This window comes from Pelophylax lessonae (assembly GCF_965119305.1).
Source record: "Pelophylax lessonae genome assembly, chromosome: 4".
Lineage (NCBI taxonomy): Eukaryota > Metazoa > Chordata > Amphibia > Anura > Ranidae > Pelophylax > Pelophylax lessonae.
This window is the reverse complement of record NC_138771.1, coordinates 281,792,285-281,864,373: the sequence shown is the minus strand read 5'-3', so window position 1 is coordinate 281,864,373 and position 72,089 is coordinate 281,792,285.

Here is a 72,089-nt window from a genome sequence, read left to right as displayed (position 1 = left end):
TTCACCCAACCTGGATATGACAGATTCAATTCCATATACGATTGGTCGTGCCAGTGGTAGTTGTATATTCAATTATTTGTGATTAGGCTCAACTTTACCTAAATTGTAGATGTATATATATATATATATATATATTTAAAGATAACTTTTTATGAGGCTTACTATGTTCTAGTAATTATATTCTCTCTAATGGCTGCGTTAGTTTGAGTTAATATTTTTACAATTTTTTATATACTTTTATACCATATTCTTTTGCCTTGATGTATTTGGTTATGTGGAGTGCAAGCTGTGCATATCCTGGTAGCGGAGACATGCAAGTTTCGATTGGCTGATTGTAACTCATTAGCATATTGAATTGCATATAATTGAGGTTGCCGTGCCCTGCGGCCAATCCCAGGATGAAGTCGGTATGACGAAACCAGTCGGGACTTGGCTGTACGGCAACTGGAAGTGACAAGTGACGCAAAATTGGAAGTGATGATTCGGAATACCGTGAGTGGTTGGGTAAGACACAGATTATGTGTTTTCGGTCTACCGCGACCACGAAATGTGGGCTTACCTGTCATCTTGACATGCGCTTTTATATTGTCTATATTGTGAGTTTACTACATGAGGATTAGCTGTCTTTTAATAAAGTGTTTGTATGGTATCACACTATCGGCACTCTTTTTCTTTATACTCATGTCCTTTATACATGGAGCAGCTGAAAGGATTGGACACATCTTGTGATTTATCATTAACCCCTGAGTGGGCATCTGATGTTTTTGCCAATATGAGAGTACTTGGCATACATATTTGGTGAGTGGGTATCCAAAAGGGAGCGTTGACACAGATTCATGTGGTGTGGTGGACAGTCATTGAATCATCAATTATCATCTTTATGGACTTTTATTAACACTATTATGGACTTTTATTTGTTTCCTGATTTATTCACTTGTTTTCATGGGTGATATTGTGAGCGCCACTATCTACTTTATTATCCTTCTACTATTTTTTGCTTTCATTCATTAGAGAATTGCTGTTTTTTTTTGCCTTCTTGTGGATCAACTGTGGGCCAAGGATTGTGCATATGGGATTGTATAATTGATTTATTTTTTATTGGGTGAACTACATGGACTTGTGTCTTTTTTCAACCAGACTTACTATGTAGCTATGTCAGTGGATATTTGATATGGCAGGATATTAATAATTATCATGTTATTTTTTGCATTTGCAAAATGTTTGTTTGAGATAGCAGACTATTAATATTTTTACAGATTGTTAACTATAAGCGTCTTCCACAATGACAAACATTTGTTTATGGCTATGTATATTTTTGTTTGATATACAGTTGTTACTGCTTTGATTTTGATGTACTCAATGCCTTTTTGGAGCTTTCTAAGTAAATAATGAATTTATATAAAAGGTTTTAAAGGTGTCTTTAGTTTAAAATAATTATGTGCATGGATCACTTACAATGTTATTTTCTTTGTAGGACCTCCCTTTTTCCAAGCATGCTTTTTTACCAGACTGGAACAGCATATACTCTGCAGCTTCCTTTCCTTGTATTTAGCCTTTTGGTTCCATCCCGTTCAGGTATTGAATCACCACAATCTCCTACCTAACCTAAAAATGTACTTTGTCACAATAAAAACATATTTGTGATTACGATACAATGAAATAGATATTGCTTAATACATGTTTGCATGCATGCATTGTTTCTTTTTAAAAAGTGGGCCTAGTATGTAGTATGGAAACTGCAGAAGCCTTGTGATTCTGCCTTTTTGATGTTTTTGCCTTGTGATGTTGGAAAAAATGTTTGTGTAATCCACCTATACTAAATGTCGGTCTCTGCCTGCCTGTTTTGTCCCAGGATCTAACTGCAAGCAAGCAGTATGGAACCTCCTCTATTAGCAAAAAACAGCAGGCCTGGAAGTAACTATGTGTGTACCAGGTGCCCCCTATGTAAAGGGAAAGAACTGATGCTGCTTGAAAAATTTGAAGTTCATATGTTTGGACATTTCAGCTAGGTCTGCTTTCCTGCCGAATGATAAAATGTTGATAAAGAAGTTCAAGTTCAAGTGCAGTAGTGTTTTCCACCATAACCTCAACTCACCATAACATAAGCTTGTATAAGTGAGAGAGTTCAGGGTGAATCAAGAAAAAGGTCCCCTTGTGAAAGTAAGATGTGGGACAATAACCAGAGGTAACAAGGAACTAGAAGCATCCAACAACACATACTACAAAGCAGTTTTCATGAAAAGTGCACCTGGGCAAGTATGGAACATCTCACAGCCAGAATTGGGGATACCCTAAAACAATTTCACACTATGTAGGCTTTGTGGGACCAGTCCACTTACTATACACCTCCCTCCTACTCATCTTTCCTTACCATGCACAGACCTTGTATGACACATGCAATGTATTTTTTGTTCACTATATATTTGTTCACTACCAGCCAGCCACCACCAGGGTACCAGCCAGCCAGTGTGCCAACCACCCGGTGCCAGCCAACCACGAAATGGTGCCAGCCAGCCACCACCGGGTGCCACTACCAGCCAGCCACCAAAGGGTGCCAGCCAGCCAGGGTGCCAACCACCCACCCGGTGCCAGCCAGCTATGAAAGGGTTCAAGCCAGCCATCCACCCACCCACCACAGGGTGCCAGCCAGCCACCCACCCACCAACCACAGGGTGCCAGCCAGCCACCCACCCACCACAGGGTGCCAGCCAGTCACTCACCCACCACAGGGTGCCAGCCACCCATGGCAGGGTGCAAGCCAGCCAGCCACCCACCACAGGGTGCCAGCCAGCCACCCACCCCCCACAGGGTGCATGCCAGCCATCCACCCACCACAGGGTGCCAGCCACCCACCACAGGTGCAAGCCAGCCAGCCACCCACCACAGGGTGCCATCCAGCCAGCCACCCACCCACCCACCACAGGGTGCCATCCAGCTACCCACCCACCACAGGGTACCATCCAGCCACCCACCCACCACAGGGTACCATCCAGCCACCCACCCACCCACCACAGGATGCCAGACAGCCAGACAGTCACCCACTACAGGGTGCCCGCCAGCCACCACAGGGTGCCAGCCAGCCATTTTGTTTAAGCCTATATTAGTGTCTGACTCTTTCTTGTTTCAATGGAGATGGATGGAGATAAAAAAATGAAAAGTGGGGTCTGGGACTATTTCTCTTCTCCATCTCCAGGAAAATCAGCAGCACTGTGCAACACTTGCAAGAACAATGTGAGTGAATGGGATCAATAACTAGAAAAAACAAAAATATGTCTAATCTTTGGGCCCATCTAAGAGTTCATCATGTTGAATTGTATAATGCAGCACAGAAAAAACAAAATGAATTACAAGGTGAATCATTCCTATCCCAGGCAACAATAACAGATATGTTTCAGAAAAAAAAACAGCTGGCTAAAATGTGATGGAAGATCCCAACTGCTGGACAGAGCAATCACAGAGATGATGGTGACTGATAACCAGTCATTTACCATAGTGTCTTACTCTGGATTTAAGCGGTTGATGTCCATAGTTGAGCCAAGGTGCACACTGAAGAGTGACAAATTTTATTGGACTGAAATGCTGCAAAAGATTCACCAAAAGGTCCTTGACAAAGTAAAGACTATGCTGCAACAAGGACAAACAGAATCACTAATGAGTCTTACATGCCACTTCATTGACAGCGGATGGACAAGAAGGCATTTGGTGTTGAATACAAAAGTGATACACAGATCCCATACTGGGGAGTACATTAAAGAAATGTTTCTAGGCATGCTAGAAGAATGGGGAATCACCAAAGACGGAGTGATGCTTGTGCTGCGAGACAGTGGAGCGAACATGGTTAACCACTTGCCGACTGCCTAATGCCGATCTACGTCGGCAGTCAGCCCCTCACAGGCAAAGTGACGTAGGGCTATGTCACTAGCTTGTGAGGGTCTAGGGAGCGAGCGCGCGCCCCCGGAGGCGCGCTCCCGCTCCCGCGTGGTCACGGACCCCCCCGCGCGTGTGACCGGCGGACCCGATGTCCGCCGGTCACTCGGCGATCGGCGGGGGAGAGGGAGAATGTCAGGCAGCTTGTGTAAACAAGCTGCCTGTCATTCTCCTTGCTGTTAGGATACTGATCACTCGGATCTAGTATGTAGATCCGTTGATCAGTGTCCATACAGCTCAAGCCCCAGCCAATCACAGTAGAAAGCACGCCCCTAGGGATACACACAGCCCCTCCCTCCCAAATAAAGTTAACCCCTTCACTACCAGTGTATTTTTACAGTAACAGTGCATATATATAGCACTGATTACTGTAGAAATGTCACTGGTAACCCCAAAAGTGTCAAAAATGTCAGTCAAGGGTCCGATCTGTCCGCCCCAATGTCGCAGTACCGCAAAAAAAATCGCAGATCGCCGCCATTACACGTTAAAAAAAAAAACAACAAAAATGACAGAAATCTTTCCCTTTGTTAGTAAACGCGATAACTTTTGCGCAAACCAATCAAAATACGCTTTTTGCGATTTTTTTTACCAAACATAGGTAGCATAAAACAACTTGGCCGAAAAAGTAAAAAAATTTTGATTTTTAAATTTTTTTTTTGGGGAATTTCATATAAAAAAATGTGAAAAATATTGCTATTTTTGCAAAATTGACGCTCTTTTTTTGTTTATAGCGCGTGATCAAAAAATCGCACAGGTGATCAAATACCACCAAAAGAAAGCTCTGTTTGTGGGAAAAAAAGGACGCCAAATTCGTTTAGGTACAGCGTCGCACGACCGCGCAATTGTCCGTTAAAATCACGCAGTGCCGAATCGCAAAATACCCCCTGGTCGGAATGGGGGTAAAATCTTCCGGGGCTTAAGTGGTTAAAGGTATGAGACTTGCTGAAGTGCCAGACCTCAGTTGCATGGCACACACCCTCCAACTGGTGTGATGGCCCGTCAAACCAGAAAGCTTTGCTGGACATTATTACCATGCTGAAGAAGTGCGCAGGCATTCTTGTCCTACTGCAGATCAGTGGGACATAGTAGCCAACATTATAGAGACGCTCGTACCCATCGAGGAAGTGACACTGGAGGTGAGTCATTACGACTCATCTGTTTCCTCTGTGAACCCATGTGTGAGATTCCTGAAGATGCTTCTTCAAAAAAATTAAGGACCCAACACACGTGGCATCAAAGCATGTAGGAAGGCCATTAGGGACAGCCTCCCCAAAAGGTTTGAGAAGCATGATGAGAATAAAACTGTTGTGCTTGCATGTCTTTTGGACCCTCGATACAAGAACCATCCTTTCTCTTCTGATGATGAATTGGCAAAGGCAAAGCAATGGCTGACAGAAGATATTCAACAGAAGGTGCAGGGGGTTCCTCCTGACGAAAAGAAAAGTCAAGGACAAGAAGAGAAGGTTTCTGATGTGGAAGAGCAGGATGCAGGAGAAAAATGTCCCAAAAGACAACTGACAGAAGAGAAAATGAATTGTGGTCAAATAGATGCAATGTTCAGCATTCATCTCTATTTGAAGGAACCAGTAATTGACAGAAGAAGTGATCCTCTTCAGTGGTGGAAAGAAAATGAGGCACCCTACAAAAGACTTGCTTCTCATGCTAGAAGATACCTTTCTGCTCCTCCTTCCTCAGTACCAAGTGAGCATGTTTTTAGTGAAGTGGCAGCAATTTATGAAAAGAAAAAAAGCCATTTAACTGATTAACATGCTAAAATGTTATGCTTTCTGCACTATAATATTGTTCTACTTAACTGGGAGTATTAATTTGAAAGAGTAGTAATAGTGTTTCTCCACCAGTCAACTGAGTCTATCCAATCCACTGTCTAGCTTGTGTCTATCTATTTTTTCTAGCAGTTTTGCACTGACTGCACTGCGCTGCAGTCAGTGCAAAACTGATAGAAAACAAAATAGATGTAGTAGTCAGTGGATTGGAATCAGTGCCAGTGGACTACTGCTGCAGTAGAGCGCCACTCACTGCTGCAATAAAATCACTACTGTAGTAGTGCAGTAGTGCTTTAAAATTATTGCAGTGAGTGAGTGCCCTACTGCAGCAGTAGTCCACTGACTCCAGTCCAATCAACTGTGTAGCTGTTGCCTTGCTTTTTTTCTGGCAGTATTGCACTGACTGCAGTAGTTGCAGTTAGTGCCATACTGTAGACAGAGGTAGTCCTCCACTGACTCCAGTCCAATCCACTGTGACATGTGTAGCTGTTCCACCATAGTGTCAGGGTTCCAGGAAATCAGACCACATGGGAATGCAGGTAAAATGAAGCAGTTTATTGGAGGGAACAACAATAATAATAATCACACAACAACAGTGAGGAAATGAGAGCAGGAATAAGCCGGGGTCGAGTCCAGGAGCGGGTAGTAATGCAAGCGGGGGACGGATCCAGAAGTGGGTAGTCTGCCGAAGCCGGGTCATCTGCCAAAGCTGGGTTTTCAGCCGATACCGGGTCAGGAGCCAGGAGAATCGTCAGCAAAGCCAGGTCATGCAGGGAGGAACACAGAGAACAGAAGACTGCTAACAGAGAGGCACCTTGGAGCACAAACATAAGGGCAATGATAGCAACCCAGAAGTTGATAGATATAGTCAGGTGTGTGACATCATCAATGTGCGACGCCCAGGCAGCAGGAAGTGATGATGCAATCAGAGTCTATAAGAGGCAGCAGTCTGCACATGTCCAAGATGGCTGCCAACAGGAGGGCAAGGTAAGACCTTGACACATAGTAAGTGATTTCTATGAGGGCCTATGCGCTTGCTCAGTCTTGAACAGGGCTCTGTGTGTCCATTGATACACACAGCGTGTCCCGCCCCCTACTCCCTGCTCCCTCCTCACAGGATTTGATTGACAGCAGCAGAAGCCAATGGCTCCCACTGCTGCCTCTGTGCCTAGGAGGAGAGAGAGAGAGCAGTGATGGCACAGCGCTGGATTGATTGAAGAGCCAAGTAAGTAATTAGGGGGGCTAGGGGGAGTTAATAATAAAAAGTTTTTTTTGTTTTGCATAGAATGCATTAGGTTAAAAATGTATGCCTTTAATTCTTTTTTTTTGATGCGTAGGGGCCAGGGCTGGACCCACCCCTACCAACTTACATACTTACTGTATAATGAATAATGGCTTACACACCAATCCTTACTGTGTTTGATATGCTATGATCTAAGAGGGACTTTCACTCCAGGTGATCTCTTTTTTTTATCTGGGACTTTTTGTATCTATCTTCATATATTTTGATACATATTTGTGAACCTGACAATTATAAAAAAAAAAAAAGTATGCTATAAGCAAGTTAGTATTTGGCATTTTGCAAAATAGAGTAGGGACTGGCCAGAGGGAAACCAAAAACCATAGCACTCATGGCCACTCAGTACCAAAAAAGCCCACAGTCATATGTTAAACATATGTGCTCATGACTCCTGATTCCTGACATAACTTCCTGTAAACCTTGCTGGACTGAGTGATCCTGGCCCAGGACTTTTCACTGTAACTTAATCCATCTCTATTCGCTCTCCCAGCCTTATGTGGGGGTTCTTCCTTCAATCAATGCCACAGTACAAGGGTAATGGGATGACAGCTACAAATGGAATTCCTCTATCAAGTGGAATTGTGAAGAGCAACTCAATTATACCACTAAAGCATTGCCAAAATTTATAGTATATTACTTAAAAAATGCATTTTTTTTAACCACACATTATAAAAACCTCCAAATTGGGGTATGCATCATAAAAGTATTTAGAACATATACAAGAAAGATCATAGTGAAAAACTAAACACAGTTCATAGCATGTGTCAATACATGAATAGCAAGTGGCCCATTGTGGTAATTCCAGCTGCTTGTTGTTGGCATTCATCATGGTTGCACATCTAGGTACAATAGATGCTATAGAGCAGTGGTTCTCAACCCTGGCCTACAGGGCCCACTAACAGGCCAGATTTTCAAGATAACTGAAATACATCCCAGGTGATATCATTTGCTGCTCATTGATTGCAGTACTCTAGTCTGCATCTCCCCAAGGTAATACCTAAAATCTGGCCTGTTAGTGGGCCCTGTAGGCCAGGGTTGAGGACCACTACTATAGAGAGCTGGAGAAATTCCAACGCATTTCGAACATTCAACTTTTCCTTCGTCAGGGAATAATGTAAAAATAGTAACTGCGCTAAGCCTAAGAACACAAGCAGCAGCTGTAGTGGGAGTTACTAAAATCAAATATGTAAGGGGAGAGCTGCGCTAAACTGATATACCTGATAAGTAATCAGGATAAACAAAAACCATAGACTAGAGTAAACCAGTATATAGCAAATCAATCAAAAATCGATGATATTCATAAGATTGGGCCTAATGCAATAATGAATAAGCACAAAAGTCCATCAATTATTAAAAGTCCAAATAAAGAGGAGTGGATAAGCAAAGAAGGTGTCCAGTGTGGAAAAGGGAGTCATTCCCCACTAATATGTCATAAATCCACAATCCGTGCCGCATGCATAGGTCTCACACCAGGCTTACCAGAGCTCAATGGGTAATGAGCATGTCATACACTCCGTCCGCTGTGCAAACTGGCCGGTATCAAAGGGACCTAATCAGCATAGCAGGGAAGCCTCACAGTACCGCTGCCTCTAAATCCACGATACAAAGCACTCCAAGTAGATGTAATCACCTCACAGCGATCCACGAACCCAGTGAAGGAAAGGGGAGCACAATAGCGTAGTACGTATAGGCAGTTTATTAGAGTAACGGTTAAAAACACTTACATGAATACAGGAAAACAAGCACTTGTAACAAATAACCCGCTGCCGCCCGACTTCCGGGTTGCGTCGTGGTGACGTCAGCACGCCTTCCCTACGCGTTTCGTGATACCTCACGTCTTCCTGGGGAATGTTTACGACTCTGTAAATATAAATGGCCATGACTAATTATGTATCCATTGACTATTATCATGATGATTTACAATCATATAGTTAAAAGAAATCTTACATCAAAAAAGTAGTTTGGCCACAACGCTAACCCACAGACACCATCTGAGCAAGCTGTATAAATTCTCTTCCTAGTACACAAGGACTATCTGGGCACATTTCAACCACCAGGTTATCAAAATTTCTAAATGTATGGAGCTCAAAGGCCTTCTTAAAGGGAGCACTACAAATAAACAAGAAAGCACAAATATCTGTAACTATATCATGACATGGCATGGGGAGAACAAATCCTCTTCATGGCTCTTAAGTGTAACCAATATAACCAATGTAAAGATGTATGTGATGGTCCCAGCTGAGGGGAGAGTATCCCGATTATTCTCCCTAAAATAATAAAATATGCCCTAATACACCCCATGACGCACCTCCATCCCTCAATAATATAGAAAGTTGCAAAGATTTGCCCTTGGGACTTTGAACGAGGTGCCATGATGAATGATACAATGTAAGAAGCAAATTTTTTGGAACATACAATGTCAGCAAGTAAACACAGACTGGAACCATGTTATGAAACAGACTTGCGATGTTATACATAGTATATATATTCCATAGAGCAATCCACGTAATAAAAATAGTAGATAATGTTATGCTGATGCAAGACACTAAGGGGCCACCAAGGGGCCCATACTTACAAATCTGTTAAAAGCAACCTTTTGTCAGAGTATTGCTTCAACATGGTAGGTCACATTCATCTACTTTTTTTGTCTTTCAGACTGGTGATTTGGTGGCTGTGTATCCTCCTTTTTCTTTCCTCCTTATCACATGCACGAGGACTTCATTTTCATCCTCACTCTCTCTACAACTCTCCTTTACCCTTATGTAGCACCCTCCTAGATAGGTGTTAGGTAGGTCGTGTATTTTTGCTCTGCCTGCTTATCAGGAGAGTGACAGGTAAAACCTAGTGGCTCTTTCTTTTTATCAGGGAGCAGGATTTCTAGTCAGGCCTGTTACATGTGTCCAGGGTGTGATTCATCTGGGCTGAGGGAGTGTCCCCACTGTATCCAATAGGGAGGCCTGTTGGACAGTGGAGGAAACCCAGCCAGTGACACACAGGCTTTTGTGGCTGTTCAGTGGGTCGGCACATACAGTGGTGCATCCTGGGATAGGCTATAAAAGCCAAGGGCACATGGGACAGGGGGTCTTTGGGCGGGAAGCCAAGTCCCAGAAGGAGAGTACGGCTGTTTTTCCTTCTTCAGCTAGGAAAGGTGGTCACAGGCAGTCGGCCTGGTGACCCTGAAGGTGTTGCTGAACGCAGAGGTCCAATGGATGCTGACAAGTGGAGTTCGGAAGCAACGGTGACTCTGGAAAAACAGTGTCCGTGAGTACAGAGGAACTTGCCCAGGGGTCTGCCAGGAAGGGGACCACTCCAGAAGCTAGGGTCAGTGGACAGGCATTAGCACAGCGGTGTTGAGAGGAAAGGGGGTGCCGGTTACAGAACCCTGAAGAGTATAACTAAAACAGGAACCTTTAAAACTATCTTCACTTCAGTGGCAAGGAGAAGTAGGGGCCTTGCCGCACACTACAGCTACTTGTCCTCAAGATTGTGCATAGTTCAAAGTTGGAGTATCCCACTCATCCCTTCTCCCATGCCAGTTCTCAATAAAAACACAAAAACCAACATCCCCTGGATTGATTATTGACTGAGCCAAGGACTTTCAATGCTGTTTGTCTGCTATCAGTTGCTAAGGGTAACCCAGGGGAATCCAGAAAGTGTAATTCTCAGCAGTCCTCTAGGGGGCAGTGCTACATTTTGGGGCTCTTCCGGGATATCGCCCTGGTTTACCAGAACGGATGCTAATGGCAACGGCTGAAGAAAAATTCCAAAAATGTAATTTTCTTCTCAAGAACTGTGTTCTAATGCTCAAAAGGAGTGTGAGGCCTGCTCTACAGGAGATAGGAAGAGTGGGATGAAGAATCAAATGCACAGTGATGGTTGCCAATGGAAACGGAAGAATCTTTGTCAGAACTGTCAATCGTCTACTCAAGTAATGTGCTGGAGAGCGGGAGAGTTACATCTTACTGTAAAAATGGACTGTGCCTGCTTAACAGTAGATGGTGCAAGTGTGGACGGAGAAAATGGAGGCCCAGGGCACCAGTGTGACAGGGGCTATGTGTGTGCCAGAGCTATGCAGGAAAATGTTGACCGTGCATTTAATGACAGTGGGACATTCTTCCACAATAGTGGCGGTGAGGATGCTGTAAAGAAACTTGTTGACCGTGCATGTAATGACAGTGGGACATTTTTCCAATACAGTATGGCGAGTCTTGCCTGTACAACTTCTAAGAAGAGAAATGTCGGCCATGCATCTGACAGCAGGACAATTCTACTGAATAGCAAAGAGGATCAGCTGGCTCAAAATGATGGAGGCGCAGCTGGAGCCCTGGTCCAGACAAGGATGGTGGATGCGTGTGGATTGAAGAGCATGATTCATTTTACAGTGACTTTCATGCTAGCCTAGCAGGAGGATCCACTGCCAATCCGAAGTCGGGGACAGAGACGCCCCCTATGCACAGCCAATCCAGAAAGAGGAAGGGAGTACATAAATTACTTCCGCTTTCGGGTGGGGCTGAGAGGGAGTCACGTGTGTGGAGGAGCAAGACGGCGAATACCAGAATGAGCCGGAATGCGGAGGCTATCCCACATGTTGGCAGAGATCCTGCGGAGCAGACCGGAAAGCCGAAATCGACCCTGTGGGATACAGGGGTGTGATAAGTTCCCAATGGCAGACTGGCATTGTGCACCGGAGGAGGCGTAGAGCACTTGGGCCTGGTATGTAGTCAGTGTCTGAGTGTTACTTTTTCATCCAGGCGGTCCCCGCCCACACATCCTGATGGGCGGGTGGTGCCTGTGAGAGTGTTGGCGTCATGTGGGGGACTCAGCGTAGGACGCAGGCGTTCGCGCCGTGATTTCATCGCACCAGTCCGTGCGGCCATGTCACACCATTGTGTGGTTGAATATGTGCTCAGTGCTGTCCTCCCCATATGTTGGCCGCCATTGCTGGGGATCTCCCTTCCCCAGCCAGCCACACCCACCTGACGTTGGGTGGGGTCCAAGGGGGCTTGTTACAGGTACAGATAAGAGAGCCCAGCCCTGCACTTGCCTTCAGTGGCTCCACAGTGTTTGGTGATGACGCATGCAACTTTTTGTCAGAGTACTGCTTCAATATGGTAGGTCACATTCATCCACTTTTTTTGTCTTTCAGACTGGTGATTTGGTGGCTGTGTATCCTCCTTTTTCTTTCTTCCTTATCACATGCACAAGGACTTCATTTTCATCCTCACTCTCTCTCCAACTCTCCTTTACCCTTACATCATATGTCATATCCAATGCACTTAGGGAACCGTGTTTATTTCACTCTGCTTGTACAATATAGTACATTGTTGCTACATATTCTCACTTAAGTAGGTCACTTCAATTCACTATCCTTTCCTTCCTGAGGCCTCTGGGCCCTTGGGCTATTTGGTTTGCTTTTTTTTTTGTAATTTCTTCAACTTTAATCGCACATGATTGATACTCTTTTGCTTTATTGCTCACTTTTAGCATTTAATCTAAGCATCAGATACATACTGTACTTTTAACTCAGGCTCACTCTTAGTGTTGCCAGTTGATACCCCTACTTACTGCATACTATTATACTCCTTGTACTGATTGCTGATATTACTATTCATATACACTTTCGATATGAGTCTGACACAAAGATATGTCTCCTCTAGCCATCATCATGGATGCCACACTATGTTGGTCTGTGCTTGTGTTTGGCCCTGTTTGTCCTACCGGGCCCTCGTGGATCCCAGGTCCACAGCTTCCGGGATAGACATTCCAAATGGCAGCCAATGGATCATGAGCATGCAATTTCTTTTAACAGATTTGTAAGTATGGGCCCCTTGGTGGCCCCTTAGTGTCTTGCATCAGCGTAACATTATCTACTATCTTTATTACATGCTATAAACAGTCTATTTCCTAGAAACCATGTATCACATCAACCCCTGGGGAAGTGAAAGGTTGTTCATGAAACACGTCGGTTTACCAGGATGCATTTTCATACCTACCATGGATTGCTCTATGGAATACTGAACTTGACTATGAATATGAATATACTATGTATAACATCGCAAATCTGTTTCATAATATAGTACCTGTCTGTGTTTACTTGCTGACATTGTATGTTCCAATAAACTTGCTTTTTACATTGTATAATTGGGCGTGTCTCACCTCATTCAAAGTCCCAAGGATTATTCTCCCTATGGGACTAAGCCCTTCCTCGGGTTGCATATCTTCCCTCCCTGCACCTCTCTGTCTTAACAGGGCAGAGAAAGATGGCGTCTCCTCGGGGGTCCCTGGAGTCCTCCTCCTATGCCGCTCATGCGCCAGTTGGCACAAAGCGCAGTTACTTCACAGTCGGTCCTCCCGGTCCACCCCCAAATGACCACACATGTGCAAAGCGGCACAAGTCGCGATGTATACTAGGAAGAAAATTGCTTGCTCAGTCGGTGTCTGTGGGTTAGCGTTATGGCCAAAAATCTTTTTTGATGTAAGTTTTTTTTTAGATATATGATTGTAAATCATCATGATAATAGTAAATGAATACATATTTAGTCATGGCCATTTATGTTTACAGAGTGGTAAATATTCCCTGACGAAGGAAAAGTTGAATGTTTAAACGTGATGGAATTTCTCCAGCTCTCTATAGCATCTATTGTACCTGGATGTGAAACCATGATAAATGTCAACAACAAATAGCTGGAATTACCACAATGGGTCAGTTGCTATACATGTTTTGGCACATGCTACGAACAATGTTTCGTTTTTCACTATGATCTAGCTTATATATATTCTAAATCCTTTTAAGGATTTTACACCTTTGGTCATACAGTATCTCACAAAAGTGAGTACACCCCTCACATTTTTGAAACATTTTATTATATCTTTTCATGTGACAACACTGAATAAATTACACTTTGCTACAATGTAAGCTTATATAGCAGTTTAAATTTGCTGTCACCTCAAAATAACTTAACACAGCCATTATTGTCTAAACTGCTGGAAACAAAAGTGAGTACAGCCCTAAGTGAAAATGTCCAAATTAGGCCAAATTAGCCATTTTCCCTCCCCGGTGTCATGTGACTAGTTAGTGTTACAAGGTTACAGGTGTGAATGGGGAGCAGGTAAGTTAAATTTGGTGTTATTGCTCTCACTCTCTCATACTGGTCACTGGAAATTCATCATGGCACCTCATGGCAAAGAACTCTCTGAGGATCCGATAAAAAGAATTGTTGCTCTACATAAAGATGGTCTAGGCTATAAGAAGATTGCCAAGACCCTGAAACTGAGCTGCAGCACCATGGCCAAGACCATACAGTGGTTTAACAGGACAGGTTCCACTCAGAACAGGCCTCGCCATGGTCGACTAAAGAAGTTGAGTGCACGTGCTCAGCCTCATATGCAGAGGTTGTCTTAAGGAAAAAGACGTATGAGTGCTGCCAGCATTGCTGCAGAGGTTGAAGGGGTGGGGGGTTGGTGTGTCAGTGCTCAGATCATATGCCGCACACTGCATCAAATTGGTCTGCATGGCTGTCGCCCCAGAAGGAAGCCTCTTCTAAAGATGATGCCCAAGAAAGCCTGCAAACAGTTTGCTGAACACAAGCAGACTAAGGACATGGATTACTGGAACCATGTCCTGTGGTCTGATGAGACCAAGATAAACTTATTTGGTTCAGATGGTGCCAAGCGTGTGTGGTGGCAACCAGGTGAGGAGTAAAAGACAAGTGTGTCTTGCCTACCGTCAAACATGGTGGTGGAAGTGTCATGGTCTGGGGCTGCATGAGTGCTGCTGGCACTGGGGAGCTACAGTTCATCGAGGGAACCATTTATGCCAACATGTACTGTGACACACTGAAGCAGTATGATCCCCTCCCTTTGGATACTGGGCCGCAGGGCAGTATTGCAACATGATTACGACCCCAAACACACCTCCAAGACGACCACTGCCTTGCTAAAGAAGCTGAACAAGCATGTCTCCAGACCTAAACCTTATTGAGCATCTGTGAGACATCCCCAAATGGAAGGTGGAGGAGCGCAAGGTCTCTAAAATCCACCAGCTCAGTGATGTCAACATGGAGGAGTGGAAGAGGACTCCAGTGGCAACCTGTGAAGCTCTGGTGGACTCAATGCCCAAGAGGGTTAAGGCAATGCTGGAAAACAATAGTGGTCACATACATACTGTATTACCACTTTGGGCTTACTTTGGACATTTCCACTTAGGGATGTACTCACTTTTGTTGCCAGCGGTTTAGACATTAATGGCTGCATGTTGAGTTGTTTTGAGGGGACAGCAAATTTACACTGTAAGGCTTCTTTCACACGGCCGCTCCGTATGTCCGCAAATCATCCTATTTTTTTGCGGATGATTTACGGACATAATGTAAGTCTATGGCATTGCGGATGTCGGCGGAATACCATCCGCTGACATCCGATTTGCCTCCTTTCAGTTCTGTTCCATTTTTTGGAACGGAACAGAACCCTATTTTTCCTCCGTTCAAAAAACGGAAAGGAAGCAAAATCGGATGTCAGCGGTGTCATCCGCTGACATCCGCAATTCCCATAGACTTACATTATGTACGCATATCATCCGCAAACGGATAGGATGATATGCGGACATACGGAGCGGATGACACAAGTGTCATCCGCTCCGTGAAAAAAAAAAAAGTCCCGCAGCGGAGAATAAATCCGGAGCGGCCGTGTGAAAGAAGCCTTATACAAGCTGTACACAAGCTTGTTATACAAACTTTTATACTTTGTAACAAAGTGTAATTTTTTCAGTGTTGTCACATAAAAAGATATAATAAAATATTTACAAAAATGTAAGGGGTGTACTCACTTTTGTGAGATACTGTATAAGCTCCCTTTATTTGTATGGGAGGACAGCTTGCCACCATTGACGTAATAATCATCATTGATTCAGTAACTTTGTTTTAATAAAAGTAACTTTGTTGACATCCAGTCTGGAGTCATGATCGTATATTTTTAACGTATGTTTGTGAACATTTATAGTATAGAGCGGCGATGAGCATTGTGGTTTTCGGTTCTTTTTAATCATGGTTCATCACTCCAAGTGACTTTGCACAGCAGCTGTGTATTACATGCACAATTGACACATATTGGATTAGAGATTTAGTGCCAGACCTTTTGGGATTGTGGTTTACTGGCCAGAGAGGGACTATTTTGATGTAGTTGGCCATTATATGCAATCCCAGGAATTACTGAAAAAGTTAGCTACAAGTATGTTAAGGTATAATGCAGTGTGCAGTGCAGTTAAATTATAATCTTCAGTTGTCTTACCTTTTCCCTTGATTTGACTATAGGTTCAAGTCTGGAACATTTACTGTATATGCGTGAGAACCATTTTTTTTTTGTATTTGACTAGTAGTTACAGTTTAGACACATGAACATCCATTTGGTGGATTCAAATTATTAGCTTTTTTTCATTGTATATATAATGAGTTAAACATGGCCTTTAAACTGTACTGCTGTACACAGTCTGACCTTGTTTAAGGACAAAATACAATCAATGTACAGTAAAACGCCCTTGCTTAATAATACAAGAAAATATCATTTTCCTGTATTTTTGTTCTGCTACTGCTTGAGGAAATGGTCCACAGTCCTTGAATTCTTTCTTTAAATATACCCTATAGGATGGTGTGTCTATTTTTAAACTTTAATTATATATAGAAATACAGTAGCCTTTGTTCTCTATGCACGTGCTTTTAAAGAATCATCAGTAACACTCTTAATAAGAGATAAAATAGCAGGCTTACGGCATTTTAGGAATGCCAGATGCATCTGAAAGGAGTTGTCAATTTAATTGATTTCATTGTATTTGACAGGCATGATTAATAGCAGTTGCCAACCTCATCACCTAGAAGTCACTGACACCTGCTGCCTTGTTGTAATGGAAGCAATCATCAGCTAAATGCAAGCATCACATAACATGGTAGCTTGAACACTAAAGCACAACACATTGTGATCTGAGGGTGGCCACCTGTCTCAAGCTGAATCCATGAAAAATGGTAGTTTATACCTGGAAGCCTTGAGTGATGATGTTTTTTTTTTTTAGTTTTTGTTAGTTTGCCTTTACCAACACATTAGTTGAGCCTTTTACTCAGAATAAGTCATTATGTGACAAAATATACATAAAATGTATCAAGATCTCCCATTTTGTGTGTATTACAACAATAATTGAGAACATACAGCTTACATTGGAAAATGAGCTTATGTAATTGTTCCAATTGATTCTCTTGAAGTAAATGTTTTGTGTAGTCAGTGGCTTCAACTTAGAACATACAAGGTTTCTTTCTAGTCCATGTAAACAGATTATTCTTAATAAAAGTCATGCATACATCAGAGGCTAGGAAGTCACTAAAGGACTTAATGACACAAACTGTGTTAGTTTAATCTAATCTTCTTTCTAGGATGTCTGCTTGTTAAGTATTTTTTAATTCTTTAACATTTTCTTAGAAATTCAGTTTCCCTAGAAACATATTATATCATTTTTTTACAGTATTAAAAAGTATTATAAAGGTAATATTTACTGTGCTTATTCAAAATTCTTTAGGAGCATGGTTGCCTTAAAGGTAAACTTCAAGTAAATTGCTGTGGGGATCCCCCTGTACTGCAAGGCTAAAATGCTTAAATTTTTTTTTGAGAAGTGTGTGAATAAAAGAGTTTTATTTGCCTTAACCCTTGCTCCTCTGACAGCCTATGCTTTCTTTTTCCCTCTGTCGCTCCAGGTTGTGGACATGCCCACTGTGTCCTCACTTAAAATGCATGACTGCTGGTTTGGCATTGTAGGAGATGACCTCGCAGAGTGACTAACAAACCGAGAGGTGAACACAAGCGGAAGGTGAGGAGGAAGCTAGAGAGCAGGGGGTCCTGGGAACAGTGAGGAGGATGGTTAGGTTGATATTTGGAGACAAAATGAGTATTGTGGCTTGGGGTAGAATTGTCGATGGCTTTGTATGTGGTTGTTAGATTTTGAATTGTATTTAGTGAGTGAGCAGAATCCAGTGGAGGGTTTGGTATGGGAGCATTGGAGAGGTTGGTGAGGTAGACGAGTCTGGCAGCAGCATTCAGCATAAACTAAAGGAGGATAGCCTGTGAAGAGGCTGGCCAATGAGGAGAGAATTGCAAAAGTTGAGAAGGGAGAAAATAAGGGAGAGACTTGTTAACTTGGAATGGTATTTTGAAAATGTTACAGTGGCGAAGGTGGCAAGATTTGGACAGTGATTAAATGTGGGTCTGGATGGACAGGTCAAAGTCCAGGATAACACCTAACACCCTGCCATGATGGGAAGCACCAATAGTTTTGGTATTGATCTTGATGGAAAAGGCTAAGGAAGGTTTAAGGGAAATTTTATGAGCTCAGTTTTGAAAAGATTGAGTCTTAGGAAGTGCTGCAACATCCATACTAATTGTCATTTAGTAAATTAGGGATGTGAGATGAGATTGAGGGGGTTAGTTGTAGAGATAGATTTGGGTGTCATCGGCATAGAGGCTGTATTGGAAGCCATGGGACGTTATCAGTTGACCAAGGCAGGATGTGTAGTTAGATAATAAAAAGGGGTCAGAAGGCAAATACTTCTACAAATAGCAAATAACAGGGAAATCAAGTTGTAGGTGACAGTGAAGGAGCACTTAAGTACAATGAGAACCAGGAAACCAGGAAAGAGAAATGCCCTTGAGGCCAAGTGGTGGAATTTTCTGAAGAATAGCAGCTGGGGGGGTGCATGCCTGATCATCCCGCTCCGCTGCGCACCGGCTGATCTCCGCTGATATCGGTGGCATCTGGGAACCCAGCCAGCCAAAATCAGCCTTGCCTGATCCTTCTAGCCCACTGTCTATGGCCAAGGGGAAGCCCAAAACCGCCCCAATTCCGCCCGCTGAGGATCGGCACACAGGATTCAAGATAGCTGTCGTATCTTCCTGCAGTGTCTTCGTTCCACATGCTGAGTCGGCTGCAGCTTCTGCCCCTGCTGGTCTCTCTCCCCATGGAGCTCATCCCTAGCCTTTCTCAGCTGACCCCACACCATGGGACTCATTCTCCAGGCAGGAAATCCCCCCTCTTATCGGGATTCTTCATGGACTGGGTTATGGGAGAAATAATGTCCAGCCAAGGGAGCCTGTTTGCTAGCCCAGAACTCCCTGACATGACCTTCGAGCCAGCGCGTCCTGAGTATTCTGGGGACCCCATTCTTCTTGCCCATTTTTTCTACCCTCTTAGAACAGGGCCTGGAGAAAGTCAGCAGGCAGATCAACTCTGAACTTAAACAGGAGTTTAAAGAGCTAGGCACTCAAATTAACACCATAGAGACAAAGCTTGACACAGTCGCAAGAACCAGAATTCAGACCAAACAAGCCTGCTCTATCAACAGCTAGAGGTCGCTCTGTCCAAGATTAAGGATCTTGAAATTTGATCCAGGTGATATAACTTTAGGATTCGGGGCCTACAAAAATATTATACTGATACCCAGGTGGAAGTCTCGGATCTGATGCACACTCTTCTACTTGATGAACCAGATCATAAATTGGAATTGGATCATGCGCACAGGGCTCTCTTGGCTCACCATCCTAATGGTTCCCCCTAGAGATGTTAATTGGAAGCCTCACTACTATGGAACCAAAGAGAAGATTATGCAAAAGACCTGAGCAGCTCCTAACATCTAAATCGCAGGCCATAGTGTTCAAATCTTTGCAGATTTATCCCCTGCCAGGGTTCAGAAGCGCAGAACCTTCAAACCTCTACTGCAACTCCTACAGCTTAAGGGCATCAGATATCATTGATAGTTTCCTTTGCGGTTGAAATTCACCTATCGAAATAAGACACATTTCTTCTCCACTTTCTCTGATGATGAATCGCTTTTGCATCGCCTGGGCCTGCTCTCCCATGTTCCTAATTCCTCACCGCCTGACCAGGGAAAGATGGGTCCCTTGAGGAGGCTCCTTTGTCCCCACTCTGGTGGACCACCAGAAGCCGCTCTTGTCAACAGACCAGACTGATGAACTCAGTTGCGTTTCCCTTTGTCTACTTTACTAAATAATAATGCTATTGGGTTCCCGACCATTAGCATCCTGTAACTCTTTTTAAGGCATAGATAGTTATGTGCCATTTGTGCTTTTTATTTTATTCTGCAAGGTTATATTGTTTTTAATGTTTAATGCCTTGTTCTCAGTTCTTCTAGAAAAAAAATGTTGCAGTTTGTTTTATGTCTTTTGTGCTCAGCGCAGGCCGTGTGCATGCGGCTTGCACCCCTTTGGACTCCACTCCAGACTGCGTATTATTTGACTGATGTGGACTCAGAAACGTCCGTGCTTTTTGCAAGAGACAATTTTCTTGTGACGCTGTTGTACCTTAGGGCTCCAGCATTTTTTCACATTACCGTTTTTTTTTTTTTTACACGTAGCGTTCTAGTTTTGTTTTAGCCTGCTAATTTATAACGTGTGTTTTCTCCTGTTTTGGACAGTTACCCTTCCAACCCATTACAGGGTAGTATGTCTGTCTTTTTTCCTCTCTTCTGTCTTGTCTGGACGCCCACTCCCGTTAGCGACTCCCGTTCTACATCCATGAAGTGTTACTATTGATGGTTGAGGTAAGTCAGCTCCCTCTCCTCCCCCGACATTGCTATGGCCACACAACGTAAGCCCACTGCCTTAGTGTCATACAATTCTCAGGGCCTGAACTCACCTGTTAAGAGCTGGAAGGCCTTTAATTACACTGAACAAAATTATAAACGCAACACTTGTTTTTGCCCCCATTTTTCATGAGCTGAACGCAAAGATCCAAGACTTCTTCTATGTACACAAAAGGCCTATTTCTCTCAAATATTGTTCACAAATCTGGCTAAATCTGTGTTAGTGAATTTTACACAGCCATTGAAGAGGATTGGACCAACATTCTACAGGCCACAATCAACAACCTGATCAACTCTATGCGAAGGAGATGTGTTACACTACGTGAGGCAAATGGTGGTCACACCAGATACTGACTGGTTTATGGACCCCCCTAGTACAGTAAAACTGCACATTTTAGAGTGGCCTTTTATTGTGGCCAGCCTAAGGCACACCTGAGCAATGATAATGCTGTTTAATCAGCATCTTGATATGCCACACCTGTGAGGTGGATGGATTATCTCGGCAAAGGAGAAGTGCTCACTAACACAGATTTGTGAACAATATTTGAGAGAAATAGGCCTTTTGTGTACATAGAAAAAGTCTTAGATCTTTGTTCAGCTCATAAAAAATATAGCAAAAACAAAAGTGTTGCGTTTATAATTTTGTTCAGTGTATTACCACTCGGTGAGGGCTGACGTGGTATTCTTACAAGAGACCCACTTCCCTTCCTCCTATGCTTCCCTTTTTTTTTTTTTGCATAAACAGTATCCCTATTTTTTTTTGGCCAATGCCCCTGATAAGACATGGGGTGTTGCAATTTCTTTTTCCCCCTCTTTTGTTGTTAAGGACCCCAATGGCAGATATCTTTTGGTGGCTGGGTAGATTGAGGGCTCTCAGGTCACATTTGTAATGTACTATGCCCCCAACTTAGAGCAATTGACCTTTTTCACAGCCCTGCTCCATACCTTGTCTCCTCATTGTGTGGTGACCCTGTTCTTGGGAGGGGACTCGAACATTGCCTTAGATTCAGCATTAGTTAGGACTAGGCCCATGGGGTCCTGGGTCTTTAGGCCTACCAGGTTGAGTACTAAATTCGTAAAATGTATTCGTCAATACGATCTCATTAATGTATGGAGGGAGATTAATCCTACTAAGAGGGATTATACTAAGTACTCTAGTGTCCATGCTACCTATTCCAGGATTGACCACCTGTTTGCCCACTCTTGCAATGTTCCCCGTTTAGACAAAAATTTTAGAAGTGGGATGGTCAGACCACTCCCCAGTATTAGCTAAGATCTGGAGCCTTCGCACATCTGATACGCCTTTCTCCTGGCGGCTCAATTAAGCTCTGCACAGTAACCCCACAGTCTGCTTTGATGTAGAATTGCAGCTTAAGGCGTTCTTTGCCAATAATGACCCCCAACAAACTTCCCCCAAATAAATTAGGCATCCTCATCCAGTTGGCGTCTCGTTACAAGAAACACTCCGAAGCCCTTATCCGCCAGAAGGCTCTCCTTAAAGACCACAAACAGAATTCCTCCATAGATCTCCGAGGTAAAATTGACATATTGAGATTGGAACTTAACCTATGCTTGACTACAAAAGTTGAGAAGCATTTGCACTGGTGTAACGCAAAATTTTATCATCAGGTGGATCGTCCGGGCAAATCTTTAGCTAGAAGGTTGACCCCTAGGAACTTGGTGTCGTCGGCACCTAAAATCAGGCGACCTGATGGAACACTTACTCAGAATCTATTGAGGGTCCTTGGTGAGTTCCAGGAGTTTTATTAATAACTCTATCAGGGACCTCAATCTTTCAGCTCCCAGGATTTTGATAACTTTGTGTCCAATTTACCCATCCCGTCTCTTTTAGATGCTCATCGGGAGTTGTTAGACAGGGAGATAACTCTTTCAGAGGTACTCCAGGCAATCAAAAAGGGTAAGCCAGCTAAGGCTCCAGGCCTAGATGGAGTTCCATTGACGCAGATTCTAATAGAGCTTTCATTTGTTTGGTCCCAAAGGCTCATAAAGACCTAAGCGAGGTGGCCAATTATAGGCCTATCTCACAAATTAATTGTGACCTCAAACTACTGAGAAAAATGTATGAGAAACGATTGAACCAGTTTATAGCTAATTATATTCATATAGACCAGGCTGATGTTATAGCAGGCCACCAGGCTTTGGATCAAATTCGGCGAGCCATAGACTTGATCTCGGCACTTCAAACCTCCTGAGATGGGAGGGGCATGAGAAAGGGTATGCTGCTTTCCCTTGATATACGGAAAGCATTTGATAGTATCTCATGGGACTATCTCTTTAGAATACTGCAGAGGATACTTTAATTCCTGTAATTTTTGTGGGCACTTTGAAGCAACCCCTTTTGCCTAGATACGCCTACAAGGTTACCGTTCTGATCCAATCTCTATCCGGTCAGTCACTAGGCAGGGGTGTCCTCTCTACCCTATTCTTTTTGTAATTGCCATCAAGACCCTGGCTGTTGCAATTTGTGCCCATCCAGATATATTAGATTATTAACAATAGGGGTAGACAACAAAAATGTGCACTGTTTGCAGATGATCTGCTCCTCTTTTTGTCCTCCCCGCATACTTCCCTGCCGTCGGTCCTGGATCACCTTTGGCTCTTTGGAAATATTTCCTCTTAGCCGTCAATTGGGAGAAGTCAGAAGCCCTGAAAGTGAACCTAAATGGGGATGGCTTACAGAGTCTCCGGGGGAATTATAGTTTTTATATGGCAATCAAATTCCATTCCCTATCTTGGCATTAAATTGACCCCTTCTTTGGCAACACTCAATCGATCCAATTATTTACAAATTTTTACTCAATTGCTACAGGGTTTGAAAAATTGTCTTCTGGTGGTCTCTCCTGGTTGGGTAGAATTGCCTTGATCAAAATGGTAGTGCCCCCCCCCCCAGGATTCTGTACTATTTTTTTGTCCTGCCCTTTAGCAGTCCCATCCCAGGAGTTGCAGAAATTTTAAACCCAGTCATTGAGGTTTATTTGGGGCCCTAGGGGGGTAGATTAGCCTGGCACATGCTGTATACTTTGGGGGGTCCAAGACCTTAAACAATACTTTAGAGCAGCACAGGTGGCCCAGTTGGCTCATATATCTTCATCCCTTTCCAGTCTGGAGTGGGTGGCCCTGGAGGAGCAGGCTTGCAGGTCTCTTCCCATTAACCTTTTGTTGTGGATCCTATTTAGACAGCATCCGTCGATCCTGTGTCCTCTCTCTCACTCTATGCAGGTCTGGGTTTTGACCTGTAGGGCTGTGCCTCTTTGGTCCCCACACACCCCAGTGGCCCCTCTATTCCACAATCCAGCATTTCCGCCTGGTCTATGTCGACAGGAATTTCAGTGGTGGATTGATAAGGGCCTCTATAGACAAGGTCATTTCCTTGACCATAAAGGAATTTTTCCAGTCACCTACTTTGTGCAGCAGTTGAAGGTACCTCCATGTGAGCATTTTCGTTTGCAGCATATCCTACACTTTTCCAAATAGAAGTTGAAATCACAGCAAGCTACCTATCACCCGGCCTGACCAGGGGGGGTGGTGGATTTTCCATTGAGTAGTATAATACAAATTTTGTACATGTCTCTTTGAAAGAATGTTGTATTTGGACGACTGTTTGTATATGTTTTTAAAATTTGTATGATAAAACAATTGATATTTTTTCCAGGTGGTACTGTTAAAGTCCTCTACTTAGTCTTCTTAGGGTTTGTTTGTGCAAATTTATATAGGGCAAGGACTTGCAGGGATTTGGTTTTATGGCACAATCTCAATCTCAATTGATCAAGCTGTCTGCCTTGGTTGCTGGGGAAGGATGCTGCCTGTTCCCTGTCTGATTGGAATCCCATTGAATCAATTACCATATTCCTTTCTGTCATAACCCACAAAGTTCTTCAGCCAGAACCCCAGAGTCCTTGGTGTGGTATTATTACATTTCCTGGTCCACTCAGTTTGGTGCTTAAGGCACCATTGGGCATACACAGCTGACATATTTTTGCACTTATATGGGAAACAGTTGGAATTTCTATTATTGTTTTACAGAGTCTGAGGACATTGGGTTCAGAGGCCATATAATGCATTGTGTATATCTTCTGACAAGCTCGCCCTCACCCTCCCTTCCCTGACTTGATCAGCATGCATGAGAATAGTGCAAAAACAAATGTAATAAATACTAAAAATAAATAATAGCATGAACCACATTCAGCAGCTCTAAGTATGTTTGCACATAACATGTATCAATAAAGTCCTCGTAAAGCACCATGCAGGTCAAAAACGTATGACTTTAGATTCCTCTGCTGGTAAAACACGGTTCAAAACATCGATGGTACTCCCAGTGCTCTTATGTGGATCAACCAGAATGCCTTCACCATACCTTAAGTGCTCCCCGCCAGAATGGGCACTCATCAGATGACCCCAGGTCATAGATGTATATGCATAGGTTGCATGCACCCTTTGTAACACCGAATAGAGACACTCTTTTCATCTGGGGAATCAGTGTAACCTCGTAACTCCAGATCTGATGACCGGACCGTACCAAATGCAAGACAAGCAAGATAGGAGGCGGATAGTGTAATAACGTTTTACATTTATTCAATACACACTAACATACGTCCACTCCCCCCGATCCAATCTGCTTACATTTAAAATAATGAGACAAGGCAAAATCGCATTGCAAAGCTCAGACTTATAGCCATCTCACCGCCACTACCGCTAGCTCCTCGGGTTCCCAGCGGCGAGTTCCGGAGTTGGCTGTGACGTCTGAGGTTTCCTAGGAGACAGCGTGCTTACGTACTGATGCGTTTCGTCACAGGGACTTCAACTGAGGACGTAAGTACGCTGCGCTCCATCTCCATCAAATGGTTTCCGTATTACAACCGCATAGAAACTATATATTTGATTCATGTCAATTGAAGTCAAATGGTTTCACTTCCTGATGGGCGTGCTTTAGTTGCGATGCGGAAGTGTTGCAATGTCTCGTCTAGCTAATGAATATTCATTGGTGCAGTGGGCGGGCTCCAATGATTGTGGTTATAAGATGGAGCGCAGTGCAGCGCACCTACGTCCTCGGTTGAAGTCCCTGTTACGTCAGTACATAGGCACGCTGTCTCCTATGAAACCTCAGACATCATGGCCAAGTTCCGGAACTCGCCGCTGGGAACCCGAGGAGCTAGCGGTACTGGCGGTGAGATGGCTATACGTCTGAGCTTTGCAATGCGATTTTGCCTTATCTCATTATTTTAAATGTAAGCAGATTGGATAGGGGGGAGTAGACATATGTTAGTGTGTATTGAATAAATTGAAAACGTTATTACACTATCCGCCTCCTATCTTGCTTGTTTTTGCATTTGGTACGGTCCGGTCATCTGATCTGGAGTGCATGAATGCATATATGTCTATGACCTGGGGGTCATCTGGTGAGTGCCCATTCTGGTGGGGAGCACTTGAGGTGTGGTGAAGGCGTTCTGGTTGATCCACATAAGAGCACTGGGAGTACCATTGATGTTTTGAACCTTGTTTTACCAGCAGAGGAATCTAAAGTCATACGTTTTGACCTGCATGGTGCTTTACGAGGACTTTATTGATACATGTTATGTGCAAACATACTTAACGCTGCTGAATGTGGTTCATGCTATTATTTATTTTGAATATTTATTACATTTGTTTTTGCACTTTATATGTTTTGACAGCAGCTGCTATCATAGAATCATACTTATTTATTGATTTTAAATATTGTACAGAACATTTCCTGTAGACCGTCAGCGCTGGGCGAGTGTTTGTAGGTTTATTATCTGCAACCACCATATTGCTTTATGCATGAGAATAGGATGTACCGTACTGTATATATGAATACAATGCTGGAGGGTGTGGAAAATTGGAGCAGACTGTGAATCAATCATTATATTTCTTTTGTAGCATACACTCTGTGATGTTGTATTGGCTTTTAAGTAGGATTGTATATTTGACATTTTAAGTTAAATGATAACTTTTTTAGACTAAATTCTAAATACTACACCCTTGTTAAGCTGCTTGGGATCAAATTAAAACAATATTTAAAAGCATTTCATGAGTATGTATCCAGTGACTAAGCCAACCTATCAGGTTTATTTAGTAAGCCAAAAAGCAATGTTTATACAGTATTTTTGAGTACTTTATAGCCAACAATCAGATTGCATATTTCATTCCCCTAACTTTAGTCAATTGTAATCGGATAGATGTCTATGGATCAAAACACTTTTGCACACCAGTTGGCACATTCAAACATTCACCCTGACTTGAGTCGATGTGTTGAATCATTCCCTGTTTATGTTTTCTGGTTTAGTGTTGTGCCTTTTTCTCTATAGTAGTGCGTTCCTTGCTCTGCCTTTTTTTTTTTTTTTGCAAAATGGCCACCAGTCCGTGAAAATAAATAGAAAAAGCACCAATGGAAGTTGTATCCAGGGCTTTTTTTTCTCAGAGAATAGGTGCAGGAACTCAACCCCCCCCCCCCCAAACACACCCATCAAACTGCATTAAATAATGGGTGTGGCCTAGTCATAAAGGGGCAATAGATACCCGGAGGGCATTATGTACAGAGTACAGAGTTCTGGGGGGTTACACACAGAGTGCAGAATTCAGGGGTGGCACTACACACAAAGTGCAGAGTTCAGCCTTCTTCCACAGCCGCTTACCTCTGCATTCCCCATCCACATCTCATTTTCACCAGTCTTTAGCTCTTACCTCTGCTCACAACCCCCCCCCCTTCCACTGACCCACCTTCTCCCTCACTCCTTAAAAGCTCTGCCATCTTCTGCATGTCTTACTTTTGTTGCTGTATTAAGCTGAAGCACCCAGCTGGTTCTAGTATCTCCCCATAAACTATAGGCAGTTTCGTCTGTCTCAGTTGCAGGGAGATCATCCAGCAGGGGTATTGGCATACGAGCACCAGGGAAAAATGGAAATCACAGAGGATCAGCCTACCACACAATGCCCCCCTCCCGCGCATGACCACAATGCACCCCGGGCACCTGCATCTCCCTTGTCCCCTTCCTGCACTCAGCGGGATCTGCTCAGGAGATCAGATCTGTGGAAGATGTTGGGAGATAAGCTGTCATTTGTTAACACAGAAGCCAGAGTTCTGTGTCTACAAGTGACAGTGGTGAGCGGGAAGCAGAGAGTCTAAGCCAAAGGTGGTGGAACTCAGTTCCACCAAGTTCCAGCTGAAAAAAAGCCCTGGTTGAATCTGACATTTCCTCACTAGTTACCAGTCTGTCAGACCCTTTTCCAAACTCTTTGTATTTTTCTACTTCCATTTTTAAGATTGTTGGCTTTTTTCTCTGTGACAGAAAACATCCATACATCTGACACTCTCATACCACACTGCCAGTCCACTCTTTTACTTTCTGTACTTGCTAGCAATTTTGACACATTCAATTTTATAATTGTTTGTCTACTTTGACGAAAAAAATCTGTGATTCTCTGACACTATTCACCACAGTGCTAATCGTTTGTTATTTTCCAGAACAGCAGACTACCAACCCCTTGGCCATTCTGCATTTGGTTATACTTGACAGCGAACCTGAAGTTTGTTAAATTGTTGCCTTTTATTTCTGTGTCATAAACTGCTTCTAGCCCTCTGCTTCCTAACCCTTTCCTGTTACAATATTAATTTTACCAAATTGTTTGCAGAGCAGACTGTTGGCTGCTTGGTTATCCTACATCTTGATGTACTTGGTAGCAAATCTGACTTTTTAGCTCTTCAGTAAATGGTTTGTTGTAAGCTAGCGCCTACTAAAAAGTTGAACACCAAGCAGCAGTTCTACACATTACATGTACAACTCCCCTTACCAGAACACAAAAACCCCTGTATAAAAAAAAAAGCTATAAAATAAAATCTATTTAGGAATACCCTATGTCCTGGAGTGTAGTGTATTCACTATATTCCACTGCGTGCTAGTACAATTTCAGAAAATATTCCTGCAGTTTTTACAAAAGTGTGGTGTGTTTTAAGGTCATTCCGTCCCTATTGCAAGTTCTATTACGCTTTGCTAGAGGTAAGTTACACTTTCAAGTTTATAGTGTGTGATAAATCACTCACGCCAAAGGAAGTAAATGTGTAGTGTTGAAGTAGACTGCTGCTGTTACAACCCACAATGGTAAGGAATTAGAAAAATGTAATATTACATATTGCTAACAGCGCATGTCTCAAAGAATATAAGGATGCTATTCCCTAAAAGCTAAAAAAAAACACCAAGGGGGTAGGGGTGCTATCCCTACTAGCCAAGCCAATGGAAGGGTAGGTATAATGAACTAAAGTGCATATCAAAACTGTGATGTACATATGAAATATACCATATAAAAATATACCATATAAAATGCCAAATGCTATTCACATGTATCATATAAAGTGCACCCCCAAAATAAAGTGCATATAATACAGTGCATACCGTGATGAATCAATTACCACATGTGCAATGTATCAGGAATCAATGCATGAAGTGCTCATTAAACCGTGCATCAATATTTAAGAAATACAAAAACCAATGTAGAAAAAATATAAGGGTTAAAAGATGATCAAACTTATAGTATTATAATCATAAAATGATGTTTAGTGTCCTTATAACAAAATGTCCAAAAAGTTCCAAAGTAAATAGTACTGTTAGTGTGTTTGGTTGAAACACCGAAAAGGAATCTCCTCTATAACATGGAATGGTGATCCAATCATTATTTGTGTAAATATATGCAATGGTGGTGTTACCCTCCGTGCACGTGAAGTATGGTAGAAATAGAAACTCACCGGAAGGTGTTGACCCCCAATGCCATACGGCAAGTGGGTCAGTAAGGCTTAGGATAAGTATCCAGAAGTGGATCCCCTCCGTCCGTGCCCGGATGGTCCTGGATGGTCCTAGCAGCAAGCAAGTGGGGGTACAAAAATCGCACTCCTCATTGTGTAGTATTTAAAATAGGGCAAAGTTTATTTAAAATAATCATTAAAATAAAAATGAACGTTGGTGGTACAGCAGAAATACATGCAATAAAGACCCGCTAAGGCACACTTATCCAGATGGGAAGCCGGCTTTTGTTGCTGACACTCAGCTCACCGCTACACAGAGCTTCCTGCAATGTGTGTCAGCTTGCGGTCCAGTGCACGTACCAGAACGAAGCTACATGCGTCCCAGCTTGACGCGTTTCGTCATCAAGTAACTAGCCTTTAGGGAACAGCATCCCTATTATATTCTTTGAGACATGCGCTGTTAGTAATATATTATATTACATTTTTCTCACACTTTCAAGTTTAAATTATCTTCACAATGCCTGCTTGCAATTGACATTAACTTCAATACAGGGTACTTTCACCCCCTTCCTGCTCAGGCCCAAATTACATTTTTATAATTTTTTTTGAGTCAGATAATGCTTTCTTTTTTTATCACCATTGGGGTTTAATTTTTTGCTTAAAGAGAAAAAAAAAAAACTAAAAAAGCCTGAACATTTAAAAAAACATTTTCTTAGTTTCTGTTAGAAAATTTTGTAAATAATAAATTTTTCTTCTTCACTGATGTGCGCTGATGAGGCTGCACTGATGTGCGCTGATGAGGCTGCATTGATGGGCACTAATAGGCTGCACTAATGAGCACTGATGAGGTGGCATTGATGGGCACTTATGAGAAGGCACTAAAGGGCACTAATAAGGAGGCTCTTATATGCAGCACTGATGGGCACTGATAGGTGGCACTGATATGCAGCACTGATGAAACTGATAGGTGGCACTGATGTACAATGATAGGCAGCACTTATGGGCTCTGATAGGCGGCACTAATGGGCATTGAATGGCAGCACTGATAAGCAGGCTCTGACTGGCATCACTGATGGGCACTGACTGACATCACTGCTGGACACTGGGTGGTCTGCACTGATAATCAGGGTGCTGTCTGTGAAGGTGTCCCCTGTGAGAAAATGCCACTGATCAGCTCTCCCCTCCTCTCCCTGCACGCTCTCAGTGAATGACAATTGTGTAGTCATGCAACGCTTTACCCAAATATTATTTTTATAATTTCTTTTTTTAGACAGATTTCTTTTGGTGGTATTTAATCACCACTGCTTAGCATTGCTAAAATTTTTTAAAAAAGCCCGGAAATTTTGAAAAAAAAAAACCAAAACATTTTTCTTAGTTTCTCTTAGAAAATTGTGCAAATAGGTAATTTCTCTCCTTCACTGATGTGTGCTGATGAGACTGCACTGATGGGCACTGATGAGGTGGCACTGATGGGCACCTATTAAAGCGCATTGATGAGGTGGCACTGATGAGGAGGCTCTGTAGCACTGATGGGCACTGATAGGCAGCACTGATATACAGCACTAATGGGCACTGATAGGTGGCACTTAAGGGCACTGATAGGTGGCACGGATAGGCAGCACTGTTGGGCACTGATCTGCGGCACTGAAGAGCAGCTCTGAAGGACATCAATGATGGGCACTGACTGGCATCACTGCAGGGCACTAACTGGCATCATTGTCGGGCACTGACTGGTATCGCTGCATGGCACTGTTGGGGCTGCACTGATAATCAGGACACTGATAGCAGTGCCCTGATTATGTCTCCCCTGTGAGAAAGTGCAGCTGATCAGCACTCCTCTCCTCACACATTCACATTGTGGGTGGTGGTGGGGCGTGACCGGATGTGAACCGAGGAAGACGTGCTGTGACTGGGCTCCGCTCGACTTTGATCCTCTCTATCATCCTGTACATGCAGACCGATTCTTCTGCCTCCTAATCCTTTAGCCCTGTGGATGCTCCATTGGCTGCGCTCAATTCAGTCCTCTACATTGGCTCCTGGCAAGTCTAAATCAGGCTGGAATACGCCGATCCCAGCCACTCTTCTCCTACGAAGGCCATGCTGACCACGCGCTCCACCTCCTCCTCCAAAGCATCTGTGAGCAGACAGACAGTGCATGCAGCCATGGGGAACATGGAGCCCTCCTCTGCTGACTTGCTGGCTGCCATCATATCTTGCAAAAAACTTTGACATCAAAAATCAACCCCCTGTCCACTGACATCAGCCTTATATGACATGATATAGAGAAATACCGCTCCTGGTTATCTGAAGCAGAGGCACATATATCACAGGTGAAGGACACGGTACATGAGGGTTCCAGGGAATTGAAAGTCCTCCAGAAACAGGTACAATCCCTTCAGCAGAAATCTGTGGATATGGAGAACAGGCTACGCTGAAATAACCTGCGGGTGGTGGGGCTCCCTCAGCGGGCTGAGGGCGCCAAACCTGCAGAGTTTGCTGAAATACAGTATTCCTTACTACCCTACTGGGTCTCACAGATCTCACACCCACGTTTGTGGTTGAAAGGGCCCACAGGATCCCACCTACACCGCCGGTGCCTGCTGAGGTACTTCCTGATCAAGCTCCTCATCTGCAGGGACATGTTGTTTGCTGCGGCGAGGAATACACCTGAGCTGACATTTGATAATGCCAAGATCTCTCTATACCCGGATTATTCCCCTGAAGTACAGCAACGACGATGTTCATTCACTGACATCCGCAAACGTCTCAGTGAGTGCGGATTTAAATATAGTCTCCTATATCCAAGCAAGCTTAGGAACATTGATGGAGGTACCACACACTACTTTGATACCCCTGCGGTGGCAGATACCTGGCTGGCATCTTGCTAAAGGTATGAAGGATGTTGTCCCACTCCTCTTTTTGCTTTTTCCCTCTGTGAATTTGACATGACTATTATCTTGCTATACTCGTGATTGCCTCTCCTGCTACCCAGTGCCATATCTTGGCGCCAATGCCATTATCAGTATGCTATGGCCAGAAACACTAAAGACTCACCAACTCACCTGTCTTGGAACGTTAGAGGGCTTAATTCAAAATATAAGAGATCTCTCTTGTTCCAGTATCTAAAAATGCAAGACCTTGGCCCTTAAAAGGCCATGGAGAGAGAAAATGTTTCATGCAACTTACTCCTCATAATCCCGTTGAGTGACGGCATTGATAAGTAAGAGTTTACCCTGCATAATAAATGTGCGGCTGACCTCACCGAGGCGTGGAGGTGGTTACACCCCCAGGACAGGGCCTATTCATGCTTCTCTGCCATGTTTAAAACATCTTCCCGGATAGATTTGGCCTTTGCCTATCCTGCTCTCCACGGTGTGGTTCAAGAAGCCTGCTATCTCCCCTGGGGTCTATCCCACCACAGGCCCTTGAAACTGGACATAGCAGTTCAGAAGGTGCATAATCACGCCCTATGGTGCTTACAGCCCAAATGGATTAGCCATGAAACTTCACAGGAACGTATCTCCCCCAGATTGCAGAGTACTGAGAACACAATAAAGAAAGAAAACAAGGGCGACAAGTTACAAGGATGAGTAAACAACAATGACACATTTATTATAGCAACTTACATGTAGATAATCCAGGAACAGCCTGTATGGTATCGGTGGAAGATCCCCGCAGTGAAGCCAGATGGGGTGTGTGGGCTGTGAGGTCTAAAAGGTAGTCCTGCACTAAGGTAAAACACACGGTCTGGGATAGACTGTAACCTACGGATAGCAAAGGCTCACTGGATGGGCAGCCTTGCTAGTGCCCGCTGGTGTCTGGGACCGGAAGTGACTGAAGACCGGAAACGGAAGTGGCCGGAGATGACGCAATGGTAACCTGTCGGTTCCTCCACGGAGTCCGACAGGGATCAAAATGGCTGGGCAAAATGTGGAGGGAGGGCTGCAACGTCGTTTTGAAGGTCCACCTCCTTCATCAGGCAGGCCCGCCCTTCCACCAACAGGGCACTTATGTATAAACCCATGACAAAGGAACTAATTGATAAATTAGGCAAGTGCAGCCACAATTAAGACTGGCCTCAATGTGGAAAAAACACAGCAAGTAAAAATTGAATTAAAATGAAAAAAGGAGGGATGTAAAGGGGGGACCCTAATGATTAACTTTTAAAAAGGCGCTATATACCACAATGACGGGATCATGGCACCTATTCATATAAAAAGAAAACAATGTATATAGTTGAAAACTAAAAATGGGAATGGAAAAAGTATATATATATATATATACATATTATATTGTTATTACCATTAAAGGGGAACTGAGGTGTATGCAATAACCATGTGTACCGCTGCATGGAATGTGTCATTGTGTTTACACTGCTCTTTAGGCCACATTCTCAAAAACACATGTTTTCAGGGCCACAAAGGATGCCTCCTTCCCCCGGGATCAATCTGACTCCACCAGTCCTTCTCCTACAGATTAAGAGACTTTTTCTCAGTCTCATTAAATTCACAATGTTATTAGGACTACACGCATATCGAAGACAGAATACCTATAGAACCTTCCGACTAGAGGCCTGCAGGCATATGCAGTATCCAAGTGCAATCCGTCTCTGCAGTTCTTTAGTGCCCCAACCTCCTAATAAACAATGTGTTTCGAAGGTTCAATCCTCTTCATTAGGAGAACCCCCGATGAAGGTTAAGCAAAGAAGAGTGGGAAGATAACATGAACTTTTCACTGTATTCATAAGGGTTGTACATTTTGGTGTTGCCACTGTGTCTGTTTCTTTACCATGAGTTTAGCGAGTTGCATTCCTTTAAACATTATATTAACAATTCTATCCATGTGGTCTCTCGGAATATATGAATAATGGGGGATGTCACTTAGTGAAATGCAGTTTTTCACTTATTGAAACCATGCCCGTCTGCTATAATTGTATAAATAATAAGTCGCGCTCAGTGAATAAAAATACATTTTAAAAAATAAAAATAAATAAAATAAATAATGTATCAGATTCTCAAGTCCTGATATTAAATAAATAAATGAAGTGATCAAATAGTCTCTTAGGTGATCCAAATAATGCTGTGAAAATAGTTGGGTCAGCTTTAATTTTAAAGTTTTAAATTAAAAATTAAACATTTTTTTGGTTGGCCACTAGATGGAGCCCACCATTAATGTGATATTTATAGATTCCATTTTAGGATCATTTTTTAGCATTCCATTATTTAATGTATTCTATTACTATGAGATCTGCAGTATTGTTTTCAATGTTATGTTATTTTCGTATCTTATTTAGCCTGTTCCAACACCTTCTATGTACTCTCCCTCTTGTGAGATGGCAGAACAGGCTTCGTTCAGTACTCTATATCTGGCTGAATGGTGTATAAGAGATGGCGTCAGCACTCCGTCTGCACCTTTGAAAACTTCTTCTAGGACGAAACAGCGTTAGGTCACGGCGTGTTGACGTCATCTCCTGAAGCGTCCGAACTGTGCGGATGTGCCTAGCCGTCCGTCCGGCGGCTTTACATGTGGTTTTTGCTTCCAAATAAATGTGAGTGGTTTACCTATTTCAGAATAACGTTTGTTACGTTTTACACTATTGGGGCCTTTTCCTTTCATATCTGGGACCTACTCATGCTGTCCATCTGGTGGGATTGTGATCTGGCCTAATTCCTGGATTCCCTGAGAGTGACCCAACATCATTCGGTTCTGTCAATATCTATGCTGAGTGGTTGGTGGGAGCATACCTAGCCTGACTCCTTGACATCCTGAAAGCGACTATATATCCTGGTCTGGTAAGGGGCTCAAGTTGTCGGTGGTGGCTGCTCTGAATTTCTCTGTGTGAATTCATTTTTCATCTTTGATAACCCTGCTATTGTTCAATCTTAGTTCGGTAAGGGGCTCTCAAATCGGTGGTGGATTATTTACATCATAACCTATGCTATCTTCTCTTTGTCAAGCAATTAGAAGAGGTCTCTCTGTAATTATATCTGTGCCTATTCAATTTAGCTCTGGTAAGCAGTTTCACAATTGGTGGTGGATACACTTCCTTTTGATCCTCCTGGTGCACTTTAGGTTGTTTAAGCTTTATATTTTTTGTGGGGTTTTATGCTATGGCGTCCCTCTTTTTTCTTATATGACTCCGTGCCATCTAATCCCGTGAGTTCAACCAGGGATATCTACAATCAAGTTGATTCTGATGTAATACCCTGCTTTCACTAACCATAAGTCTGGTAAGCGTATTACCTAAGGGAGTCTGGATTTCTCTATTGTGCTGACCCAACTATTTTCACAGCATTATTTTGATCACCTAAGAGACTATTTGATCACTTCACTTATTTATTTAATATCAGGACTTGAGAATCTGATACATTATTTATCTTTGGACATTTATTTGTTTTTTATTCACTGAGCGCGACTTATTATTTATACAGATTTTGAGGGTGTGGTCACACTTGAAGTTGCGGCTTTACTACTATTAATATTTCACCTTTAGCGCGGTTATTTTTCCTTTTTTTCAACGTCTGCTATAATTGTTCACAAGAGACACATATTATGCCAGATACAGTATTTACAAAAGTGTAAACTGCAGTCAAGGTATACATTCTTACTGTTCATCATGTTCACAATGAGGTTGATTGACTAAAGGCAAATGGTCTTTCACTGCAAGTGCATTTCAAGTGCAGTTGCTCTAGATCTTAGGGAAAGCTCTGAAATGAGGGAAAGCTCTGCTGATTTCTATCATCCAATCGAGGGAAAGCTCTGCTCATTTCTATCATCCAATCATGTGCAAGCAAAAGTTGTTTTTTTTTATATTCCTTGCATGTTTCCCTCAGATCTAGAGCATACATGCAGGTTTAGTTCACTTGTATTCAGAAAGAGGTGTAGGCTAAAGGCAAATATGCATTTATATATAGTTCTCTGTTTCATATATTGAGTAATATTTAAATTCCCCAACCATATTCTATTAAAGCAATGCAATTCCTTTCCAAATGTATTGTAGCAATATGAGTTTCTGATTGTTGTAGTTAAAGACTTAAATAATGTTATAATGCCTGATATGAAAAGACATTCTCCTGGTTATAATCTCCTAGCTGCCTTTCTTCTGTTGGTAAGTTACTGTGAAAACTTGGGCTATTAGCTAAATGGTGCATGATACACTCTAGAGAGAGAAAATATCCTTGTTTCTCCAAAGCGCACATTACTTTATCTAGGATAGACTTAGCAGTTGGTTCTCCTAGTAATATACTATTAATTTATATGCTTGATTACTTGGGTAGGGGCATTTCTGATTATTCTCCATTAAATCTACAATTTATAATAGAGATAGTTGTCTTCCTTGAAGATTAAATCCTTATTGGTTAAGAGTCCTCTTATAATTATTCTGATCTTAATTATTTAGACCAGCACCTAGCAACAGGCGGAAGGGCTTGCCATTGGCTACTAAGGCCAAAATGTTTTGGTCACCTGATTTTAGCACTGCCTACTGTTGAGAACCCGCAAGGAGAGCAGGAAGCCCATGCGTGAGTGGGGAGAGCCTCTTTTGTGAGCTGAGAGCATGGGAGATCAGGGTTTGGGGATAGCATTGTGCTCATTGTGTGCTGGGGGCCAGAGGACAAAAACCCTGGTTGCCAGAGTGCCTGCACAGACTGCGGGACTGTGCAGGATGATGTTGCTGAAAGCGAGAGCTGTGGGGCTGTGTTATTACCAGAGGATAAAGCTACTGCGATGAAGACACTGTTTGTTGTCTGAAGAAAGTATTTGACGCTGGGAGCCACCTAGCCATCGCACTATTGCTGTCTATGAGTTGTGAGTAGGGCTACTGTTCTACAGATGGTCCGGAGACTGCGCTACTGTTCCAAGGTGTTACAGCTGTTCCAGTTTCCTGCAGGCCCAGTGTTCAGTTGTTTAAATATCCTGCTGTCCAGTGTCCCTGTGAAAGACTGTGGTGGAAACTCGGTAATTGACTGCAACTGAACCCTGACCTTCAGGGAAAGGGCCAGCTTCTAGAGCTGCTAGACAGTAGCTTGAGAGGGGGACCATTCTCTGGCCTATAAAGGACCATTTGAGGCCAAGTACCAAGCCCATTGGTGTTAAGAGGGTTCTTGGCCACCATTTTATTCAGATTACACCAGACTAAGGGCCTCAATGTCTGTCAGGACTGCTCTATGAATAATTAGTAACTGCCCAGTGGCACAGGCAGTGCTTTTGTTCACAGATAGGCCAGGAGATTGAAATTCTGCAATTTGAATAATGTACCCTGTATTTCCAATCATACATATGTTATTTTGGTCTGTTTTTAGCTAATCAATTTCCTTTACAGGATTTTACACCCTTTATTAAAGCCCACTGATACATTTCTAGGTGTGTCAGTGGTCACTTGAGTCCACGGATTGGGTAGGTCAGCACTACTGCACACATTCCAGTGACTAGACATGTGTGATTTGTTTCATAACTAATCATATTTTGGATGAAAATGTGCGTGATTTAGATGTATCTGAATCACAATAGTAGGTGAATTATAATGAAAACATCAAATTCATTAGTTGCCCAGGGTGGGGAAGTTGCTCATGGCAATAGATCAAGCCAAATTTTTATTAACCCTTGACTTGGCAAGCAGCTACTGGCAACTCTCAGTGAGAGACCAAGAACATAAGAAGGCTGCCTTGATCACACCTCTGGGACTATTCAAATTTAATTGCATGCCTTTCGGACTGAGCAGTGCCCCTAGTACGTTCCAGGTATTGACAGAGAGATGCTTGGTAGATTTCAGTTTTGAGACTAGTGTTATTCTACCTGGATGTTATCATGATTTTCTCTAAAAAAATTTAAGGATTATGTCCAACATCTGAACCAGGTGTTGGTGAAGAACCCAAGAAGCAAAAGAGGCAGTTAGCTAAATCTCAAGTGGGAGCACCCCCTATTGCGTGGAGAAGCATCCCTTTCACCCAACTACAGTGTATGACGTGGTCTCGGAGAGTCCTAAGTAGAGTTTGGCTGAACCCCCCCTGGTTCATTTTTGTGCCAGAACTCTGGAACGTTGCAAAAGTTCGGACCCAAACTGCGAACCCTATCAAAGTCTAAGGGAGCCGAACTTTGCCCATTTTGAAGGCTTATATGCAAGTTATTGGCCATAAAAAGGGTATGGGGGCCTGGGTATTGCTCTGGGGGACATATGTCAATGAAAAATGTTTTTAAAAAAAGATAATTTTTACAGGAGCAGTGATTTTAATGATGCTTAAAGTGAAACAATAAAAATGAAAATTCCTGGGGGGTCCCTTCAGTCTGCCTGGAAATTGGCACATCTGTACCATGTATAGAACCTGCTGCAGCAAAACTGTTATTTAAAAAAGAAAAAAAATGACATTTAAATTGCTGGCAATACAATACCATTGCCAGTAATACAATATCATTGCTGGCAATGTTAAAATATAAAAAAATTGCGTGGGGGTTCCCCCAATCCTTACCGGGCCCTTTGGGTCTGGTATGGATTTTAAGTGGAACCCCATGCCACAATTAAAAATAACAGCATGGTGTTCCCCCAAAAACCATACCAGACCCTTATCTGAGCATGCAGCCCAACAGGTCAGGAAAGGGGGGGGGGACAAGCGCTCCCCCTTCCTAACCCATACCAGGCAATATTCCCTCAACCTTAAGGGGGGATGCTTTGCCCAAAGCACTTTGTTTCCATGTTGATGGGGACAAGTGGCTCTTCCCAAAAACCCTGGGCTGTGGTTGTGCTGGTCTGCGGACAAGGAGCTTATCGGAATCTGGAAGCCCCCTTTAACAAGGAGGCCCCCTAGATTCCCCCCCCCTATGTGAATGAGTATTGGGTATATAGTAATTCCCTACCCATTGACCAAAAAGTGTCAAAAAGAAAGAAAAACACACACACAATTTTTGACAATTCCTTTAATTAAAGAAAGAAAAGTGTTCCCCAATGTAGAGCCATCATTAATCACGATGCCCGCTGCCAACGCCGGACCCAAAAAAAGAAAATAAAATGCTCCACCCGTGATGGAGGCTAACCGCCGACTACCTGCTCCACCGTTTGACAGTTCTTATATAGGTAAGGGGCAATCAATTCGTTTAAAAGCTTTGCCCAGTCAGGGCTTAGAATGCACTGTGCAGTGTTCGGCAGGCAAACACCCCCCTGAATGCCCCACAAGGGGTTCAAGTGTTCGCTGAATGGGTGAACAGGTGAAGGTTCGGCCCAAAAATGTTTGCCCAACTCTAGTCCTAAGCCCATTAAGAGGTGACGTCACTGCAACCCACTGAGACCTTGTATGTTAAGTGGTGATTGCTCTGCCAAGCCTGTTAGAGATCAGGAATAACTAGAATATGCAGATATTTCACCAGCACCACCAGAAGTCCCCGATGTATAGTACTTGCCCCCACTTGTACTTGAGCCTATGCCCCTTCCAGGTCCTGAAGGAGAAGATGCGATGGGCAGTCCAGAAGTCTCAATGGGCCCTGCTAACAGATGTTTCTGAAGAACCAGCCTCAAGCATGGGTAAGGAATGTGTGGTGGGCCCTGTTGGTTCTCAACCACCCGAGGCTCAGGCCTCACAACCCAAAGATGACTACTCAGTCGGGGACCCCACAAAGAACAGTGAGGTCTGCTGCTTCCTGCAGTCTAACCATGATCAACTGCCTGCAAAGTAGTCTGATTATGTTGTTTGAGACGTTGTTGCCATTACTTTAACTATGTTCATTGCAGTTTCCATCTTGTTTGTACTGTGTGGCGATGCCAAGGACATCATTTGTCAAAAAAGGGGGCAGCGTAGTCAGGTGTAGTCTATTTTCTCCATTCCAGGTGGCGCTCATCCACAGCGGCAATGCAGATGGAGGAGGAAGTCGAAGGGAACTTAGTTCCTCTATGATTTCCTTGGTCACTGGGAGGCAGCTATCCAGTTGGATGTTGGCACCCCATGGGACTTTGGCAGCCATTTTGACTCAGGCAGAGTCTATTTAAGACCCTGGCTCCTGGGTTTGGAGCACATGTTTATGAGTGGCAGTATAGGTACAGGATACCCATCTGTCAGAGACAGTGCTTAGAGTCAGGGAAAAGTTCTGGAGGAGTAGGGAGAGTGCAGGGACACACAATGCTTTCTGGTAGCCTCCCATTTGGGTACGGACCAGCCAGGCTGATGTCTGCACCTCTGAGTCTTCACTCTACTGCTTCTTTGCTGTTACCACTTGTGAGTGCCTCCCAGTCAGGTTGCCTTCCTGCTGGGTCTGTTATGTATTGCTGGACTTCTGTTACAATATATTCCTGTTACTGTATTTGGACTGTGTGTTTTCTATCTGCATAACGCTGCGCCTACCCAAAGTACCATATTCTGGCATTACATATTTTGAACAAATAATAAATGTTTTGAATTTACATTACATTCATAATCGTTTAAATATTGCAGGAGAACCCCTTTGATTCTAAAACTGTGCTTTTTTAGCAAGTTTTGGCAGGAACACATGATTTATTTTATCCAGTAATTGGCCTGAATTGATCAGTGGATGTTGCAGCCACAACAGATCCATAATTTATAGGAAAATATACTCTTAGAAAAAAGTAAAATTCCTCTACATCATAACAATGGGTAGTGGCAAAATAATTTTATAGTATAGTTTGTGAGCTTCTTTTTTTTGCAGTACAATACTGTATTGTCTATGTTTATTAGAATCTTAAAACATAGTTCAAAAAAATACTTCAGCCGCACATATCTTGAACTCCCTGATCCCCATATGTCTAACTTTTGCCAAATAATTCTAAATATTGACTATAAATGGTTCTAAAGGGAGAAGGTTTTTTTTTATCTTAATGTATTCTTTGCATTAAGATAAAAGACCTTCTGTATGCGCCAGTCCCCCTCAGCCCCCCTAATACTCACCTGAGCCCCATCTCTATCCAGCGATGTTGCACAAGAGTCTCGGCTGTCCGGGCCTCCTTATTGACTTAGACAGCAGCAGCGCCATTGGCTCCCACTGCTGTCAAATTCAGTGAGCCAATGAGGAGAAAGAGGGGGCAGAGCCAAGCCATGGCCCCATGTCTGAATGAACACACAGCGGTTTGGCTTGGTTCCCCCCATAGCAAATTGCTTGGTGTAGGGGCACTCAGCAGGAGGAAGGGGTCAGAAGCGCCAGTGGGGGACCAAAGACGACGAGGATCTGGGTTGCTCTATGCAAAATCGCTGCACACTGCAGGTAAGTATAACATGTTTGGTAATTTTGAACACAAAAAAATAAGACTTTAACATCACTTTAAGTTTTGTGTTTGTTAGCGATTTCCCAGTGCCAGGACAGTATGTGGGCACTTGAATAGGCCACATAGAGCGCTGCATTGTTTGTCTTTTTAATGTATTTGCTGACGACAGCAGCATTGTGGCCTGTAGTCAATGCCTGTAGCGCATAGGCCATGCTAAAAACAACAGGGTACCAGATGCATGAGGAAACACGTGACTTGGCAGAAAAGAGCTTGTTGGGAGCAGCTCCACAACGAGACAAGGCATCAAAGGGCATGCATTCCTTTTCCTTCTTAGGGGCACATAGAAGTCAATTTCTTTTAGAGTGTTACTAATTCACTTATTCTCTCCCTCCATCCCAGGTGGGCAAATCAGACATTTCTATGGGCTTATAATTTGGCCTTTCCTTCCTTTTCAAGGTTGTATAGCAGTCATATTTTTTACTTTATTATTTTTCCTCCTGCTCCCCTACTGACAAGCATATAGGCCATTTTATATGGATGCCTAATGTGAACTGTTCCTCCTTCTCCTCCTCCTCTAGGGCACACAGCAGCTATGTTTCTCGGCCTGCTACTGCACCCTTTTCCTCCTATTCTACTAAAGAAGTGCATGCAAACCTTTTTTATATGGAAACCTAATATGGGTTGTTCCTCCTACTTCTCAAGTGTGCATAGAATCCATTTTTTTATTGGACTGTCAATATGCGTGAATGGCACAGTGACAGCTATTCATCATTACTTTGATGCAGGAAACCAAGCTTTGCTCAGATGGGACATTCACACATGGAGCCAAATCTCGCCCCCCCCTCTCTCCTCATTGGCTCACTAGCTGGGATTGACAGTAGCAGGAGCCATTGTCTCCCGCTGCTGTCCCAGCCAATGATGAGGGAGAGTCCTCAGAGAGTCTAGGGTCTCATGCACATCGCTGGATCACGATGGGGCTCAGGTAAATATAAGAGATGCTGGGGGGGATGCTGCACACAAGGTTTTTTACCTTCATGCATAGAATACATGAAGCTAAAATACCCTGAACCTTTAGAACCAATTTAATTCATACTTTTGTAGTATAGTTGTGTGCACCAAATGGCACTCCCTGCCTCATTTGCCATATTTCCATTACATTTAAAACAATCCCCTTAATACATTTCTCAAAATGAAAGGCAAAAGTTTTGCATCCAAGATTAATGATTGATTTATTTTTTAAACACATTTAGCATGTAGAGATTTGTTTTACATGTATTGTGTTTATTCATTTTTTTTCATTGGAAGGCCATTACTGCCCTGTTGAAGCAAACATAGAAAGGGACAGCAATGCAACATTGTCCCTATGCAAAGATTTAAAGGGAGGCTCATTGCTAAATAAGGCTTTCAATGCAGGCACTTAAGGAGGTAATGGCTACAAGAAATACCACCTTGTAAGTGAGAGCAGATATAAGAATGTCTGTAATGATTAAAATAGCCAATTTTTGAAGAGCACACAGACCCAATTAAGGTTCTTATTCAAAGAATATGAGGCCAATGGTTACCGAAACAAGAGAAAGGGCATAGACATGACCTTTGATAGTGCTGGGAACAAACAATTCAAGTCCAGACCCAGAGAGGCTACATTTTATTAACCCAGGGGGAGGGTGTACATTTTTGGGGTACAAGGTGTTTTACTGATCACAATAATTAACTATTGCATTTGCAGACTGGAGAACTGGCTGCATTTGGTCCAACGTACTCTTCAGGTACTAACCTACCCTGCTGCACTTATCATGCCTGAGAGGGCCTTCTCCATGGCAGAGTAAATTTGTGACTGAGAAGCTGCATTTTAAAATTCTCGGGTTGGGGTGCACAGTGTTTTGAAAGAATTGTTTGGGTTTAAAAAAAATGCAATGAGCTTACTAGGACATAAAAAAACAAGCAGCTCTTGAAAAAAACTGTTTGATGAGGTCTAATTATTGCAAAACTAACATTTATAATTTAAATAATAACTAAACATACTACATACTACTGAGAGACAACAGCCAGAAATATTGTACAGACTCATTGCACTCATTGCATATAAAGCTGTCCATAAGTTGATTTCTTTTTTTGATTAGTCAACCGATTTCCCTTCCATCCATTGAGGTACATGGTGAAATCCCCTTGCTGCAATATTGTATTCTGACTAGTGTTGAGCGAACACGGACTGTATTATTCGTGTTCGTACCGAATAATTGGATTTTTTTTACCCGAACACGGACACGGACACTTTACTGTATGTTCGGGTAAAAATCCGTGTTCGGTCGTTTTATTTCCGGGTTTTGCATGCTTTGGCGCTCTTTTCATGGCGGGCTTTCAACAGCCAATCAACAATCGTTTAACTGGTGTGCCTTAAGCCATCCCAGCCATGCCTGCAAATGTCTTAGTAGCTGTGATTGGCCGTCTGAAGCATGTGACCAAGTCTTTATAAGTTCGAGGCAGCCGCCGCAGCAGCGTCATTCTGCTGCTTAGCTAAGGGACAGAGCACACATCAATGTGCTGGCTGCTGATTAGGGAAAGATAGGCAGGAAAAAACCATTTGTGTCCGGATAGAATTGAGGGACAGGTCGGAGTGTTTAGGCAGGGCGAGTTGTAGGCATTTTAGGGATAGAGTCTGCTGAATTATAGGGTCAGTGTCTTCTACAAACTACAATCGATATTGCTGTGTGGGGGGTGGGGTGAATCTGCACTCAATCCTGATCTACGATCTCTTCTCAATCCTGTTAGGGACAGAGTCTGCTGAATTTTAGGGAAACTGTGTTCTACAAACTACAATCGATATTGCTGTGTGGTGTGGGATTGGAGATAGGCAGGTGTCAGTGATCCACATCCATTTTTCTGTGTGTGAGCTGCAGTGAACACAATCTTTTTGGGCTGCAGTGAACACAATCTTTTTGGGCTGCAGTGAACACAATCTTTTTGGGCTGCAGTGAACACAATCTTTTTGGGCTGCAGTGAACACAATCTTTTTGGGGTGCAGTGAACAAAATCTTTTTGGGGTGCAGTGAACACAATCCTTTTTGGTGTGCAGTGAACACAATCTTTGTGGGGTGCAGTGAACAAAATCCTTTGTGGGGTGCAGTGAACACAATCTTTTTGGGGTGCAGTGAACAAAATCCTTTTTGGGGTGCAGTGAACAACATCCTTTTTGGGGTGCAGTGAACACAATCTTTTTGGGGTGCAGTGAACAAAATCCTTTGTGGGGTGCAGTGAACACAATCTTTTTGGGGTGCAGTGAACACAATCTTTTTGGGGTGGAGTGAACAACATCCTTTTTGGGGTGCAGTGAACAAAATCCTTTTTGGGGTGCAGTGAACAAAATCATTTTTGGGGTGCAGTGAACACAATCTTTTTGGGGTGCAGTGAACACAATCTTTGTGGGGTGCAGTGAACACAATCTTTTTGGGGTGGAGTGAACAACATCCTTTTTGGGGTGCAGTGAACAACATCCTTTTTGGGGTGCAGTGAACACAATCTTTTTGGGGTGCAGTGAACACAATCTTTGTGGGGTACAGTGAACAGAATCTTTGTGGGGTGCAGTGAACACAATCTTTGGGGGGTACAGTGAACACAATCTTTTTGGGGTGCAGTGAACACAATCTTTGTGGGGTGCAGTGAACACAATCTTTTTGGGGTGGAGTGAACAAAATCATTTTTGGGGTGCAGTGAACAACATCCTTTTTGGGGTGCAGTGATCAAAATCCTTTTTGGGGTGCAGTGAACACAATCTTTTTGGGGTGCAGTGAACAAAATCCTTTGTGGGGTGCAGTGAACAGAATCTTTGTGGGGTGCAGTGAACACAATCTTTGGGGGGGTACAGTGAACACAATCTTTTTGGGGTGCAGTGAACACAATCTTTGTGGGGTACAGTGAACAGAATCTTTGTGGGGTGCAGTGAACACAATCTTTGGGGGGTACAGTGAACACAATCTTTTTGGGGTGCAGTGAACACAATCTTTGGGGGGTACAGTGAACACAATCTTTTTGGGGTGCAGTGAACACAATCTTTGTGGGGTGCAGTGAACACAATCTTTGGGGGGGTACAGTGAACACAATCTTTTTGGGGTGCAGTGAACAACATCCTTTTAGGGTGCAGTGAACACAATCTTTGTGGGGTGCAGTGAACAACATCCTTTTAGGGTGCAGTGAACACAATCTTTGTGGGGTACAGTGAACAGAATCTTTGTGGGGTGCAGTGAACACAATCTTTGGGGGGTACAGTGAACACAATCTTTGTGAGGTGCAGTGAACACAATCTTTGTGGGGTGCAGTGAACACAATCATTGTGGGGTACAGTGAACTCAATCTTTGTGGGGTACAGTGAACACAATCTCATACTTCTGAAGATTTGAGGGTGCTGCCTGTTCCATACTCCCCCTACTCCTCATCTAGCCTTTTAGGGGTACAAACAATAGTAATTGGGGCCTAGTGTGGTTGTGTACGTGTGATATACATACACTTTTTTTGGATCATATTTTCTATTCCGCTATTTAATCAAAAACCTTTGGGGATCAGTTAAATTGGGGGATAGTCTGTGTTGGTACGTGTGAGAGAGATCCACCTTTCCAAGTTGTTGGGGTTCATCTCATACTTCTGAAGGTTTGAGGGTGCTGCCTGTTCCATACTCCCCCTACTCCTAGCCTTTTAGGGGTACAAACAATAGTAATTGGGGCCTAGTGTGGTTGTGTACGTGTGATATACATACACTTTTTTTGGATCATATTTTCTATTCCGCTATTTAATCAAAAACCTTTGGGGATCAGTTAAATTGGGGGATAGTCTGTGTTGGTACGTGTGAGAGAGATCCACCTTTCCAAGTTGTTGGGGTTCATCTCATACTTCTGAAGGTTTGAGGGTGCTGCCTGTTCCATACTCCCCCTACTCCTAGCCTTTTAGGGGTACAAACAATAGTAATTGGGGCCTAGTGTGGTTGTGTACGTGTGATATACATACACTTTTTTTGGATCATATTTTCTATTCCGCTATTTAATCAAAAACCTTTGGGGATCAGTTAAATTGGGGGATAGTCTGTGTTGGTACGTGTGAGAGAGATCCACCTTTCCAAGTTGTTGGGGTTCATCTCATACTTCTGAAGGTTTGAGGGTGCTGCCTGTTCCATACCCCCCCTACTCATCATCTAGCCTTTTAGGGGTACAAACAATAGTAATTGGGGCCTAGTGTGGTTGTGTACGTGTGATATACATACACTTTTTTTGGATCATATTTTCTATTCCGCTATTTAATCAAAAACCTTTGGGGATCAGTTAAATTGGGGGATAGTCTGTGTTGGTACGTGTGAGAGAGATCCACCTTTCCAAGTTGTTGGGGTTCATCTCATACTTCTGAAGGTTTGAGGGTGCTGCCTGTTCCATACTCCCCCTACTCCTCATCTAGCCTTTTAGGGGTACAAACAATAGTAATTGGGGCCCAGTGTGGTTGTGTACGTGTGATATACATACACTTTTTTTGGATCATATTTTCTATTCCGCTATTTAATCAAAAACCTTTGGGGATCAGTTAAATTGGGGGATAGTCTGTGTTGGTACGTGTGAGAGAGATCCACCTTTCCAAGTTGTTGGGGTTCATCTCATACTTCTGAAGGTTTGAGGGTGCTGCCTGTTCCATACTCCCCCTACTCCTAGCCTTTTAGGGGTACAAACAATAGTAATTGGGGCCTAGTGTGGTTGTGTACGTGTGATATACATACACTTTTTTTGGATCATATTTTCTATTCCGCTATTTAATCAAAAACCTTTGGGGATCAGTTAAATTGGGGGATAGTCTGTGTTGGTACGTGTGAGAGAGATCCACCTTTCCAAGTTGTTGGGGTTCATCTCATACTTCTGAAGGTTTGAGGGTGCTGCCTGTTCCATACCCCCCCTACTCCTCATCTAGCCTTTTAGGGGTACAAACAATAGTAATTGGGGCCTAGTGTGGTTGTGTACGTGTGATATACATACACTTTTTTTGGATCATATTTTCTATTCCGCTATTTAATCAAAAACCTTTGGGGATCAGTTAAATTGGGGGATAGTCTGTGTTGGTACGTGTGAGAGAGATCCACCTTTCCAAGTTGTTGGGGTTCATCTCATACTTCTGAAGGTTTGAGGGTGCTGCCTGTTCCATACTCCCCCTACTCCTCATCTAGCCTTTTAGGGGTACAAACAATAGTAATTGGGGCCCAGTGTGGTTGTGTACGTGTGATATACATACACTTTTTTTGGATCATATTTTCTATTCCGCTATTTAATCAAAAACCTTTGGGGATCAGTTAAATTGGGGGATAGTCTGTGTTGGTACGTGTGAGAGAGATCCACCTTTCCAAGTTGTTGGGGTTCATCTCATACTTCTGAAGGTTTGAGGGTGCTGCCTGTTCCATACTCCCCCTACTCCTCATCTAGCCTTTTAGGGGTACAAACAATAGTAATTGGGGCCCAGTGTGGTTGTGTACGTGTGATATACATACACTTTTTTTGGATCATATTTTCTATTCCGCTATTTAATCAAAAACCTTTGGGGATCAGTTAAATTGGGGGATAGTCTGTGTTGGTACGTGTGAGAGAGATCCACCTTTCCAAGTTGTTGGGGTTCATCTCATACTTCTGAAGGTTTGAGGGTGCTGCCTGTTCCATACCCCCCCTACTCCTCATCTAGCCTTTTAGGGGTACAAACAATAGTAATTGGGGCCTAGTGTGGTTGTGTACGTGTGATATACATACACTTTTTTTGGATCATATTTTCTATTCCGCTATTTAATCAAAAACCTTTGGGGATCAGTTAAATTGGGGGATAGTCTGTGTTGGTACGTGTGAGAGAGATCCACCTTTCCAAGTTGTTGGGGTTCATCTCATACTTCTGAAGGTTTGAGGGTGCTGCCTGTTCCATACCCCCCCTACTCCTCATCTAGCCTTTTAGGGGTACAAACAATAGTAATTGGGGCCTAGTGTGGTTGTGTACGTGTGATATACATACACTTTTTTTGGATCATATTTTCTATTCCGCTATTTAATCAAAAACCTTTGGGGATCAGTTAAATTGGGGGATAGTCTGTGTTGGTACGTGTGAGAGAGATCCACCTTTCCAAGTTTTTGGGGTTCATCTCATACTTCTGAAGATTTGAGGGTGCTGCCTGTTCCATACCCCCCCTACTCCTCATCTAGCCTTTTAGGGGTACAAACAATAGTAATTGGGGCCTAGTGTGGTTGTGTACGTGTGATATACATACACTTTTTTTGGATCATATTTTCTATTCCGCTATTTAATCAAAAACCTTTGGGGATCAGTTAAATTGGGGGATAGTCTGTGTTGGTACGTGTGAGAGAGATCCACCTTTCCAAGTTGTTGGGGTTCATCTCATACTTCTGAAGGTTTGAGGGTGCTGCCTGTTCCATACTCCCCCTACTCCTCATCTAGCCTTTTAGGGGTACAAACAATAGTAATTGGGGCCCAGTGTGGTTGTGTACGTGTGATATACATACACTTTTTTTGGATCATATTTTCTATTCCGCTATTTAATCAAAAACCTTTGGGGATCAGTTAAATTGGGGGATAGTCTGTGTTGGTACGTGTGAGAGAGATCCACCTTTCCAAGTTGTTGGGGTTCATCTCATACTTCTGAAGGTTTGAGGGTGCTGCCTGTTCCATACCCCCCCTACTCCTCATCTAGCCTTTTAGGGGTACAAACAATAGTAATTTGGGCCTAGTGTGGTTGTGTACGTGTGATATACATACACTTTTTTTGGATCATATTTTCTATTCCGCTATTTAATCAAAAACCTTTGGGGATCAGTTAAATTGGGGGATAGTCTGTGTTGGTACGTGTGAGAGAGATCCACCTTTCCAAGTTTTTGGGGTTCATCTCATACTTCTGAAGATTTGAGGGTGCTGCCTGTTCCATACCCCCCCTACTCCTCATCTAGCCTTTTAGGGGTACAAACAATAGTAATTGGGGCCTAGTGTGGTTGTGTACGTGTGATATACATACACTTTTTTTGGATCATATTTTCTATTCCGCTATTTAATCAAAAACCTTTGGGGATCAGTTAAATTGGGGGATAGTCTGTGTTGGTACGTGTGAGAGAGATCCACCTTTCCAAGTTGTTGGGGTTCATCTCATACTTCTGAAGGTTTGAGGGTGCTGCCTGTTCCATACTCCCCCTACTCCTAGCCTTTTAGGGGTACAAACAATAGTAATTGGGGCCTAGTGTGGTTGTGTACGTGTGATATACATACACTTTTTTTGGATCATATTTTCTATTCCGCTATTTAATCAAAAACCTTTGGGGATCAGTTAAATTGGGGGATAGTCTGTGTTGGTACGTGTGAGAGAGATCCACCTTTCCAAGTTGTTGGGGTTCATCTCATACTTCTGAAGGTTTGAGGGTGCTGCCTGTTCCATACCCCCCCTACTCCTCATCTAGCCTTTTAGGGGTACAAACAATAGTAATTGGGGCCTAGTGTGGTTGTGTACGTGTGATATACATACACTTTTTTTGGATCATATTTTCTATTCCGCTATTTAATCAAAAACCTTTGGGGATCAGTTAAATTGGGGGATAGTCTGTGTTGGTACGTGTGAGAGAGATCCACCTTTCCAAGTTGTTGGGGTTCATCTCATACTTCTGAAGGTTTGAGGGTGCTGCCTGTTCCATACTCCCCCTACTCCTCATCTAGCCTTTTAGGGGTACAAACAATAGTAATTGGGGCCCAGTGTGGTTGTGTACGTGTGATATACATACACTTTTTTTGGATCATATTTTCTATTCCGCTATTTAATTTAACTGGGCCTCCATGCGAGACCTGTGTGCCTTGTTGCGCTGTTTTGAGTACTCCACCAACATGGCCAGTGGCAATGACGCCGTTCTCAGCTTAACTATCCCACTTCTATGCCTCCTTGAAAAAACAATTCGGGCGATGATGGAAGAGGATGTGGCACAGGATGAGGAGGAGGAGGAGGATGAAGAGGTAACATTTCCAAGGCTTTCAGGGCAGTCATTCGCAAGGGGCTCCGAGGGTGGGTTCCTGCACACGCAAACGCCAGGGACGCAATTGTCCAGCAGGGGCACAGTTCTGGAGGATGAGGAGGATGAGGAGGAGGAGGAGCTGGAGGAGGAGATGGAACCATGTTCACAGCAGGGTGGCACCCAGGCCAGCTCATGGCCATCACTGGTGCGTGGCTGGGGGGATACAGAGGACACGGACGATACACCTCCCACAGAGGACAGCCTTTCGTTGCCTCTGGGCAGCCTGGCACACATGAGCGATTACATGCTGCAGTGTCTCCACAACGACCGCCGAGTTGCCCACATTCTAACTTGTGCTGATTACTGGGTGGCCACGCTGCTGGATCCCCGTTACAAGGACAACGTACCGTCCTTAATTCACTCACTGGAGCGCGATCGCAAGATGCGCGAGTACAAGCGCACGCTGGTAGACGCCATGCTGCTGGCATTCCCATCTGACAGCGGGGCCACAGTGGAAGCACAAGGCAGAGGAGGAGGAGGAGGAGGTCGCCAACGCAACCAGGGCACCGCCAGCACCTCAGAAGGCAGGGTTAGCATGGCCGAAATGTGGAAAAGCTTTGTCAGCACGCCACAACAAACAGCAGCACCAGCAGCTCAGATGGAACGTCTTAGCAGGAGGCAGCATTTTACCAACATGGTGGAGCAGTATGTGTGCACACGCCTACATGTAGTGAATGACGGGTCTGCCCCCTTCAACTTCTGGGTCTCCAAATTGGGCACATGGCCTGAGCTTGCCCTTTACGCCTTGGAGGTGCTGGCGTGCCCTGCAGCCAGTGTATTATCTGAACGGGTATTTAGCACGGCTGGGGGCGTTATAACAGACAAGCGCAGCCGCCTGTCCAGAGACAATGTGGACAAGCTCACGTTCATTAAAATGAACCAGGCAAGGATCCCACGGGACTTTTCCGTACCTTATGCAGAATAGCAATGGATACCGACCTTACCCACCCATTGTTCCATTTTTGCTCTTTCTCACTCTTTTGGGGTGTACCCTCATTTAAAATTTTTGAAAAGAAGCAGTGTTGGCTACCTCGTCCTCCTCCTCAGGGCCAGATTAATGTAGGGGCTATTGGAGCTGCAGCTCCAGGCCCCTACCTTTTATATAGGCCCCGGGTTGGCCATATTCACTGTTACCGCTCTTCTGTCACTTGTAAACACAGAAGTCTGGCTTCTATGCTCGCTTCCCCAGGCAGCACCCTCAGAACCTCCCCACACAGCGTGAAGGCCGGACAAGGAGGGACAGTTGGCGATGCATGGATGTGTTTATGGGCTTCAGAGACAGCATCCCATGTTGAATTAGGCATGCATGGCTGCACCCTTCCTCCTCTGGGTGCATGGCAAGGCACGGCCCTTAAGGCCCTTCAAAATCCTCAGCACCAAGCCCATGATGCTGTTAATCCGGCCCTGGTCCTCCTCCACCGCCGCTTCCACCTACACCGCCCATAGGTGTGCGCAGCCTATTGCATTAAGGTGTGCACCCCAAAGTTGAAATACACATGCATGTGTTTGCCAGCAGGGAGAGTAATGTATCGGGGCCATGTACCTGTAGGCAAGGAGAAATAGAGCAGAGCAGGTCCCAGGGAGATCTTTCCCATCTCCTCACTGGCAATGCTATGTGCCCTAGGTGATTAGGGTGTGCCCAGGCACACCCAGCACACCCTGTGCGCACGCCTATGTCACCGCCACATCCACCACCACCTCAACCTCCCTCCTACTCCATATGGGCCTCGTCCTTCAGAGATGAAGAAGAACATTGTTTTATTTTTCTGTTTTTTTTTGTTGTTTTAAGTTATTTCCCTATCCACATTTGTTTGCAGAGCACTTGCCATGCTCTTAATTACGTTTTGCTGCCATTTGCAGCACTCTAGCCCTTTCCTTTGGTGTTTTAGAGCCATTTTAGTGCCTTAAAGTTCGGGTCCCCATTGACTTCAATGGGGTTCGGTGTCCGGGAAAAGTTCGGTAAAAGTCCGGGACACGGACCCGGACTTTTTTTTAAAGTTCGGCCGAACCCGTCGAACACGGACATCTAGGTGTCCGCTCAACCCTAATTCTGACTGCTTCACTGATCAGTGCGCAACCAATTGGCTGCAAGCTCTGATCGAGTGAAAATATACTGACGTTACCGTTCAGGAAGAGCTGATCTCTAGATGAACTCCTCTTGTGTATGGAACAGCCATACATGGATTGAAATTCAGTCAGTTCCTGTGGAACTGGAGGAATTTCCATTCATGGATGGCCAGCTTAAGTCTTTTTACAAGGCCATAATTAAGTGAAAAAACAAACAGGTTTATAATTGGGAATAACAATTACAGTTCATTATCTCACAGATGAAATCCATAAAAAGTGTACAGTGAATGCACGCTATGTCAGCAGCAGTTTAACCACCTTATTACCACAGTGGTGAATGCCTGTTTCTAGAGAGCCACTTATAAACACTTTCACTTGGCCACATTAGAAAAATACCCATGCCAGCCATTTTCCTAATCAAAAAACCAAGTGTCTTCATTTTGCTAAAGAATAGCCCCCGAAATATTGCAGAAGAAGATAGAAAGGAATCCCCCTAAATGAGAGAGAGAGAGAGAGAGAGAGAGAGAGATCCGCCTACAATTCACTCAACATGTTTCGCGGGGGGGGGGGGGGGGGGGTTCCGCTTCATCAGGAGTAATGTTCAGGAGGAATTAATCTGTAGAAAGATGCAAATAATAAATAGGGGTAACAAGTGTATTATGGATATAATGGTGTAAACAGTCATGCATACTTCCATCATCCCATGTGGGAACTTAAACATATCCCCATTCCTCCTCCCAGTAGAATGTCCAAATCCAACCAGTGGAAGATATACCATATGGACTGAGGTCAACTCAATCAAAAGGCAGCATATCACCCTGGCATGTATAGGAGTGACATGGTGACTTGATCTATGAGCCTAGGTAAGATTCTTTCCATCGGCAGCCAAGATTTTAATTTATATACAATCATTGATATGACTCTTCTCAACATGTATAACAGTTTTAATAATGCCCATTTATATACTTATCTCCTCAAACATCTCAACCGGCATATTATTGGCTTTAAATGCCTGGGGGCTTCTCTCCGTTTATGATGAACTGTTTGATCCTCCTTTATACATACATTTCTGAGGTGTGTAATACCTCCTAGTTTACACATATATATATTATTATGGCAATACCTATTAATTTATTTAGGCAATATCAATACTTTTATTGTTCTTCCTCTTTAAGTCCTTAGGTTACCATAAACATCTACTTAGGAATTTTTTGCCTACTTTAATTTGTGTCTGGAAGCACTGCCAGGATAAGGCTGGAACAACTTCAGAAGCCTAAGGAGGAGGGAGGGCTCATCCTTTCGAACCCCTGGCTGTATTATATAGCCTCCCAGTTACAGCATCTGGTGGGGGGACTGGCGGATGGACCGATGGCCTCATCATTACGCCTTATGCTTCAATATAGTAGTGTGAAGTCTTTGGCAGAGGGCCTGGAGGCACAATTCTAATAAATAATTTCCCACGTATAGACTGGTCTAAAAAATATGGGATAAAACCAAGCAGTTACAAGATGTGTCTGGGTTCACGAAATATAGCCCGATATGGAATAATTATTCCTACACTGAACTTTTAAAATTACAATGTGCGGCCCAGTGGAGGGCTGTGGGGGTGATACACCTCTATCATATTTTTGAAGGCGGCAACTTTTTGTCATTTGCTCAATTGCAGGCTAAATTTAATATTTCACTAAATATGACATTTCCTTATCTTCACTTACAGCATGCTATAAGAGCCCAGACAGCACTGGAGGGTATTGAGCTCTCCCCAACTCCTGTATTTTCCCTTATGCAACACATGGCTATAACTAAAGGATTTATTTCGGCTGCTATGCGCTTCTTTTGGGGATGTACCTCGAGAAATTTCCTACTAATGCCCGAGAAAAATGGGCGAGAGATGTGGGAGAAATATCCGGGGTACAATGGGAGGGGGCATTGGAGGCTGTCATGACTTGCTCATTGAATGCTTCTCAGAGAGTCTCCCAACTATATATCCTCCCCAGAGTTCACTATACTCCGCTTAAATTATATCTGATGGGCGTAAGGCCAGATGCATTATGTGGTAAATGCAGGGGGGGAGACGGGTACCCTTATCCATTTGTTGTGGAGATGCCCCAAATTGCACCGATATTGGTCCAAGGTTGTAACCACAGTAAACACTGCTCTAGGTGTAGTGGTCCCTTTGGATCCTAGACAATGCTTGCTGGGCATGCTTGATAATGTCACCCAGGACAGATGTCTTGGGGAGGTGACAGCGAGAGCCTTGTTTTAGGCACGTAGACTTTTGTTAGTAAACTGGACTGCATCTGAAACTCCCACGCATGAGATGTGGCTTGGGGTTATACATTACGCATTGAAAGACTTATATATCAACATAGGGGCTTCCCTTACAAATTTGAGAATGTGTGGGGTAGATGGTTGGCTACTCCGGGCCTGGCCCCTCCGGACTTGGTACTGGATAGATTGCTGCGCCAATAATGGCATTTATAATGTTATCTGGGAGGAACTGCAGAGGCGGTAGGAGCTATATGTTTGTAACTTTGTATAATAAATAGTAGTTTTGTAACATTAGAAATGTATGCATCTGTTATAAATGTATTGTTGTTGGCATCTCAATAAAATTGTTCTTGATTTTAAAAAACAATTTGTGTCTGAGGCCCACCATTGTCCCAGCTAATATACAGCTCTTTTTATACCACACTCTTGATGTTACACCTGGAGTCATTCTGGAAGCATAAGAAAATACCCAGTCGATCACAACTCAATTTAACTCATTCCCATTGTCGCTCATTGATAAATGTCTTGTTCAGCAATTTTTTGGTATGTATCTACTGTTAATATTGATAATAACAATACCTTTTCTTTTGGATATGTGCTTGGGGTTATATAATAATTAATATATCATATCTATTATATTTGAAAGCCCCATTTTAATCGATTTTACTATCCACACTTTCACATCCACAACAGGCTATATGAATCATATGTTTAAATATTATTTAGACCATTGTTTTATGGATCCCACACTTGCCTGTGAGATATTCTTGCTGCCTTTTGATTGAGCTGACCCCAGTCCATATGTTATATTTTCCACCGGTTGGATTTGGACATTCAACTGGGAGGAGGAATGGGGATAGGTTTATGTTCCCATTTGGGATGATGGATGGATGTTTACAGTACACCATGGTATCCATAATACACGTGATACCCCTATTTATTATTTGCATCTTTCTATAGATTAATTCCTCCTGAATAGTACTCCTGATAAAGCGGACCCCCCCCCCCCTCGAAACATGTTGAGTGAATTGGAGGCGGATTAGTGGTCCCTCTGTGTGGGGAATCACACCACTATCATTTAATCCAATAAGGAATTTGTTTGTCTCAAGTGTTTTGGTTTAGTTCCTCTTTGAGTTCCCCCTTTCATTATGGGTGGTTATGTGTTTTTATTATTTGTACAAATCAATAAATGTATCTTTTTTATATAAAATATTATTGCATTTTAGTCTTTTGCCGTATCTTGAAAGTCCTCAATGCCTCAACCCAATTTTCCTAATGAACTTTAGGGCTTAGGTACATTTCCATCTACCCAATACCTTGTAGCACATCCCTATAACCCTTTTTAAATCATGAAGTCAACATTAGAGTCCATGCATAGTATTTAATAATTTTTTATTTGACACTATCCCCCCCTTTTTATATAAACCTGAATGAAAGTAAAAAACAAATATTAAAATGTAAACAAAAGAATTTCCAGCAGCACTTTATAGGATGGCAGAAACTATCCCCGCAAACACTCTGTGATATGTCCCTAATCTGCTGCAGGACTGCAGCAATGGGAATTCATAACTTCATAGGAGGTGCTGTTAGGCTGCTGCACCAAAATAATTGGTGCTTGTGCCAGATTCATGTACCTCTCATAGACAGGCCCATGAATCTGTCAGTGCCCAGCACTCAGGTCACAGTGTCCATGCTGGAGTGTGCTCCCTCTCCAGCCACTATAACCATCACAATGATAGACATATGGCTGAGGAGGTTTGTAGTGTGGTGGACAGAGTCTGATGAAGATACTAGTTCCCCATCAGGTCTACCTTGCTAATGTTTAATCGTGCACAGCAGTGGGTGGAGCCATAGCCATTATTTAGTCCAATAGTGTCTTTCAAATTTTCCCACTGCTATCTGCTGTAAAGAAATCACCAGTATCGTATGCCCCTTTGTTTACATTTAGCTTTTGGCTGACAGCTGAATGGGAGCCGGAATAGGGCCCTTTGTGTACAGGAAGTTGTCACATTCAACCCAGCACGTACATGGCCTATCCTGATCTGATTCTGATTTTACTGTGAGCTTCCTAATCTAGGTACTGATGGTAATTTTGTAGAAATCTATCACTTTATTAGTGTCAGGCTCTTAAAATTGCAATAGTAAAACTACCTGAATTTGTGGCATATTTCAGTACTTTTACCAAAACTGGTTCAAATGCTTGCCTGAATTAGGCACAGGAAGTTTTAAACAAGACTACTGTTAGCAAAGTGTCATATATTTCTTATTGAATTCTCCAGAGTGTATCTGTGACTTTATGTAAAGATAGACAATTCCAACAAGCACCAGTGGTAACTGCCTATGTATGCAAACAAGAATATCTTTCTCTAATCTGTGAAAGTAGGACTGTCCAACACATTGGTGTTGATTTAATAAAACTGGAGAGTGCAAAATCTGGTGCAGTTGTGCATGGTAGCCAATCCGCTTCTAACTTCAGCTTGTTCAATTCAGCTTGGACAAAAAAAAAAACTGGAAGCTGATTGGTTCCTATGCAGAGCTGCACCAGATTTTGCACTCTCCAGTTTTAGTAAATGAACTCCACTGTGTGCCTGTGACTCAATGAAAATAAAGACATTTCCAGCAATCACCAGCAGCCACTACCTATCTCTACAAACACTTGATCTATCTATAATCTGCTACATGACTGTCCAACAAATGGTAGGTGTGTCTGTGACTCAATGTAAATATAGACATTTTCAGCAATCAGCAGTACCTAGTTCTCCCTGTGTACACTCTATGATCTTTTCCTAACCACTCCATGTCTTCTCCAAAATGGACTAAACAAAGATTAAACAATTACTTTTACATTGAGGGGACTGACACGTAGGAAAATACACATGTTTGGCTTTTCTATGTCACAGGACCACAGTTCAGAGGCCAGGAAGTGCATTGTTAGCGATTGGTTGCTATAGACATTAGTTCACCATTTTTTCGATCCGAAAATTACATGAATTTAGCTCAAATTCATGTTTGATCTGAACCTGAAGCTCATCTCTAATGAATCTTTTTAAACAAAGGTAGTCTATAAAGTGCTGTATTATCTCTTAGCCTAGAGCGAGGATGTTGTTTTGTATGTTTTTGCTGCGTCATTTATTTAGAATGTTCCGTTTACCTAAAATCCTGATTGACATATCCACTCATCACTCCAAACATTAGTTAATTGAGCATTACATCTAATGATCATTTCCCAGTCTAGAGATTTCTTAAAGCAACTTTTTAATTGGGTAATTAGACTAAGACCACAGTAATAATTGGAAAGCTGTAACCAGATCAAGGAAGGACTAACATAGTGTAGATAATTCAGTTATTTCTTGCTGATTTCCTTTGTTTGTCATGTTCCATTAATTTTCCATTTCAAGGATATGGCTTTGTCTGTGGTATGTTTCATTCAGTAAGTTTGCTTCATGTTGTCCTTTCATTTACATGGTCACCATGCTCAGATATTATATCCTTTTTCATAAAATATTATATAATCAAATCTAAGAGCACTTAAATGTATTAACTATGACGGTAGAAATCAATTTTACAAGGTTTCTTCCGTTTAATTAAAACCAGGCACTTTGTATTATAGTCAAATTACTGTTCGCCTCATCATTGCAAGGTAAGAGATGAAGTTTCCACTGCATTGTTGGAGCTGCTTGTTAGATTTAATTTCATCCTTGTGTAGGCGTTTTTATTTCAGGGTATGTGGCTTTAGTGTACTTTGACATTTAAGCACGATTAAATCACAGGTGACTTGAATTGGACTGAATGCATGAAACTGGAACACATTCCTAATACTTTAATTAATACTCTTTTTGTTTGTCCTCATGTACGTGTTTGTGCATGATTCTTTTTTTTTCTTTTTAAAACAAAATAAAATTTTATCACTAAAAGTCACGCAACCTTTACTTGTAAGTCAGTGATTCTCAACTCCTGTCCCCAGGACCCACTAACAGGCCAGATTTTAAGTATTACCTTGGGGGGGGGGGGTTGGGGCTTGCAGACTAGAATACTGCAATCACTGAGCTGCAAATTATATTACCTGTGATGTATTTCAGTTAACTTGCAAACCTGGCCTGTTAGTGGGTCCTGAGGACAGGAGTTGAGAACCACTGTTGTAAGTGAATCAATTCCACGAGGGGCACAAAATATGTTAGACCTACAAACTGATTGTGTAATCTACTAAGTCTGGGCTAACTATTAAATGAAAACGTCTTACAAATAAAATGTAGAAAACTTTTGGATCTGTTTTATATCTATGGATTGCAATAATGCATGGTACATGTGTAGCACCCTCTAGTCTGTGCTATAAGTAAGTGTAGGAGAAAATCATATTGCAGACCATCAAGTCATCAAATTGGGTCAGGGTTATTACAGGCCAAGGCTGGATGAGTTCTCTCTGGTATTTCCCCCTGGTGTAGAGGGTTCGGGAATATTCTAGAACTAGAGGGTGGGGGTTAGGAAGGGCTGAGACAACTCTATAAATAGACATTGGCTATACCAGCAGGGGCAGTCGGGTGGAAGATGTAGATTTAGTGTTGAGGAGGCTGTTGGTGGCTCTGAGGGGTATCCCCTGGTCTTGGGGGAATGACCTGTCTTGGCCTAGGCTTGGATGCTGGAAGGATCCTGCCAAAAACACAAACGGGGAGGCTTACCTGAAGGCACGGGAGCAAAAGTGACAGAGTGAGTAGTGCAACACTGTGGGAACTAACAAAGGGTGGAGACTGCCACAGGTAGCCAGTCTCCTTTGAAGACAGCAGTGTGCTTTAAGCCCCGTACACACGTACGGATCGTCGTCATACAAACGTTCGTCTTTTCTCCCCGGGATGTCGGTGTCTGTTGAAAAGTGCAAAGACAGCACAAGGACAGCACAAGGACAGCACAAGAATTTTGTCCGCAGACTTCAGCTGACTGCAGAAGTGATGTCATGTAATGGTTAACTTTCCCTGTGTTTTTTATTTTCTGAGCATGCCCAGTCTTGCAAATCTGCGGTCTGTCGGCTGATTTCTGTACTGACAGGCGAACAATCGTCCGTTCTGGTGTCCGCAGACAAAAATTTTCATGTTTGCAAGAAAGACTCTTGTCCGCGGATTGTGCGCAGACAGCTGTCGGAGGCACGATACTAACACGCGTACAATCGGCAGATCTTTCGTCCGCCGACGTTTGTATGACGACGATCCGTACGTGTGTACGGGCCTTTAGCCTTCTATACTTTCTCTGGGAGATCCCCTGAGAGTCAGCCAGGTGGGCCGAGGAAGAATCAGTCAGGCAGACAGACTGTTAAGAGAGGCAGCCAGGTGGGCTGGCATTTCCTGAAGAAGTGATACTGGGATCAGTGGTCACAAGAGAAGTAGTTTCACTCCAATTGTGCTACTTTAAAGGGACTTTGAATTCCTGCCTGTAATGGTCTGCTACTGAACTGGCAAGAGGCCTGTCATTTGGCATTTGTGCAATCTTCCATAATAAAGATCCATAAAGGGCCCCTCTCACATGGGCGTTCCATTTTCTTCATCCTTTCAGTCACATTTTTTGTGTTATAAAATTGGATAAAAAATGGATCTGGACTTCAGTTTTTACATCCATTGTGTACATTTGTTTTTACATTCATTTTCTAACAAATTTAGATTTTTTGGAATGATTAGGATTTGAATTGGTTGAAAATTGATCGAATGATCTGAATTCTATTTGAAAAATAGCTGGTTGCTAAAGAGCGGACTGGCAAGCCGGCCACTGCGTCATTACCAATCGATGACTCATCAGCTGTCAGTGGGGGTCCCCCTCTATCCCTACGGGGGCCTTTGGGTCTGGTATAGATTTTAAGGTGAACCCCACTTCAAATTTTTCAAAAAAATAGCGTAGGGACCACCAAAATCAATACTAGACCCTTATCTGAGCATGTAGCCCGACAGGCCAGGAAAGGAGGGGGGGGACGAGCAAGCGCCGCTCCCCCTCCTGAACCATGCCAGGCCATGTGCCCGCAACATGGGGAGGTGCCATGTTTATGAGGACAAGGGCCTCTTCCCCACAACCCTGGGCCAGTGGTTGTGGGGGTGCAGGGAGATACTTATTGGAATCTGGAAACTCCCTTTAACCCCTTCCATACCACGCCATAATAAAATGACGGCGGCAGGAAGTCTTTCTCGATCCGGGCGGACGTCATATGACGTCCGCCCGGTCTCGCCGCTACTGGGCGCCCCCGCGGGCGCGCAGCGCGGCGATCGGGGTGAGACTCGTCCCTTGGACTGAGCCCAACCCCGATCATGGTAAACAGCCAATGAAATTGGCTGTTTACCATGTGATCGGCTGTGTCAATCACAGCCGATCACATGAGCGGCTCCAGCGCGCCGATCGGGGACGAGGCTCTTCCCTCGGACAGAGCCCATCCCCGATCTAGGTAAAGAGCCAATGAAATTGGCTTTTTACCACGTGACCGGCTGTGTCCAATCACAGCCGGTCACAAATGTCAACAGAGAACACAGTAACTAGCTTTCACCGTGTTCTCCTCCTCACACACTGATCCTGTGTGAGGAGGAGGTTGTGGTAACAGCTAGTTACCAAATACAGTGCACCCCAAACACACTGATTGCCCCCCCCAATAAAGAGCACCTGTCACTAGCCCATCAAAGTACCTGTCACTAGCCCATCAAAGTACCTGAGTACCTGTCACTAGCCCATCAAAGTACCCGAGTACCTGTCACCAGCCCATCAGGTACTCTGATGACAGGTACTCGGGTACTCTGATGGGCTGGTGACAGGTACTCGGGTAATCTGATGGGCTGGTGACAGGTACTCGGGTAATCTGATGGGCTGGTGACAGGTACTCGGGTACTCTGATGGGTAGATGACAGGTACTCGGGTACTCCGATGACGGGTACTCGGGTACTCCGGTGACAGGTACTCAAAGTACCTGTCACTCAGGTACTCTGCTCATCAGAGTACCTGACACCTGAAGTACCTGAGTACTTGCCACCTGCTCATCAGTACCCATCACTACTCATCAGTACTCATCAGTACCCATCAGTACCTATCAGTATCAGTACTGATCATCCGTACCCATCAGTACAGTATCAGTATCACCTATCAGTATCAGTACTACTCATCAGTACCCATCACCTGCCTGGCACCTGCTCATCAGAGTACCCGAGTACCTGTCACCTGCCTATCGGAGTACTCGAGTACCTGTCACCTGCCCAGCAAAGTACCCGAGTACCTGTCACCCTTCATACAGCCACCATGTCCAAGTCCAAAAAGGTTTTGTATACGTCCTCCATTTAAACCTAAATACCGGTGTTATGGCAGCAGATAGCTGCCATAACCCTGGTATTTTTTTAAACGATGGACGGTTGGCTTTCCGATAAGGGTGGTCCCAGCGGCGGATTCGCCGCGGGATCACCCTTCCGGGATGGCGGAAGAGGTGCCCGCCATGTTCCGGTCCTTCTCCCCACTTACCAGACCCGGGAAAATGATCCGGATCCTCACAGACAGGATGTCGAGTGAGGGCAAGCTTGCCCTCACTCGACTCTATGGTCTTGGAGGACCGGAGCTACGGCAAATGTCGTTGCCTAGCAACCGGTTTAAAGGTCCCTTTTTTTTTTTTCATTTTATTTTATTTATTTTTTTTCTATCTTTTAGTGTACTTGTGAGATCTGAGGACTTTTTGACCCCAGATCTCACAAAAAAGAGGTCCTGTCGTGCCTTTTTCTATTACAAGGAATGTTTAAATTCCTTGTAATAGAAATAAAAATGATTATTTTTTTATTTTTTCTTTAAAACGGTGTAAAAATAATAAATAAAATAAATAGTAAAAAGAAAAAAAAACAAAACATTAAAGCGCTCTGTCCCTGTGAGCTCGCGCGCAGAAGCGAACGCATACGGAAACCCCGCCCACATATGTAAATGGTGTTCAAACCACACATGTGAGGTATCGCCGCAATTGTTAGAGCAAGAGCAATAATTTGAGCCCTAGACCTCCTCTGTAACTCTAAAATGGCAACCTGTAGACATTTTTAAAGTGTCGCCTATGGGGATTTCTAAGTACCAAAGTTTGTCGCCATTCCATGAGCGTGCGCAATTTTGAAGCATGACATGTTGGGTATCTATTTACTCGGCGTAACATTATCTTTCACATTATGGAAAAAAATTGGGCTAACTTTACTGGTTTCTTATTTTTTTAATTAAAAAAATGAATTTTTTCCAAAAAAATTGCGTTTGGAAGACCGCTGCGCAAATACGGTGTGATAAAAAATATTGCAATAATCTCCATTTTATTCTCTAGGGTCTCTGCTAAAAAATATATATATATATATATATATATATAATGTTTGGGGGTTCTAAGTAGTTTTCTAGCAAAAACAACTGATTTTAGCTTGTAAACACCAAATGTCAAAAAAAGGCCTAGGCAAGTGGCTAGGATGCATGATGGTGCTCCTTGGATGTTGGGCCCCTCTATATGGCTAGGCTGTGAAAAAGTTTCACACGTGGTATTGCCATACTCAGGAGGAGTGGCAGAATGTATTTTGGGGTGTCATTTTTGCTGTGTACATGCTATGTGTTAGGAATATCCTATAAATTGACAACTTTGTGTAAAAAAAAAAAAGTTTATATTTTTTCCCACATATTCCAAAAACTTGTGGAAAAAAATTACATGTTCAAATGACCCATAATGCCTCATAGAATATACGTTGGAGTGTTTGCTTTCCAAAATGGGGTCATTTTGTGGACTTTTCCATTGTATTGGTGCTCTAGGGCCTTCAAAAGTGTGATAGGTAGTAAGAAAGTGTATTTATGCTCCTAGAACGCCTGAAGGTGCTACTTGGATGTGGAGTCTCTTTTTGTGGCCAGGCTGTGTAAAAGTCTCACACATGTGGTATCACCATACCCAGGAGGAGTAGTAGAATGTATTTTGGGGTGTCATTTTTGCTGTGTACATTCTATGTGTTAGAAATAGCTTATAAATTGACAACTTTGTGGGAAAAAAAAGAAAAACATTTTTTTTCTTCATTTTCCCAAGAATTGTGGGAAAAAATTATAACTTCAAAAAACTCACCATGCCTCTTACTAAATACCTTGGACTGTCTACTTTACAAAAAGGGGTCATTTGGGGGGGTATTTGTACTGTCCTGACATTTCAGGGCCTCAAGAAAGGAGATAGGCGGTCAGTACAACTGGTGTGATCAATTTTCAGTAATTGGTACCATAGCTTCTAGACTCAATAACTTTCACACAGACTAAATAATATACACTATTTTGGGTTAATTTTACCAGAGATATGTAGCAGTATAAATTTTGGCCCAAATGTATGAAGAAAAATTTATTTTTTGCAAAATTTTATAATAGAAACGAAAAAAAATGTTTTTTTTTCAAAATTTTTGCTCTTTTTTTGCTTATATCACGAAAAAAAAAAACCCAGTTGTGATCAAATACCACCAAAAGAAAGCTCTATTTGTGTGAAAAAAATTATAAAAGTTTTGTTTGGTTACAGTGTAGCATGACCGAGCAATTGTCATTCAAAGTGTGAGAGTGCTGAAAGCTGAAAATTGGTCTGGGCAGGAAGGGGGTCTAACTGCTCTGTATGGAAGCGGTTAACAAGGGAGCCTACAGATCCCCTATGTTAATGAGTATGGGATACATCCCATAGTGTCCATTTTTCATACATCAATGAATGGAGGAAATACAGACATTCGGAATACTCGTGTGAAAGGTGCCTATTAGTGGCAATACACACCCGGTTTTATCTATCAATCAATGCGGGATCCAATCAAAATGATCAAATGGCAAACGATTGAAAAGGCATAGCTTCCCTTCCAATCCATTTAGATCAGATACAATCAAATTTAGTTAATTGGCCAGGGTAGAAATGTATAATTTGTTTTGCATAATTTTTTGTTTTGGTCATGATGATTATATTTTGATTGGTTAGAACTTGAATTTGTACCTTCTAACTGTTAATCGAAATCCACTTCCCTGTAAAAAAGACAAATGGGGGATGTAATCCCATTAAAATCAAGAAATTATATCCACAAATAATACTGCAACTGGTATACCCCTGAAGGTAGAGGTCCTTCTCTATGTGTATACCGTACATTAATTTATTTATATCATATAGATTTCACTTTACTTTGATGTTTCATTGCTGTTGCTTTAGCCTTTCCCCTTTTCCTCTATTATGTGTATGTGTCAATATGGCAAATTGATAGAAACAGATGGACAGGAATGTTTTTTTATTTCTTCTTGTCAGCGCCACCCATTCTTATGGTTTTGATAAGTGCAGCAACCAATCTTAATCTGCTCACCATACCTGGGGTTGATCTCGTAGCCCATGGTTGGGGCTATCTGACCTACCTGTCCATCCGGGATCTGGCCAGTAACACAATTTATGTATTAAACAGTCACCATTCTGGATGAATGAGCACAGGGGCCAAAGAAAGATTACAATAAAGATATGGATATGCTGTTATCAGATGGTGATATTTAAAAATAGTTCCAAGTAATCTGCCATCTAATTTTTAGAAAAAAATGTAGGATACTGGTGAATCAAGGATTAAGGTAGAACATTTTGATTGGTAAGGAGGACCATTATATGGTCCCAAGTACCCGTAGAGTACTAGTAATATGTTCCTTAACTAAAGTGCAAAAAGATAAATAGCACCCTCTGGGTCACTCCATAGTAAGTGGGACAGATTCACTTACCTCCCAATTGGCAAAATATTTAGATGTTTTTCTTCAGCCACTGGTTAAAAGGACTGACTCTTATCTTTGAGATACTAAGCACATTATACAAGTTCTAGGTATTATCCCCTATCATGAAGATTATATATTAGGAACTAGTGATGTGTCTTCCTTATATACCAGGGGTCACCAAACTGCAGTCCAAGGGCCGGATGTGGTCCTTTGCTAGCCTGTATCTGCCACTATTCCTCTCACTGACATGAGGCCCTATTCCTTCCACGGACACCAACAGCAGGGCAAAATTCCTGCAACTGACACTAATGATGGGGGCACTATTCCTCCCAGTAATACCAATGAGGGGGACACTATTCCTCCCAGTAATACTAATGATGGGGAACTATTCTTTCCAGTAATACCAATGAATGGGGCACTATTCCTTCCAGTAATAGCAATGATAGGGAACTGTCCCTCCCAGTAATACCAATGGTTTAGACTGAAAAACGGAAAATGCGCAAAAAAGCACATAGGTGTAAAAGTAGGGTAAAAGTGTGAAATGTTTTGAGTGTATTTAACATTCCATTTTATTGGCTCCTAAGAAGCCTGTTCAGTATTATATTCTTCTTTAGTAGCATCTCTACACAGTATTGATAATTTCAATGTTAATCAACCATTTGGCACCCTTAAAATTGTCTGTTTTCTTTATGAAAAAAAAATTGTGTGCTAGTTTGCAGAACATGTTTAAAATGTATCTTTAACATGACTTTCAGCCTTGGATCACTTATTGGCTTCCCAGAATACGTCAATGAATAGTTTACTATTCATCCAGCAAATCTTCTAATCCAAATATTCAACATCCTCCCAGATGTGTATATAGATATAGTTCAAATGTTCAGCTTAAAATTATATTGGCTGAATCAGTTCATGTTTCCTCTTAGAAAAAAAAAAAATTAAAAGGTGGCTAAGATAAATTTTACTTTATAGTTTTGAACCCAATAGCTATAACATTTAGGCTCCATTCACACCTGAGAGTATCGTTTACAGGCGTTTTTTTTTTTTGGGCTTTTTACAGGCTTTTTTTCTGGCTTTTTTCACGCTTTTTTTCACGCTTTTTTTCAGGCATTTTTTGCAGGTGTTTGGAGGAAGGTATTGACATCTAACTAAAACGCTTGTAATCAGCCAAAAATGAAGCTCATGCACTTTTTTGAGCTTCAGGCGTTTTTCTTCTGGAGACAAAATGCTCAGATGAGAACAGGGGCCATTGAAATAATGGGATTTTGCTTGTTGGGTGTTTTGAGACTTCAGAGATGAGCGTTTTACGAGCTGAAATACGCTCAGGTGTGAACATTGTGTGTGTTACATTAATAAATTAAATGCTAAACTCCATTCAGCCATACAACACCAGTTAACCTCCCTGGCGGTATTCCCGAGTGTGGCTCGGGGTTAACTTTCAGTACCAAAAGTGGTAACCCTGAGCCACACTTGGGATTACCCCACAATGTTACTCACCTTCCCTGCGATCCCCCTCCGTCTTCCCCGGCTTTCTTACACTCTTTCCCCGCTCTGTGCATGGCGATTGCCGGCACTTGCCTTCCAGGTTCCCTTCCCTGTGAGCGTTGCGACGCAGGGGGTGGAACCGACGGCAAATTCAAAAGTGTAAGTATACAAATTACATGATACAAAGCTGTGATCCTAACGGATTACACTGTATCATGCCATTTCACCACAGGATTACACCTGGTGACTTTTCAAGTGCCCTGCCTGTGCTTTTTCAGTGCTTTGTGCCTGGAAAATTTTCAACGACCATTTTGCACATTTGCACAAAAGCGCTCTTGGGAAACAGCGACAGCTAAAAGCACTTTTGCGCAAAAAGAACGATTTTTGGACGCCATGGTCGTTCTCAATTTTCCGGGCACAAAGAACTGGAAAAGCACAGGCAGGGCACAGGAAAAGTCACCAGGTGAAATCCTGTGGTGAAATGGCATGATACAGTGTAATCCGTTAGGATCACAGATTTGTATCATGTAATTTGTGCATGTAATGGTTTTGTACAGAGCAGCCTGAGCCTCCTCTGCTGGGGTCCCCCGCCAGCTCCTCCTCTTTGGCAAGTGCCCTCATAGAAAGTTGCTGTACGTGCTGGCTGCTGATTAGGGACAGACAGTGAAAAATTGTATTGTGTCCGAAAAGAATGCAGGGACAGGTCAGAGTGCAGGCAGGGCGAGTTATAAGGGCATTTTAGGGCGAGGCTGGAGAATAGGCAGGGTCAGTGTTCTACATCAATTTTGCTGTGTGGGGGGTTGTGCAGTGCCAGTGAACGATCTTATCGAGAATATTAGGGCGAGGCTGGAGAATAGGCAGGGTCAGTGTTCTACATCGATTTTGCTGTGTGGGGGGTGGTGCAGTGAACACAATCTTTTTGCCCTCAGTTAAGCCCGCTGAGGAGGAGGAGGAGGAGGGAGAAAAAAATCTATTTTTATCAGTCAGTTGTGTGCAGCGTTTTTGCTTCAGTGCTGACTGTGATAAGACACTGCTGTGTTCACATGTGCTATTGAGTGATTTTAAATTTTATACACTTTTTTCTATTCCACTATTCAATATTCACCATTTTGGGTTAAAAAAATTAAATTGTGGCATAGTCTGTACTAATCTATTTAAAAATTACAAACTTAAAGGGGAATTTTCTTTTTTTTTTCCCTTCATAGCCTGCAGCAGAGCTGACTGACATAAGACACTGCTGTGTTCACATGTGCTATTGAAAAATCACCAATTTTATATCATATTTTCTATTTCGCTATTCAATCTCCCCCCTCTGGGGTAAAAATAATTAAATTGCAGCATAGTCATTATCAGTACGTGTGAGATACACCTTTCCAATTTTTGGGGCTCATCTTACACCGCAGAGGATTGCAGGGTGTTTCAGTTTGCCTCCTGCCAAGTGCAAGACACACCTCCTACTCCTCATCCTGCCTTTGGGGTACAAAAAATAGTAATCGGGGCCTAGTCTGGGTCTGTACGTGTGAGATAGATACACCTTTTGATATCATATTTTCTATTCCGCTATTCAATCTACACCCTTGGGGTAAAAAGAATTAAATTGCGGCATAGTCTGTATTGGTACGTGTGAGATACACCTTTCCAATTTTTAGGGCTCATCTTACACCGCCGAGGATTGCAGGGTGTTTCAGTTTGCCTCCTGCCTGTTCCGAACTCCTCCTACTCCTCATCCTGCCTTTGGGGTACAAAAAATAGTAATCGGGGCCTAATCTGGGTCTGTACGTGTGAGATAGATACACCCTTTGATATCATATTTTCTATTCTTCTATTCAATCTACACCCTTTGGGGTAAAAAGAATTAAATTGCGGCATAGTCTGTATCGGTACGTGTGAGATACACCTTCCAATCTTTTTGGGGCGCATCTTCCACCGCCGAGGATTGCAGGGTGCTTCAGTTTGCCTCCTGTTCCGAACTCCTCCTACACCGTTTTATAAAAATTTTTCTATTCCGCTATTCAATATACACCCTTTTTGAGTGTAAAAAATTAAATTACGGCATAGTCTGTATCGGTACACGTGAGATACACCTTTTTAAATTTGTTTGGCGCATCTCCTTCCACCGCCGAGGATTGCAGGGCGCTTCAGTTTGCCTCCTGTTCCGAACTCCTCCTACTCATCATCCTCATCCTGCCTTTAGGGTACAAAAAATTGTAATCGGGGCCTAGTCTGTGTTTGTACGTGTGAGATACACCGTTTTATAAAATTTTTCTATTCCGCTATTCAATATACACCCTGTTTGAGTGTAAAAAATTAAATTACGGCATAGTCTGTATCGGTACGTGTGAGATACACCTTTTAAATTTGTTTGGCGCATCTCCTTCCACCGCCAAGGATTGCAGGGCGCTTCAGTTTGCCTCCTGTTCCGAACTCCTCCTACTCCTCTTCCTCATCCTCCCTTTAGGGTACAAAAAATTGTAATCGGGGCCTAGTCTGTGTTTGTACGTGTGAGATACACCGTTTTATATCCTTTTTTCTATTCCGCTATTCAATATACACCCTTTTGAAGGTGAAAAAATTAAATTGCGGTATAGTTTGCATATTTGACTGTGAGATACACCCGTGCAATACTGTTGTTGTTTTGTTCCGCTATTCAATAAACACCTTTCTAGGGCAAGATCATAAATTACAGAAATATGAGGAGACTGTCAAATAGGGGCCGTGGCCTGGGTCGTGGTGCTGCTGGTAGAGCTCCTGTTGCAAGGAGAGGACGTGGTCGATCTGTGCCAGCTACACGCACAAGTGAAACACCTTCCTCAAGTGTGAGTAGGTGACAGAACCTGCAGCAGTATTTGGTAGGGCATCATGCGCCTCTAGAAGTGATGAGGCCAGAAGAAGTACAGGCGATAGTAGATTGGGTTGCTGACAGTGCCTCCAGTTCCTTCACATTGTCTCCCACCCAGTCTACTGCAGAAAGGTCAGAGTTGGCACCTGCAGCCAATGTCCAACCGTCTTTCACCTCACCCCCTTGCAAATCAGGCAAGCAGTCTGAGCCCCAAGTCATGCTGCAGTCTCTTCTTCTTTTTGATGACTCTGTCAGCAGGGTTTCCCAGGGCCATCCACCTAGCCCTGCCCCAGAAGTGGAAGAGATTGAGTGCAGCGATGCCCAACCACTTATTTCTCAAGATGAGTACATGAAAGGACCATCGCAGCACGTCTCCGATGATGACAAAACGCAGGTGCCAACTGCTGCGGCACTCAGAATTGTGGAGACTGACAAGGAGGGCAGGGGTGAAGACTGGGTGGAAGATGATGTGGAGGACGATGAGGTCCTCGACCCCACATGGAATGAAGGTCATGCAGGTGACCTGAGTAGTTTGGAGGAAGAGGCGGTGGTCGCACAGAGCCACCAGCACAGCAGAAGAAGGAGCAGGGTGCAGAAGCGGAGCGGCCGTGCCCTAGACACTACGCCTGCTACTGCCCAACGCAGCAAGGGACCGAGCACACCAAAGCCAGCTCAAAGGAGTTCTCTAGCGTGGAAGATCTTCAGAAAATGTGCTGATGACAGGACACAAGTGGTTTGCACCCTGTGCAATCAGAGCCTGAAGCGAGGCATAAACCTTCTGAACCTGAGCACAACCTGCATGATCAGGCATCTAAGTGCAAAGCACGAGCTGCAGTGGAGTAGACACCTTCAAAACCAAGAAAAGTCTCTGGCTCCTCCTGCTTCCTCTTCTGCTGTAGTCTCAGCCTCTCCATCCACCTCTGTAGTGATACCGTCACCTGCCACCCCGCAAACAGACGATCTGTCAGCAACACCACCACCTGGGTCACCAACCATCTCCACAATGTCCCGTGGAAGCGTTCAGCTTTCCATCTCCCAAACACTTGAGAGGAAGAGGAAGTACCCCCCTACCCACCCGCGATCCCTGGCCCTGAATGCCAGCATTTCAAAATTCTTGGCCTTTGAAATGCTGTCATTCTGTCTGGTGGAGATGCACAGTTTTAAAAGCCTTATGTCGGTGGCTGTCCCACAGTACGACGTGCCCAGCCGCCACTACTTTTCCAGGCAAGCCATCCCTTCCCTGCACAACCATGTGGGGGAAAAAATCAGGTGTGCACTGCACAACGCCATCTGTGGCAAGGTCCACCTAACTACCGATACGTGGACCAGTAAGCACGGTCAGGGGCGTTATATCTCCCTAACGGCACACTGGGTAAATGCAGTGGCAGATGGGCCTGAGGCGGATAGCAATTTGCGCATGTCCTTCCACCACCGAGGATTGCAGGGTGCTTCAGTTTGCCTCCTGTTCCTAACTCCTCCTACTCCGCTTCCTCATCCTCTACTGCCTCCTCATCCGGTCAGCGTAACACCTTCACCACCAACTTCAGCACGGCCAGGGGTAAACGACAGCAGGCAGTTTTAAAACTTGCCTGTTTGGGGGAAAAACCACACACCGCGCAGGAGTTGTGGAGGAGCATGGAACAGCAGACAAATGAGTGGTTGCTGCCAGCGAGCCTCAAGCCCGGCCTGGTGGTGTGCGATAACGGGCGAAATCTCATAGCAGCTCTGGGCCTAGCCGGTTTGACGCACATCCCTTGCCTGGCGCATGTGCTGAATTTGGTGGTGCAGAGGTTCCTTAAAAATTACCCCGATATGTCAGAGCTGCTGCAGAAAGTGCGGGCCATCTGTGCCCACTTTCGGCGTTCTCACCCTGCTGCTGCTCGCCTGTCAGCGCTGCAGCGTATCTTCGGCCTTCCCGCTCGCCGCCTCATTGGTGACGTGCCCACAAGGTGGAACTCCACCTTGCACATGCTGGAAAGACTGTGCGAGCAGCAGCAGGCCATAGTGGAGTTTCAGCTGCAGCATGCACGCGTGAGTCGCTCTGCGGAACAGC